Source organism: Cibotium barometz, chromosome 43 (assembly GCF_041138505.1).
Source record: "Cibotium barometz isolate CiBa-2024 chromosome 43, ASM4113850v1, whole genome shotgun sequence".
Taxonomy (NCBI): Eukaryota; Viridiplantae; Streptophyta; class Polypodiopsida; order Cyatheales; family Cibotiaceae; genus Cibotium; species Cibotium barometz.
In genome coordinates, this window is record NC_141088.1 from 28502584 (window position 1) to 28574672 (window position 72089).

General features: G+C 40.6%; 1 protein-coding gene across 1 annotated transcript; it reads right to left on the reverse strand.

Annotated features, from left to right (window-relative positions):
- Positions 1 to 20146: 20146 nt before the first annotated feature.
- Positions 20147 to 35977, reverse strand: LOC147613764 (protein WALLS ARE THIN 1-like). The gene is made up of 8 exons (XM_086781740.1): positions 35236 to 35977; positions 22454 to 22516; positions 22041 to 22157; positions 21434 to 21689; positions 21142 to 21300; positions 20865 to 21016; positions 20590 to 20778; positions 20147 to 20485 (listed from the first exon to the last, which is right to left on the reverse strand). Exons 1-8 carry the CDS (start codon positions 35493 to 35495, stop codon positions 20383 to 20385), a joined length of 1299 nt encoding a protein of 432 aa, XP_086637866.1. The 5' UTR covers positions 35496 to 35977; the 3' UTR covers positions 20147 to 20382.
- Positions 35978 to 72089: the final 36112 nt, after the last annotated feature.

Genomic DNA, 72089 nt, shown 5'->3' on the forward strand with positions numbered 1-72089 from the left:
GCAACTGCATCTTGGCTATCATTACATGTTGAAGTCACCCAATAGGAGGATACCTCCATGTCAGTAGGAGAGCTCCATAATACCTATAAATAAAGGGGCATATGATGTTGACTAACCAACTTGCAAATCTTGTGTGTAGGTAGACATCTTTGGTAGAAATAAATCATGTGTGTGGGTAGACATCTCTGGTAGGAAATAAATCTCGTGTGTGGGAAGATGTCTCTAGTAAGAACAAATCCCAGGCATAGGCAGACACCTCTAGTAGGAAATAACATACTATAAGACTATGAGAGCCTAGCTTGGCTAAACACACCCACAAGAAATGGTGCCACCATTTTGGATTAGCCCTTGATTGTCTTTGTAATAATCTTTATTTTGTTCATAAAATTTATTTGGGTGGCTAGTTTTATCCATGGATATGTTTACACTACTGGACTCAAGTGGTATGATGTGTTAGTTCTAATGGTGAGCTAGAGACTCAAGTGACTATAATTCTTGAAGCTTCATGGCAAGACAGATCAAATGGTACATTTTCGGGATCTATACCATTAGGAGCCGGATATAGAGCTAACTCTCATGATGGTAAAAGCATTATGAACAGAGATTTCTTGCATGAGTGCCTTGCACTAGCATAAGTGTGTGTGACACTAGATTTATGCATGATCATGTGTGTGTTATATCTTGAGGAGATAGGGATGCTTGGAACTATGTACTCTTGAGACATGTGGAGTGACTTGTTTGTTAACATGTCTATGTGTTGGCTTTGAATAAGAAGCAAGAAGAGACCCCATCCCATCATGCTGGGTGTCTCTATTATGATTATCCAACCATCACAATTGGTAGCCCATTTCCATGCTTTCCATGCCTTGTAAACCTATATCATGCCAACGTTTCTTTGTTCCACCTACAAATTGGTGAGGTCATCCCCTAGGTAGATCTTGGTTCCTTTCAACGGAATACATTTGTCCTCCATAAAAGCCTAATGAGTAAGACCATCCTTGAATTGAAGTCATCCCCTAGGTAGATCTTGGTTCCTTTCAACGGAATACATTTGTCCATAAAAGCCTAATGAGTAAGACCATCCTTGAATTGAAGTAAAAGAGGGCTCCCCTACTCACCCCACCAACAAATGGCATGCCATCCACACTCATCTATCTACATAGTTGTTCCCCATCTACTTTGGGGGAAGCTCCTAATCACTTGTACATTCACAATGCATGAGATTGTCAACATTTTTCCTCTTGTAATGTTGCATGCATGTGCATTGCATGATGGCATTTTGGTATTCATTTGGGTGTTGCTTATGTACCACTTCCACCCATTGGGAGGTGCCACTTCAAACCATTGGGAGGGGGGTGTTAAGTCCTTCTTAGCACCTTCTACCCATTGAGTGGTTGCTTCAATATCCATCCTAAGGCATGTTGCCATAACCTATTATAACATCTTGTTGAGATTCTCCACAAACCCATTATTGCATGTTGTTGCCATTCTACACACACACACACACACACACAGAGTCCACAGGCAAGGGAAGAGATGGTGAGCTACAAGCCATGATAAAGTGAAAGAGGGGAATAATAGAGAGATAGATAAAGATATGGAAAACCCTAACCTTGTAGGCCATAATATAAAACCCTAAATTTGCAAAGCATAATAGGTGGCAAAACCTTAATTTGTGTAATAGAAAAATGATAAAACCCTAATCATTCAATAAACCCAAAGAGAGAGAGAGAGAGATTTGACTTTTGTGATGGGTAGCACAGTAACCTTGCAAAGTGCAGCCATGGCTCCTCCCCTCCGCTAATGAAACCCCTACAATAGCATGATGCTATTATGAGAATATGTAGTGACTACCCTCTACTTTGATAGATTTTCTCCCTTCCGTCCTTAGAGCAACATGTACTACTACACTACTACCATCCTCTCCCTCGTCATCTACATGCTATTGAGATATTGATAACTGAGAGAGAGAGAGAGAGAGAGAGAGAGAGAGAGAGAGAGAGAGAGAGAGAGAGAGAGAGAGAGAGAGAGAGAGAGGAGTCACATTTATTGCCACATAGAAGTCACCTACCAACTTACTAAAACCATAAGATATTATTAAATCACTAAATTTCTACCACAATTCCAATTTGTGCATCCATGTGTTTCTTGGGAATTATTAAATCACTAAATTTCTCTATGATTGCGAATTAAACATCCATGTGTTTATTAGGAGCATTATGTCTTTAGTTTTTTACGGGGACACCCATGTGAACTGTTCCAATGGGTACGTATATTATTCTAATACCATCACTAAATGATCAGTGGGTGGATGGAATCCATGAGTAGGTGAACTCCCATGTGTTTATGCTCACATGTTGGTTATTTGGTATTGTATTTTATTGTGCCTATTTCTCATAATTTCATTGGGATTTCTTGATATGACTTTAATTGATTGTTTAATCAACATAAGTTATGCTTGTGAGTTTTAGGTTATGAGATGTGTGAGGGCACTAGCAAAGGTGTCCCGCACAATGCGAGGGTACCGGATTGAGGTGCATAGTATGCTATTTTCATAGCTCAGCATTATTGTAATGTGCATGTGTGCAATGACTGTTTAGGGGATGAACTTAGGAGGATTATTATTTTGTCATATGATATGTAACCTTAGGGAAATTAAAAGTGACTTTTGGGATCTTAGGGGAAGTTGGAATGTCTTTTGGCGTTGGATAGAAATGGGCAGTTATGTTTTTGTGCGCAAGGGGGGATGTAGACGGATGTAAGTAGAACTGTGTTTTTGGGCAATGAAGAAGTCTGCAAGTTTGTCAATTTGTCGGGTTATGTTTATGTTTTTGAAGCTTTGACAGTAATGTTTATTACTCTCATTAATGGAAGGTGTTTTCTCTCTTTGTAGTATTTTGTACAATGTTGTTCATCTTTGTTTGTCTTAGAGAGAATGTGGAAGATAGAGTCATTTGTCAGATCAGAAGTCAGGTTAATTGTCATCCTGTTCAATCTGCTAGGAAGTTACACTAGTTTACAATGACATTAGAGTACTTAATTGATATGCTATTTTCATGGCTTGGAATTATAATAAATATAATATTTTGTGACCATGCAATGACATTAGAGTATTTAATTGTTGATATGCTATTTTCATAGCTCAGCATTATTGTAATGTGCATACGTGCACAAGTTGATTCATTATAGCTGGGCCCATGTACACACAGTGGTTGGACAAAGGGTATTATTTTTGTTGATACATTAGAACATTACCCCAAAGATAAAGAAAGCCAAAACTTGGAAAAGAGCTATTTATGGCTCCAAGGGCTAATTTTATGAATATAATTTAAATACCATGTATGGGAAGTGGAGCCACACACATCAGGGGGAGATTGCACCTAATGGTTTAAAAGCCTTTATTTTTTATGGCTACCTTGTCTATGGTTTTTTAGATTTAATCTATGCTTGTTTATTGCATGCCTCCTTGCTAGTATTTAATTTGAGTTTACTTGGATTAAAGAGCCTAACAAAGACTATGCATAGAGTCTACATAATGTCTGATGCATAGAATCTATTGCAAAGTCTTATCCAAAGAGAATATTGCATAGTCTTATGCATAGAGCCCTGAAGTTTATTTAATTTGTAATGGTAGTTAAATATAAACTCTAGAACTATTTCAAGTCATGAAGTTTATTTAATTCCAAGATTAGTCAAATTTTGTGACAATAATGGTGAAGTACAAAAAGCCACTTAAGTATGCAGGTGTACTCATGATTTTTAGTACTATTATAGCAAGCCACTTAAGAATGAAGACATATAGAAAGGTGAAGGACAAAAAGCCACTTAAATTTTGTGACAAGAATGGTGAAGTACATAAAGCCACTTAAGAACACAGATGTACTCATGATTTTTAGTACTATTATCCTGATAATACCAATTTTTTTAGATAAAGAAAAGACATTATATAAAAACCTTTCATTTAAGCTATTGTTAATTTGAGACAAGGTTGGATGTTATTAAGTTGACCAAGATTTCAACAAATTAGCCCAAAATATTTTTTCTAAATCCAAGGTTCTTCCAAAATTCAAGATTCTAAATCCAAGATTCTTCCAAAATATTTTTTCTAAATCAAGATTCTTTGAAAACTGAGTTGCCAAGTGTTATAAACATTAAAATTTCTCAACTTATCAAGTACTACGATTTAGTACAAACAAAATCATAGAAGGTCTAAAACAAATTTTGAGAAAAAAAGATGTATAAGATTTTACCCTTGGCAAGTATTGACTATTTTTGAAGTTCAAATTCAAAATCAAAGCTTGCAAGAATTATAGAAACTCGGAGAGATTATAATTTTTGAATTCAAGTGCTGACATTCATCCAAAGCAAAATAATAATTAATTGAGTTAGAAATTATTCAACCCTTTATACACATTGGCAAGATAAATAACTACAAGAGTTCAATATGATATTTACTCAGCTATGATCTGAGAAGACTCCTTTATTCTAGCAGACTTTCATTATATTTATTTTCAACATCATTGTTAATTAAAGACTTTTTGTATAACAAATTTAAAATTTATAGTTGTCATTAGTTTTATTGTACGGAAAATTTATGTCGAGATATAAGTTTTAGGGAGAGCTGGTCCTTCCATCTCAAACTTATGTTCTTATGGAGTTAATCTGGTGGTATGAGTCCTTTATATGGAGTTAATCTTGTGGTATGGGACACTTAGATTGATTTTATGTGAATACACTAGACACACTTATGTCTCTTATCTTGTACCAACAAGTGTTTGTATGTGGAATGTGCCTTTGTGGTATGGAACACTTAGACTTGTTTCATAAATGATCACTTTATTAGATTTTAAAGATAACTATCTTTTAAAAAGACAACATCAATTGCATCTTTCACATTCAACATGAAGTCATCCACTCATATAAATACACAACTGAGGACGAGTACAACCCAAGCAAGAGGGAATGCTATGAACTTTCCATCCGTGTTTATTGGGGACATTATATCTTTAGTTCGTGATGGGGATGCTCATGTGAATTGTGCCAATGGGTATATGCATTATTTTGAGACTTGCAGTGGTGGATAGATTTCCATGAGTGGGTGGAATCCCATGTGTTTATGGTCATTATTTGGCTATTTGGTATTGTATTTTACTGTGCCTATTTCACATAATCTCATTAGGATTGATTGATGTGACTTCAATTGATTGATTGATGTGACTTCAATTGATTGTTTAATTGGCTTAGGTTATGTTTGTGTGAGTTTTAGGTTATGAATTGTGCAAGGGTACCAACAGAGGTGTCGCACATTGTGAGGGTACCGACTGAGGTATCCCATGGATGATGGATTGAGCGATGGCATAAATACTGAGATCTAAATAATAATAATAATATTTTGTGACCATGCGACGACATTGGAGTTTTTAATTGATATGCTATTTGCATAGCCCAATATTATTGTAATATGTGTGTATGTACATCGACAAGTGGAGAAGCATCTTCCATAGAAAGCTTGGCATCAACCTCCATGAGAGTAACCATTAACTTCAACCATGCCACATGTCTTCAGAATTTTTGCTATATAATTTAGCTGAGAAATGAAGATTCAATATGACTCTTGCCAAACCTCAATCCACAAACATAAATGCAAGGTCTACTATTTCAAATTTTGAACTCAACATCTCGTGTTTTATCAGATCTTCTCTTCATGGTTCCTCATCATGAATGAGTTCATCCTCATATAGGAAAATGATCATGTACCTACCCTGCTCAAAGAAAATTATATATAAATTTGCATCTATTAGGCTTTTAGAAAGACCAATAATTACAAAGAAAGCATCTATCCGACCACTGGTACCATGCTTGAGGGGTCTGTTTCAACCCATACAATGCCTTCTAAACTTTGCACACTTTATTTTCTGAATCAGGTATCTCAAACCCGATGGCTATGCCACACAAACCTCCTCCTTGGGATGGAAATTCAAAAATGCTGACTTTAAATTTATTACCGTCCACTTCCCATGAGAGTGGGCTAGTACTATACAACTAATCTAGCTATAGTGGCAAATGTCTCACGAAAGTTAGACCCTTTGACCTATGCAAAACCCTTTGCCACAAGCCTTGCCTTGTACTATACCACCAATGTACCATCAAACTTGTACTTGGCCTTCTAAACCCACTTGGTGCCAGTAACCTTCCATTTTGTAAGATGATAAAGTGTGGTTTCTCAAAATTGAATCATACTATGACTACATGGCCGCCTTCTAGTTCGGATTCCTCCAAGCTAGTTGGCTCATGTACTTTCATTATCTTAGCTATAGTATGGCCATAGGGCATATTAATCATGTGAGCAGAGGAGGCCCTCTTTTACTCCTATTTCTTGGATGTGCAAACTGCTATTGGCTCTTCTGTGATTTCACTGATAGAGGTTTCCTATCCAAGACAATAGGAGTAGAAGAGGACCCTATTGTCTTGGATATGTACACTTTTGCTAGCTCTTCTATGATTTTCAATGGAAATTTTCTATCCAAGAGATGCTTCACCCATTTAAGAACGGTTCCTTTAGTGGTGCTGTAGGTTTCTCTTCTTCATCATTCGATTCAACCATTTAGGATATGCCCCCTTTTGCAGTGTTGCAAGCTTCTCTTCTTTATCATTTAATGAATCCATCTCTTATGGATTTGGTACTACCACTAGCCTGTGTCTACTATTAGGCTACTTCTTTGTTGAAGGATAGTGTGGATGAAGCCTTCTCCTCCACCTGATGAAGGTGTTTCTCCTCAAATACCACATCATGACTGACAATTATCTTTTTTACCTCCAAGTTATGTAGTCGGCAACCCTTTGACTTCATACTATACCCTAAGAGGATACACTTCCTGCTTTTGGAATCCCACTTAGTTTTGAATGAGTCTAGAACATGCACAAAACAGTCACAACCAAATGTCTTGAAATATACAACTGAAGGTTTCTTACTAGAATAAGCCTCTTAACTCCTATTAAGAATATGCACTGTAGTGCTAATTGCCTCGGCCTAAAAAGGATAATGCCTGCATTCCTTTGTCTTTGAGAATTCTCCACAGTTATGCAATTCTTATAGTCTACAACACCATTTTGCTATAGAAAATGAGTAACTATCAAATCCCTCTTGATCATGTGCTCCTTGAGGCATTGAATTCACTTCGATGTGAATTCTCCTCCTCAATATGTTTGAAACTTCTTCAACCTCTTTCTTGTCGCATTCCCTATCAAGCTATGTCATATTTTGAATTTTCTAAAAGCTTCAGCCTTATCCTGAATAAAATACACCTACATCTTTGTACTAAAGTCATTGATCATTTAACGATAACTAGGAAGAACCACCCAATGTAACGGTTGGTATTTTACAAGAAAGATCTGTATGTACAAGCTCTAGAGGAGGCTTTGTATTATTTTCTTCTGGAAATGTATGTTGACGCTCATATAATCTTCACACACATCTAAAATCTCTGAAAATGGTTGTAGATGTGTCATAATCCCAATCCTATGCATATCTTTTAAGACTATAAATCTTAGGTGCCCAAACCTTTCATGCCATAGTTGTCTCGACATCATCTCAGGTTGTAAAAGTTGATAACTACTACAAGTTATTGTGCCAGATTCTTGTCCCAATGACAATACTATTGGCATCTCTGATCCATTAGCCTTATCATAAAGAGAACCTTTAAGTCATGGTTAGATATGGCAACATGTAATTTATATATGGCCCATTGGATAACTTCTTAGTATCAGCATTGCTAAAAAAAAAGAAATGGTACTTGATCCCATGGCTAGGCATTTGGCATCATTCCCCCGTGACCACTACCAAGATGGACTCCCCCATAGGCTTGAGGGAGGTATACTAGCCCATTATCAAACAAAAACATATCCATTATGCTTTTTTCTGCTGCAACAACACCTGACATCCCACCATGAGACACACCTCTGCAAACTCTTCACTTGAACAAACCACAGCATCAGCTCTAGCATCATTCTTACACACAAAATATGGCCCACATGAGTAAAACCATTATGCCACCCACATCCTTGTGCTTAGCAAACTCAGAGCAAACACCTTTCATATTCTCTCTTTCAAAGAAATCATCTCCCAAACTATCCAATGAAGGCAAATCATCAACATAACACAAAGAAGGAAAATCCAAATAGCGTCGATCAGCCATGTCCACACTCACATTACTCTCATGAGACTACCAAACAACTTCATACACTTTAGTCTCATCACTACTGCTGCTTTCTTGTATCTTCAGCTTCAAGAACTTAGGCATCTCTTCAAGTCTCTCCACACCTTGCAAACCATAGTCAACCTCGCCCAAGCTCTCCTGACTAGGCAAAACACATGGATCCACATGACCCAAAGTGAAATACTTCTTCATTTGACCACTTTCACCTACCTCAATTGACTCAAGCATATCTTCACACATGGCATCAATGACATCACTGGTTCTACCTGACTCCACACTGACACATGCATCATCTCCCACATTAGCTATAGCATATGATCACTATCACTCTCAACCAAGCCTTCATTTTCTTCACACTTGAGCATTTCCCTAGTAGCAATTTCTTCATCATCAAACTCCAGATCACATGACACTGCATCCAAGCTCACAAAAACATGAGACATATCATGATTCACCATTGAGTCTAACATTCCAACTTCCTTCTATACCTGCAAACCTTTTGACTCCAATCTTATATCATAAGGTGCATCTACAAACTCAATACCTTGAATAGCTAATGGCCGACTCAATCTAGCATAGAACCTCAGCTTCTTCTCCTTGTTGCTACAAGCAATCTCAAGAGCTTCTGTCAAGCTCTTAGGTCTCTTATATTCCAGCTTCTCCTCCAAGACAAGGCGGCTCAACTAACTAATCAATGTCTACAACTTGATCATCTTCATATAAGCACCATACAACTCACGCAAAGACATCTCTTTAGCATGCATAATTGCTCTCTCCCATGAATGCCATGCATTTTTAAATCTCTGCGAAAAATCAGCTTACACATTCATCATCATCATGCATACACACATCTACCTTCCTCCAAGCTTCAATTGGAGTCAACATTCTTGCAAACCACATGCATGCGCAGTACTCAAGAAACAAAGGAAATACCTTCAACCATTCCACTTCACAATCTCGATTACTCAAAAGATAAAACAGCTACACATGTCTCAGAAATCAAGTTGGATCCTCTCCATCAACTCCCCTAAACTTTGGGCAGTCCATGATCACATCAAAAAGGCTTGAGATGACTCCCAAGAGGTTTCCTACCTGGAAATCAAGACCCTAAACAAGAACCTTATGATCCTCAGTCGGGGCACCAAAGCATGTGAGGTTACTAGGTGATGGACAGGAAAAAAACGTAAAGGGATCAAAACTTGGGGACACTAAGATCCCAATTCCTAGGGCACCAATCAACCCTGCCCCTGTCCTCAGCCCTCCAACTGCTAACACCTTCGAAGACCTCAAAAATCTCCAATCTAACCCATCTGACTCCTCCAGTTGTCCTCTCAAGTCATACGTGACCTCAAAAAGCACTGATCTTCCACCTATAAGCCTCAGTTGACACCCAACTGACCAAAACAGCTCCTAGCTAACTCATAGAGCTGATCCGTTTGCTAACCTGATATCCGGAGGGCTGATGTTGACTTCAATCCGATAGTCCTCCTAGCTCTCTCATTGTCCTCTAGGTTCAACTAAACTCAATACCTCCACCACCCAAGAACCTCGTTGAACACCTTTCTGATGCTCTTCGGACCTTCTGCTGACATCTGCTGATCTGAATACATCCCAACTCACACACAAGTGACTAAAATCTGACTCAGAAATCTTCCACTTGTCCCTAATCAGATAAATGCTCTCCTGGATCTCCAACCCTCCTCCAACATCAACTAATCTCAAGTTCTTACCCTCCAAATCTCTCTGAACCAGTCAGCTACTCTCTGTTGATAGCCTACTAACTCAGATCTAACCTAGCTGACACGACTGATTTAGCTGACTCAGAACTCTTCACAGAGTGTCCTCTGACACCACTGTACTATCAGACACCTCAAAACTCACCAAGACACCCAACACAACAAACCCATAGCAGTAGCTCACTGCCTACTGACTCTGAGACACCTTCAACCCACAACTCAAAACTGATTACTGACAGCCTTGATTGTCAGACCAAATCCCAAATAGGTTCCTCTTAACCAAAAAAGACTAGATCTCACCTTCTACAAGATTTGATGTTTAACTGACTCAGTCTGACTCTGTAACCTCTTAATTGAAGGTGGATGACTCAATTCTGACACCACAGTCTATAGATTTGTACTCATAAATGTTCCTCTCAATCAAAACAACACAATTATAGCATCATAGCACAAAATCTTATCAATTCACACAAAACTTAATCTCCACACACTCTATTCTTCATTGAATCAAAACCCGACAATCTCAACATCCCTGAGACTTGGGGCTCAAAGGAAAAAAAGAAAACACAAAAAAACTTTTGGGGTCCTCCACTGATAGACCTTAGCAACATCTTTATCCAAACAACTTAAAACTTCATAGAAAACAACATTTAGCTAACACTCAGCAGCTACAATTGAGGAGTACTGGATTGAACAAAGTCTTTAACAGAGGTGCTACACGGAGATCCTAGGGGGGACACACCTCCTAATTTGATCTTCTGGTCCTCAGCTCTCCCTCTACTCTGATCCAACCAAACCTCACACTACATTGTTCTCTGTGACCTCTTCAACATATGCAAGATCTCCAGCCTGCAACCTTTAGCAAAAGTAAACAAACTTGCAAGACCTCTCCATTGCAGTCCCTCTCTCTTTCTCTCTCTCTCCAGTGGTCTCTCTAGCCACCCCTCTTGCACTGCATCCCAAAAACTTCCAAATTTTGTACTTCATAAACGCGTTTCCACCTTTGTTCTTCTGGAACGTTGCACTGCTGCCTAGCTTGCTCGTTCACCCATGCTATTTCTTTTTTCGTTTTGCGCACCTACGCAAATACACTTGGCCTCCATGCCGTTGCCTTTGCTACCTTGGATCCACTTCACACCACCTTATATACATTATATACACCTATACACTGTGTTTGGATGGGGCTCAGGATTCTCCTCACAATGTGTAAGGGTCGTAACATTCTTTCTCCCTTTTAGGAATCATCGTCCTTGATTACAAATTGAGGATAACGCTTTCGAAACTGAAACTCCGTTTCCCGCGTTGCATCTATCAAGGGACATATGTCCTTTCCATTTTATAAGGAACTCACGAAGAGTACGATTTTGCAATCGTTTCTCTTCATTCCAGGATCTATTCTAGTCCATGATCTTCTTGATCAGGTTCTTACAAAGCAATCATACCAACTAAATTATCATTGTTGCGAAGAGAACGCTTCAATCGACTTGCATGAAATACTGGGTGGACACGATAGTCTTGTGGTGGTAAGTCTAACTTATAAGCTACATCTCCGACTTGTTTCAAAATCGTCCATGGTCCACAATATCTAGGCGACAACTTAGTAGATTTACCAAGACAAAGTGTCTCAGTTCTCTAAGGAACAAGTAGAAACACTTTCTCCCCTTCTTTATTAAAAGAATAAGCTATCCTCTTGGGATTAGCGTAGTAGCCCGACAATAATAATCTCAAGATCTAGCTAAATTTAACTGTATTTGAGGCAGAAATTCAGCTGCACTAGGTGTCTTCTGAGGTAATCCAACTGTCCGTATAACATCAATGGATTATACCCATAATTCAATTCAAACGGAGAAAAGTTTGTAGAGGAATGCTTACGCAAATTATACGCTAACTCCAATAAAGGCAAATACTTTTCCCAATCGCTATGTCATTCTCTAACATATCCTCCAAGACTTGGTTGACTCTCTCAGTCTGACCATCAGTATTATGTGGATGATCACCGCTACTCATGCAAAGTTGCATACCAAGTTTACTAAAAACATGCGGCCAAAAATTACTTGTAAAACCACGGATCTCTATCCAACACATTGGCAATAAATAATTATGCTACTTACGGAGCTTCATAGTAGGAACAAAATGTGCCATCCTAGATAATTTATCCACAATAACAAAGATAGCATTATAACCTTTCTTGGTTTTCAGTAAACCCATAATGAAATCCATGGAAATACTCTACCATTTTCTCTCTCGAATAGGCAAGGGATATAACAATCCAAGTGACTTCACACGCTTGAATTTAGTAACCTAACACTGTAAACAATGTGTCACATAATGATTAGTATGTTTCTTTAACTGTGGCCCACCAGTAAAAATGTCTAATGAGCTCAATTGTTTTCTTTATTCCTAGATGTCCTAGCACATGGACTATCGTGACATTCTCGCGTCACTAATACCCTCAAATTATCTAAGTCTGGAACTCATACCTTGCCGCTCCTCTTGGGAATTCCCTTCTCAATGGTAAATCTATGTTTACCAAACAATAAATCAGATGGAGCTGATTCCTCATTTACTTGGCTAGCCTTATTCCATAATGATTGAACATACGGATCCATCCATTGAGCTTCACGTATTCTATGAATAATCTCGTTCTCGACTATACTGAAACTCATCTACTACATTATACGAGACAATGCATCGGCAATGACATTCTCTTTTCCTCGTCTATACAAGATTTCCATGTGAAAATCTTGCATCAATTCAGCCCATCTTACCTGACAACCTCTTAAATCATCCGGCTGGTTACAAAAATGCTTTAGCCTCTTAAATTTGGCTGGTTACAAAAATACTTCAATGTATCATGATCTATCATGCATGGGCCACTTGTTGGAATCCATTTTTAATCACACGAATATGCAAGAAGCAGTGAACAGAGGAAAATATAAAGAGTAGGGATAAGTGAGCCCCTTGGTCGCATAAATGTCGAAGCCGATGAAGACCAAAGCCGTAGTGAACTTTTCCAGCGTAGATCGGGCCAACTGCTGTGAGAAACAGGCCAGCGAGAAGAAATTCTGTTGTAGAGACCTTCGCGTACGAACCACCTCCAAGTACCTTTGAAAGAAGACCTTAGAGCTTAATTTCTTTCTGTGAAATAAGCCTTCTTTTTTTTTAAATGGCTACACGCTGCGCTGGCGGTTGGACGGACAAAGGTGATGGAGTGGGCATCGGCTTGCGGCTGACGTGGACAGTTACTTCTGCGAGGGATACCACAAGCAAAGGCTTGTACCTTAGCCACAACGCATACAGTTGACAGCCGGCAAAACAGGTGGGTCAACGGCAACTTTGACGGAAACGACCAACAAACGGACGGATGGAACTGCAGCGGACTGATGGACGGATGTCGAAACGGCGGGGGAAACTACAGCAACGATGACGGACGAGCTGCAGCGGACTGATGGACGGATGTAGACACTGCCGCGCAAACTACAGCAATGATGACTGACAAACTGCGGTGGATCTCCATGCTTCTGCTTCTGCAAGCTCAAGACTGTTGAGCATCATGGATCAAACTCTCTTAATGATAAAACATCTACATAATGGCAAACTAATTCTACACTCATCATAATATTAATCCTATACTCATCATAATATTAATCTAAGGTGGATAAAAATGAAGAAAACTTATAATGAGTGTGTGATAATTAAGATGCACTTAAATACAATTAGACACCAAGATGAATTAGCTTAGATACATAAAAAAAACTTGAGATAAGTGCAAGTGATATATTTGCATTGCTTAAAATGTCCCCTTTTTATATACGGAGAGTACAATTTGGCTTTTCTCTTGCATTCCAGATAATTCTCATTCTCTCTAGCTCTCATGTCACCTCAAATCTCAACACCCCTCCTTGATGATAGAGACTTGACCTATCTTTGAGACCTAGAGGTCTCTTCTAAGAGTAGGGTTACAAATTTTAGCTATTTCTTCTACCTTGGCTACATCATTAGTGCCACAGATAGGGCATAAAATGTTTTTAGAGGACATTTTTAGAGCTAGAGACATGCCTATGCTAGATGTGTATGCACATTTGCTTTGATTATGCACACATATGTCCGCATACTCATTTGGTTGCACACATACGCCCGCATACTCATTTGGTTGCGGTGTTTTTACAAGAGTTGTATTCTTCTCTTTCACACAAACACATGTTAGTGTGCTCATTTGGTCGCTTGCAAGCGTTACATATTCTTGGTGATTTTTTTTAAGTCAATGAAGATTGCATTGGCGATGCTTGTGCCAGCCCATGTGAATAGGCAAAGTATGCTTTCCAAAATGTGTGATGATTTCCCATGTGAATAGGCAAAGTATGCTTTCCAAAATGTGTGATGATTTCCCAATGAATATACTTATGCCTTTCGTGCTTTTTGTCATGCTAAGAAGGGTCTTACCAATTGAGCTTTTAGCTTCAATAGTAGTGTCTACTTCCCTTACAAAATATCGCTCTCTTTCTACTAATGTGGATTTGAGCACTTAAACAATCAAATGGTTTAAAGCTCTATTTCTCTCTATGCCCTCAAAAAACATCTCTTTCTCTCTCTCACAGGCACATATGCTAAACCTAAAAGATAGAACACTAAGCTAGAAATTAAAGATGATCTAGTTAAATAACCTTCAATCCAATGCTTAAACTTTCCCTAACCTCAAGATAATCACTTGATAGAAAATTGCAACTAAGCTAAGCTAGGAGAGCTAGACCTAGGCTCTGAGACCATGTTGAGAATCATGGATTAAGCTCTCCTAATGATAAAACATTTACCTAACACTAATCTAAGGTGGATAGAAATGAAGAAACTCATAATGAGTGTGTGTGCTAATTAAGATACACTCAAGTACAATTAGACACGAAGATGAATTAGCTTGGATACATAAAGAGACTTGAGATAAGTGCAAGTGATATATTTTCATTGCTTAAAATGTTCCCCTTTTATATGAGGAGAGTACAATTTGGCTTTTCTCTTGCATGTGGGACAATTCTCATTCTCTGTAGCTCTCATGTCACCTCAAATCTCAACAAAGACAAGCTCATATCTATTCAAGGTCTTCCCCCATAGCCACGAACCAAAGGCCTAAGCTCTGATATCAAATGTAAGACCTCCATGCAAGGCAACCAAGGTCTTTGTATCTAGCCTCATGCAAAAAACGTGAGAGAAGAAGACGAACTTAAGAATAGCAAAAATAAACCTAGCTTGGCATACCAAGTTTAACCACCCAACCATTATATATACCAGTGACCACCAGCATCCAGTGTATACCTTCCCGACTACACACCATACCCACATGCCCCCTTATGTCCCCACTGGTACCCACATGCTACACATCACTAGGTCTTTGGCCTACAACCGTCACCCACGAACGTTACCCATTCACACTTATTACTATAAGTGATACTGTGCAATAGTTTTCCCACACAACATCCGCGTGGTGTCCCACGCATTACTAGCATGTAAATCCCACGTAATAGTGCACACGCGTCCCACATGTTACCACATGTCTAGGTCCTAACACAATCCTTGCATCATTTTTAGCATGATACATAACTTCTAGAGTGTTCCAAGCAAGCATGGATCTCCTACAAGAGAAAATGTGTGAAACAATAGACCTTTTAACTGACAAGGCAATCAATGCCAAATCTTGAGCATCATGAGAATCCATCTTTTTTGTTCAGCAGTAATTTGAGGAACTTGTTATTGGATTTGTCGGCCGCCCTGACCCCTTTGAGGAGTAGCAAAAGAAATTGTAGCAGGGCGGGTCCTCTCACCACACTGACATGCCCCTATTATAAGCCCTTTGCAACAAGGACATTTTTTACCATAAAACTCCATAGGGAGAAAATTGACCCATCTAATTTACCCTCTTTGGAAAGAATACCAAACAAATCATTTACAGAGTTGTTGGTGGCCATACCTGATTGCTAGAAAGGAAAGATGTTGAAATAAAGCTTCAATTGAAGTCAACAGTTACTATTGAACTCACTAGAAAGCTATTGAGAAATCTCAGTTAGATCATTGATTTGAGGCTTCAATCATTGGAGATAAAGAATTGAACGATTGGATTGCTGATTGGATTGGGAGGAATCGTCGATTGGACTTCTGGATCGTCGATTAAAGAAAGTGAAATCGAATGATTGCAAAAATGGACAATCCGAGAGGTATGATAGGAAAATCTTGGATTGGATGATTGGAGATGATCGATCAGACGATTGAAAAATCACCGATCGGATGATTGAAGGTCATCAATCGAACAATTGAAAAAGTTGAATCAGACGATTGGAGCAAAAAGCTATGGAAAGCTTGTAAAGTTGTGTAGTATACTTTAATGAAAGCTTTAATGAACCAATTGAAACAAGCTATTGAATGCTTAAACATAAGCTATGGAAGCTTGCACACAGTATGGAAAAAGTCAAAAAACAAAGCTATGGAAAAACTTTGCTCTAATACCACTATTGGATCTCATAGAATGGAGAGCTGTTGAACTCACACACACACAATGTTCAAAGATAAGAACACAAGGGTGTAGAGTGTGAGGGAGAATGGCAAGCTCAAAAGAGAGTGATAAAAACTCTCTATAAGTACAAAGAGAAAGTACAAATGAGCAAGCAAGCCTAAAATGTGAGTAAGGTGCTTACACACAGTAGCTAACCCTAAGGGGCCCATTCACACCTGGATGGCCATGGGAGAAACCCAGTGGGACAAAAATGCCCATGGCATAAGTGCATGACCTCGCACACTGAGATGCTAAAGGTAGCACATGAACAAAATTTGGGCAAGTTCCGAGGCTTTGGCAGAGTAATTTAAGCTTACGGACGCCATAAATAAACACGCGCCAAAGGGAAGTGTTCACACTATAGATTCAACAAATTGAGGTGGTTTGAGCATCCACATCGATAAGGATGGGTTTTCAATGACAAAAGTGTAGAAACAGATTGCTTTTTTATGGAAAATCGTTTTGGCCTTATCTATCAATTAACGCGTAATGTATAGCAATAAAATTTTGTGATGGCACTAGGGAATGCTTAAAAGGCCTAGGGTTATTTATTTTGTAGACCTTATAATAGAGAACTAGACTAAAATGTGGGCATTGAACAAGTGTGAACCTTCCACATCAAGCATATCTACATATGTTTGTCAATTTTTTTTTACTTTGTAATCGATCACACATTCTTTGAGCAACAATCATAAGAGGCAATGGAGTAGGAGGCTATGGGAGAGTGAACTATAAGAGAGGATTGAGTTATTAGAAAGATGTGAGAGAAGGGAGATTGAAAGAGAAGTGATGTGAGAGCGATTGGAGAGGGAAAACTTCTGTCATTGAGGCTTATATGCAAGGAAACAACATCACAAGAGGAAGAGGAGGAGAAAGAGATCTTAGCTAACTTGAAAACTGTCAAAAACAGATTGGACAAAGCCATAGAAAAATCAAGGAGGCCACAAAGGGAACATTAAAGCCTACAAGCAAGATAGGGGCTGCAGCACTTTCAAAACTATAGATATTGGTTGGAAAGAGTTCAAGGAACTCAGAGAAAATGAGTTGAGCATGGTGTTCAACTTCCCAACAAGAAACTGAAGAAGACAAGATAATGCAGTGGATATCGAATTTCATCGACGACTTCAAGCTTGTACCAAATCTGGCAATACAAGCTACTATCAGATTCTTCATCTTGCTCATATCAGTCCCAAACACTTTGGCAAAGCATCCAACACCAAAAATTGCGTCACCTTCAATCTCAGCAAAGGACCTAGTGCAATCGTAGTTCTACAAGTTAAGATTCCTAGTCAAACATTGTCTCATAACATTTGAAGACATGTTTGAGATGCACTTTTAGTCGCCCATACCATGCTAATCCATTGCACCCTATGTTTCAATTTTTTTGACAAATGCTCTTAATTGATTCCAAGGATGAAATTCGAGCTAGAAGGTAACATTACCTAGTCTTTGGAATTAGAGCTATATTCTTTTAAGTACAATTATAGCTATATTTTTTTAAGTACAATGGCACAACTTTGGTATTTTCTCGCAATAGGTGCTTAATGAGATGAAAGATAATGGAGATCTGAGCTCTTATAATGCACAAATCTATGAGCCGAAACCACCTTGTATATACTAGTTTCACAGCACAAGCACCCTTCCCATCATCCAAACTAGAGCTTACCTTCTTGTTCTCTTGATTTGTGAGCTCTGGTGTACTATTTGTGGATGTGTGCATGTTTTGCAAGTGTTGGTACCCACATAGCCCACCATTGCTCCATATCACACAAATCGAGGACCACTACAATGTGGCAATGGAGTGGTAATGCGAGACGTGTAGCTTCAACCACTAACAAGTTGGGAGCTTGGCACTACCATAAGTCCCCTAACAACCATTGCAAACATGAGCAGCCTTCTAGCCTGTTAAGAGTCACGCTGATGCAAGGCACATTATTAGCTACAAGTGTTGCCTAGCAACACCAAAAATAAAGAGACCAATGTGTTCAGCTAACCAAGAAGATGGCACCAAGTCTAGTAATTTTTCCTTTCACAGTGGTGTTTCTCACTAAAATCAGAAGAGCTGCTTTTAGTAACATATTCCCAACCATGGAAACTATTTTACATACAAAAAGAATGTTGCATGTCTTGGAGACCATTCAGCACACGAAAAACTTCTTGATGAGGACTTTTGCTTTTCAAGGAACAAGTTTCGAACAAAGAGCCATGTCCATCCTAGTTTACATGAGATTGTAGGACAAGCAGAGAGGATAGAGAAGAAGAATAGGATGATTAATGTTCAAACATAACGTGTTGAGTGCAACTCGTGTCACCAAGGAGAAGCAGAATGGGTAGGCCACCAAACTGCCATCTAAACCATCACAACAGTAAAGCTACAACTATAGCAACCAATGCTTTTCCCAAGATAGACATCAACCTAGTTAACATCAAATAACCAAGCCCAATACATTCAACAACTCTAATTTTAATGACAAATAGCTCATCAACTTCTGTTGCAAAACATTCACCGTGATTTAACATCTCTTACTTCACTTTGCTAGCTTCTCTTATTTTTTCCCCCTTAGGTTTTACCCTCATTTATATCCATCCAAAATCCTCCATTGCACTTGTTCTCTTCTTGCTCTATTATAAATTTGTCACCTTCGTACTATCAACTACCTTTGACCTCTACCATCTGCATCATGAGACTTTTATTACACATTTCTGCTGCTTGCTCTCACCAATTAGTCCCTTCTTTGGAATTTTGCCATCCAGCTAAAGTGCTTAAAGGTGCAACTCAGTTACCGTACTTTAGGAGTGCCTCAAGGGAATTCACACATGGCAACATGCTGCAATTTTATTGCAGAAACTGAAGCAATTTGATACAATATACAGAAAGGCCAATCTTGTGCCTTCATCATATGAGAATCTTCAACTTTTTGTCATTCAAGGACCCAACTAACATCTATCAAGTCACCATACATTTAGCAGTGTATGTATGATATCTGGTGTCCCCTGCATTACTTTCATATAGATGGAAAATTATTTTGGTCAAGAATTCACCATCACAACCTGGGCCACAATTAGCCCTGTCACCTACCTCTCTAACTTCCTATTCCTATCACCTACCCATGGGATGTTTATGGCTAGCAGACATCTAAGATCGCCTAAGGTGGGGCCTGCTCGTAGGACCGCCTTGCAAGCAAGCTAGCCCCACCTCGGGAGCCAAAATTGCGGACTGCCACCAAGGCAACCACCCTGTATTGGCTCGCAGCAATCGATTCTATTCATACTGTATCACTGTATTCAGCCGTCGTACAAACCGAAACTAGCATATGAATTGTGCAGCTCATACTTGTTGTTTATGTCAATATATGGGGTAGGATAGTTTTTGTTTAAGCATCGATCTCGAGAACTCTAAAACAAAAGAGAACTTTCTACGCCACAAATGAAGATACGGAATGAGTGGTTTCATTTGGTATGAAAGACAAGAAGAAGAGCTCTGAATCTTATCCCCAGCATTCAGAGACTGCCTTCAACCTCAATGCATGGTGCTATGAGTGGTGCTCAAGATGTCCACCCCTTATGTAAGTGTGAGCCATGCCCTTTTTACCTGTAGATTTTTATTTCTGGACTTTTATAAGCATTCACAAGATAAACATTCCACAAAACTATATGTCACAACTTTACTTTGTAGAATCTGCTAAGTGTAGCTGAAAGCTTCCCTCTGCTTTCATGATTACTTCGAAATCTATAGCCATGGCTGGACTCCTGCCTGAGCAAACTAAACACCCTTCTCATAAAAAATTGTCTCATGGTCTTACAAGAAGAGTGTTATCGATGCACATCAACATAAGGGTTTGCAGCTTCTTAACCACCTAAAAATTCAATGGACTGAATTCATCCTAAGTGATTATAAACCCCATTTCTTCAGATGATGGCTGTACATACGCCGTCTACCAGGGTGTCCAGCAACAATCTCCACCTGTTTGCTGCTTACTGTAACTTGGTTCAAGCTGGAAGTATGATATGGTAGTGAAAATGCACAAGATTAGTTGCATCAACTGGCTTGCATATAAAGGAGCTACGCAGACCCCAGGTTTAAGGTTCATTAGAAGACCTGCAAGTTGATACTCCATTGAGAAGGGGTTCTGAAAGCTCCTCTTCAGCCTCCGTAGAGCTAATCAACGCAGGTTGATAAATGGGGAAATCTTTGATACTCTCTGCAAGTATGACATCCCTTCTTTCCCTCGATTTTCCCCATACAACAAGATAAAGACCAATTATGATGAAGAATCCACCTAGCAAGCTGCAGACAACTAGGTTCCAGCTGATCAGTACTTAGGTTAGATTGCCTTGCAAACATGTTCATGATATAAATACATTCCTACTCACCTTCCCAGGTAGAAAGTTTCTTGTAAAAATAGAGAGGACAGTATGGCTACTAGAATTGTCTGAAGTGGTTGATATGCAGCAACAAGTACAGGACCCCCTCGATAGGCACACCACCCCTGCAGAGTCATTGCCACCCCCGAGGCCACAAGGCCCTGCATTCATATCAGCAAGGTGGTGGATTTGGCTTCAAAATTAGTGAATCTAATACCGCAGATGACCTTAACTAAATATGCTCAACCATTTCATTGAACTGCAGCAGGATAGCAGTACCACATACCCCATACAAAATAGCAGGCAAGTCAGAGTAGAGTGTCGCAGCCCATGTGTCAAGGTCTCTCGCTACACACATGGCAATAAGAGCAAGTTGAATGCTTCCAAAGGTGTAAGTGAATGCTGTTGCAGATAATTGAGCAGGATAATCTCTCAGAACTGGGTTCTGCACATGTCAGTAAGGTGACAGGGGGCAATGAGCCATGAGAGAAGTGGCACATGTGCCTCACACTTCAATGAAACGTTAACACCAGGACTGATGGTTCTAAATAGAACAAGAAGGGCACAAGCTTCTCTACCTGTAAGATAAACCAAATGGCCCATGTTGCACAGTTGCCAAGCAGACAAAGAACCCCTAACTGCCAGGATACAAATGAGGAAGTTTCAAGTGTTAACCGGTTCTGGACCATGGGGTGGCTTTGAAAGAAGGATCCTGGAACTGTCACAATTGAAGGACCCTTATACAAGGCAATCAGCATAGCTCCACCCACACCTATGAGTACTCCCAAGGCCTTTGCCTGGCCTTCTCTCCTTTTAATTCGTATCCTCTCTATGCTGGAAACCACAAAGCCAGGCAGATGTCAAAGCCCCGGTCACAAATACTATACAATGTGCACATTGATTCACAAGAAGGGAGGTCAACCTTGACTTACGAAAGTCCACCCACAAAACCTTGTGCCATGAACTCCACTATGCGAAGCTCCTACTCATGGCATCAAAGTACAAGCATTGGTGCAGGTTCTATGTATGCAAGAATGTCTACCTTAGCATGCACAACTAAATTACCTCACTAGAGGCAAAAGGCAGACTTACCCTGACCACGGCTAGCTTGATGTGACGCAAGCCAGTAGCCAAACTGTTACTACCATATACATGAGCTTTGGAAAGCTTAAAGCCAACACTTACCCGAGTGATGCAGCTATTGCAAAGGTCAATGCAGGTGTCAAATTCTGCACAGTGGCAGCGAATGTTGCTGATGTGTAGTAGAGACCGGCAAGAAAAAGAGTTTGGTTGATGCAAATTCTGCACACAAACAGAGGCCATTAGGGTATGAAGCAGGCACCCAGCCTCAACTATGTAGTGCAACACTTCAAGTATCCAATTGGCCACACCAAGACATCAATAAGTATGATGAGAGCACACAATTCTTTAAGGATCCAAGTTGCTAAGCCAAGGCATCATTAGATATCTAGACTATCACCCGTTGCCAAACAAGAAAATAAGACGGTTTCATAAGTGGTGGGACAAATGCATGCACCCTTCACATTGCTTGATAATGCAAACTATTGCTGTAGATCAAATTGTGTTGGAAGAGTTACCCAATTAAGCCACATAAGAAAAATTGTGACAATTTGAAAAAAGTCAGACCAGGCCGCGTTCTCCTACAAAAAGCAAGAAGATAAAATGAGTTACAAATTGTACAACATTGGATATCAAGCATACATACATGCTTAAACAGATAATCAGTCAGGGCGGGTTTATAAAAAAATACTCATCAGTGGACCACATCTTCACTCTCAGGGACATTATTGAACAGACAAGGAAACACTGGCAGCGACTCTATCGTTGCTTTATGGACTTTCCGAAGGCCTTTGATTCAGTCCCGAGATTGCAGGAACTTCACTTCCCACCAGAGATCATGTGGTGTGTGATACCACTATTCGAGTCAATGATCGCAGGGGTTGGGCCTAAAGGCCTTTCAGGTGAGAACCGAGATAAGTACTACCGTCGGGGTCAAACAGGGCTGTATATTGATGAGATCTCTGATTTCATCAATAGATTGAGAGGCACAGCTGTGTTCACGACTGGCCCAGTCTCCCTACGATGGCACCTAATCTTCATATGCAGATGACGTAGTCCTAATTTCAGACTCATCCATGGGATTGCAGAGACACTTGGATGCTTTACACGCCTTTTGTGATGAGAGGGAACTCATGGTGAATCTTGGTAAACCAAGGTCATGCTCTTTGATACCTCATATCAGGTCACAGCCAGCCAGTCCTTCACATTCAAAGGTGATGAGATTGAGCTTGTCAGATCATGTGTGTACCTCATAAGGTTGCTTTCACTAGCCCAATTTTTACCATGCATCCAGCTGCCCGGGCCCACTTGGCAAGAGGATAGGCACCCCTGGCCTGCATGGAGAGAGTGCTTCCAGGGTCACTTTCAGGAGCCTACTACCAAGTGTTGGCTCTTTGACACCTTCTGGCTTGTTGTGCCTCGTGAGGTATGATGCTCCATTCTGGGGGCAGATTGAGCAATTCCAGATGTTTGCCCATGTGTTGGCCATTCACCCTGGCGCCTGACTGCCTGCTGCCTGAGTACAGTATGGGCTGCCGACTGCTGGTTGGTTGCTCCTTATGGCTGCAAACTGGGTTCCCATGCCCTTCCTGATGCTTATGCTGATGATGATGATGCTCGCACCTGACACTAGATGCCATGGTTCAGACTATCACATACATATACTGTCTGTACTCTCGATAGAGATCGCCTCCGGAATTGGCACTTGAGTCATCCAAACAACTTGCATGAGGGCAGAGTGGGTCTTGGTACTCCCGCATTATCAATTGGTTTGATTCACATGATCTTCAAATGAACCATCTCTCTCCACTCCCTACCCCGGTTGGGATCGGGGCTTAGTAGGTGTGAACACCCCCTATGTGTGGATAGGATAAGTATGCCATGTGTCATCAGTTCAATGTGTGATTTCTATGGGTCAAAAGATAAGGCTTCAAGCCTACAAAAGCATGTACTTGGTGAAGGTTCAACACATCAATCAAAATCAATGTGTATGATGATGAGTGCAGAGAGCTATATAGACACCTCCGTGCCCAAAGAGCACTGGGGACCATTACACAGAGACAGGCGAGTCGACAGATGAGGGTCCTCACACGCCGTAAGAGGCGTGCACAGAGATGCAGCCACTGCATGGCGCAAGATGAGAGAACCTCGCCCTCGTACCCCGATTAAGGATCCACACACATGGCACACATATGCAAAGAGCCTCTACCATATCCCTCAGCAGCCACCCATACCATAGCCACAGGAATCCCACCCTACCACCTCTACTTTCTTTACCGCCTCGATGGTAGAGAGAGCTATCCGCTGGTTACAGCATGGGAGATCGGCTGACCACACAGGTATACAGAGTGAGCATCTTATTTATGCAGCTGACACACTGGGACCCTTGCTCACCTCTTTAATAGGGCACTAGTGGAGGGCCTACCAGCTGAGTGGACTATGCACACCACCATGCCTCTCCACAAAGCTGGAGACATGCTAGTCCCCAGCAACTACAGGACTATCATGATTGGTCATTGGCGCAGTGCTCGAGGCAGAGTTGAGCTCATATGCAGAGAAGGAGGGATTGCGAGCACCAGGGCAGGCTGAATTCCGACGAGCTTTCTCCACTATTGACCATATATTCACTCTGAGATGTCTGATTGACCAGGCTAGGGCGCGGGAGAAGAGATTATACTGCTGCTTTGTGGATTTCCGCAAAGCATTTGACACGAGGCCACGAGAGAGACTCTTCCAACGCCTACAGTCATTGGGGATCCCATCAAAGATGATTTGGGGCATCTATGCTTGTCATGTGCACAGTGGGTATCTACCGTGTGCTATACGCATGCAAGACTAGTTTCGAGGCTTGGGGAAGCTTGGAACTAGGCAGGTTGATTGACAAGCAGAGTTAGGGATATACTAACGGGCGGGCACCCAAGTATGGACGGGCGGGCGGCCAAGTGTGGACGCCCGATGACCGGCCAAGAGCCTATAAAAGGGTGGCCAAGGTTAGTTATTGGAATATAGAGAGTCTCGCGAGTTTGTGAGAGCTCTATGGTCTTGGAGCCTGGATCTAGTGCAAACGTGCACCTGCTTTATGCAGCCGAGGCCGGCAGCGATCTCGAGGCCCGCGAGGGTAGCTTCGTGGCGGTATGGGACGTCACGAGGAGGAGATTGGTCGGTACGTCAACCTAGTTAGCTCAGCTCGTGGCTCGGTGGGGACAGCCAAGACTGTGGGCTCGCCCACGGCTGTCATGGTTGGGAGGTGAGTCAGGCCTGCACCCCCTTGCTTGTTTGTTGTTCGTTTGTTGCAGGATTCGAGTTCGAACCAAGATCGATCACGAGGGGATCCGTGGGGATTTGACAGTGGTATCAGAGCATACCTCGTGAACGAGCAAGTCGGTAGGTAGAGAAGAAGAGGTCGAAGAACGGTATGTGTTAAAAAAAAAGCTTGCTGTTTTTTCTGTGCATACTGCAGTTTTCAGAATTTGTATGTGTTTTTTCTTCATCAAAGAACCCCATGTTGATGGAAGATGGTAGTTTTAATAGGGTTGATTGCTTTTGCAAAGAAGAGGTGAATTGTTGTGCATACGCATGAACTGCAGGGAGAGAGAACTGAAAAAAAAAAGAGAGCGAAAAAGCACGTTGTTTTCGATGTTTTTTGGCGCATGAGAGAGAGAGCGCATGAGAGAAGTGTTGAATTGCTTGCAGGCGACCAGATTAGTGCACTGGCGGGAGACGCTAGTTTGCTGTTGGCGGTCTTGCAGGCAGGCGCATGGGCCTACGTGGCCAGGCAGCCAGCCCATGTAGGGGCCTAGGCCAAGCGGGCAGGCGCCCAGGCCAGCCCAGGCCTACGCAGGCGCTCCAGCCAGGCAGCGCAACCAGCCAAGCAGCGCCCAGGCCGGGCCTGCACATCCAACCCAGGCAGTGCCCAGGCGCACGTGGACGGGTGACCACACCTACGCAGGGTTGTCGCAGGCGACGGTTGGCGAAAGCACGCTGGCGAGAAGCGCAGGGCCGGCAGGAAACCATGCGCCGGCAGTGGGTGACGACAGCATGCGCCGGCGGGCTAATCCAGGCGCAGCCGATTTGGAGGGAAGCGAAAAAAAAAACAAGTTAAGCATTACGTTTTTTTTTTTTTAAAAAAAATTAATGCTTTCGTTTTTGTTTTTTTTTTAGGGGAGGTTAAAATTTTTTAAATTTTAAAAGAACCCCCCCCTCTCAAAGGTTTCAAGATGTTTTTTTTTTTTAAAAGCGAATATATATATCCATATATATATATATTAAAATATATATATATATATTTATTCAAGAAAAAAAAGAAAAAAAAAACACAAAAGCTAAAGTAAAAGCTAAGCATAGCTTTTCAAGATTTTTTTTGGCTTTTGGGAAACCTTTATAAACCCCCTCACGTGGGCTTCTTGCCACACATCTCTCGAGTTCTCAAGTTCTCAAGTTTTCAAGCTCTCAAGCTCTCGAGTTTGCTTGCACTTTCATTGTGCAAAGATTGAATTCTCTCTCCACGTACCCTCTTCATGATGTCGACCCAAGAATCAGAGTTGGAGCCCCTCGTGGAACACGAAGGCTTGCCGGCTACGGAAGGCACTGATGCCGATCTTTTTGACGAGTTTGTGTCAAAATCAGATTTCCAAGAGTTCAAAGTAGCTCTCGAAGCTTCTTCGGCGGAACGTCAGGCACAAATCGCAGCCCAGATGCAGGCTTTGCAGAACTCCATCGCTCTCTTGACCACTACCCTCTCTACTTTCTCGGGAATGGATACCTTGGCTTCTGCTTTAGGCCCCAATATTACTCCGGAACCGTTCGGGGGCGAGCAAAAGCAGCGAACCAAGGAGATCGTGGACACTTGGCTACACAAGTGGCAAGTTCACTTTCAGTTTCATCCATATGATGATGGAAAGAAGATACAGTTAGCAGCAGGTTTCCTGTCTGGCAAAGCTTTGCTTTGGTGGAAGGAACTGAACCCAAAGCCAACGACTTGGGCACAATTTGAAGACATTTTCAAGAAAGAATTCCTCAAAAAAGAGGATGATTATGATGTTGTTGCCCGGTTTTCAGCTTTGACCATGACCTCGCAGCACCTCACTTATGAGGTCTGCCTCCAGAAGTTTCGTGACTTGCAGATGAAAGCTACAAAGATGGATCCCACTACTCTGTTGGGGTTTTTCGTAGCTGGTTTACCCGACTCGTACCGATTACAGGTTAAAAATAACAAATGTAAAACATTGGACGAGGCCATTCATTCAGCTCGTATCTATGATGATACGATGGTCTCTTCCAAGTCAAAACCCGTTACCGAGCAGGGGAACAAGCATAAAAGAAAGTTCTCCGCACCTATGGCTAACATGACTGAAGGCAAGTCTTCGGACCAACCTTCGAAGAATTCCAGTTCGACACCAACGAAGAAGAAACGACTCCTTAGGGCTTTGAAGCTCAAGAAGGAAGGACGTTGTTTTATCTGTGAAGAAAAAGGACACATGCGTAATGAATGCCCGAAGCAAAAGGGTACCAAGTCAAACGCAGGACCCAAACCAAAGACAGCTAACCAGTTGTCTTTGACAGGTACGTCAATTACTGTACTTTCTCGCCCTAGTACTTGTTCTGATTGTCTGTTCAATTCTAAGGTATTTGGCATGCATGATCTTCTCCGAGTTTATGGAGAAGTGAATGGCCATAAAATTCACATTCTTTTAGACCCTGGCAGTTCGCATAACTTTGTTAATTACAAACTTGTGCAGAAATTGAGTCTTGACACGACACTCAGCGACCATACCTATGAGGTACGTCTACCTGCGGGCAGACAAGTTTGGGATCGCAAGGTCGAGATGCTTCCAATCCAAATTCAGGACTACAAAGATACTCTGGAATGCTATGTTATGCATCTGGAAAATGTAGACTTGTTATTAGGGATTGAGTGGTTTAAGACTCTTGATGTCCAGATAGATTGGTCTAGTCATATTTTTTCTTTTCAGCATAGGGACACCAAGTATAGTATTTTAGGTGATTGTATCCATCCCTCTCAGGGACCTCTTGTAAATACTATTGATTTTGGAAATATAATGGATTCTTCTTTGTACACCGCTTTCCATTGTGTATTGATTCCACTTTCTTCTTTTCTCATTCCTTCATTGGATGTGAATGAATTAAGTGTGTTTGAAAGCAAAGAATTACAGTAGATACTTGATTCGTTTCAAGATGTATTTCCTAAGGAATTGCCATCGGGTTTACCACCTGAACGGGCAGTAGATCATCGTATTGACTTGATCCCTGGTGCTCATCCTGTGAGTATTCCACCTTATAGGATGAGCCAAGCTGAGGAAGATGAGTTGGCTAAACAACTCGAAGATTATTTGAGGATGGGCCAGATCCGTCCAAGTAAATCACCTTGGGGTGCACCTGTGTTGCTTAGGAGAAAGAAGGACAATACTTGGAGAATGTGTATAGATTACAAAAGATTGAACAAGCTGACAATTAAGAACCGTTATCCTCTCCCTAGATCAGATGACCTAATTGACCGATTAGCAGGAGCGAAATATTTCTCGAAGATAGATTTGCGTACTGGCTATCACCAGATACGTATTCATGAAAGGCATTCGAAAGAACCGCCTTTCGGACTAGGTATGGCCATTACGAGTTTCTCGTATTACCTTTTGGGTTAACCAATGCTCCAGCCACTTTCCAGCAAATGATGAACGATCTTTTTCGTGAACATTTGGGGAAATTTGTGGTGGTGTTCCTGGATGATATTTTGATATATAGCCGTACTCTTGAGGATCATGTCAGACACCTCACGATTGTCTTATCTATTTTAAGACAGAATCGACTATATGCTAAGTTGAGTAAATGTGAGTTCTTTATGACCGACATCATTTACTTGGGACACAAGATCACTAGAGATGGATTGAGCATTGACTATGACCGAGTTCAGAAGGTTTTGGACTGGCCTATACCGCGAACAGTGAAACAACTTCGTTCTTTTCTCGGTTTTGTAGTTTTTCTTAGGAAATCTGTACAGGAGTACTCTCAGCTCACACTATCGATGACCGACTTATTGAAAGGTCATCAGTCAATCAAGTATGTGTGTGATGCGGATGATTTGAGAGGAAGGAAAGCTCGTTGGGCAGAGTTAATGCAAGATTTTGATTTTGAGATCCGTTATCGGAAAGGGTCCATGAATAATATTGCAGATGCGCTTAGTCGGATTAGAGAGGTGAATACTTTGTCGTTCACCGAGATTTCTACTGACTTATTTCAGTCATTGAGAGGGCTTTGCAGGACTGATAGTTATTTTGGTCCATTTTGGCAGAAGATCCAGGACGGGAGCTCATTGATTGACCAAGACTCGGTGACTGTGCAGTCTACCATTCAGGCTGCAGGAGGTCAGTGGATGATTCGGAATGGTTTACTATTCCGTAATGACAAAATTTGTGTACCACAGATCCCGGACATTAGGTCCAAGATTCTGAGGGAGTGTCACGACGCCCCTTCTGTTGGACACCCTGGGGTACATAGGACACTATCTTTAGTGAAACACACTTTTTATTGGCCGAAGATGAAAGGGTATGTAGAAGATTATGTTCTCAAGTGTCAGATTTGTCAGGCAAATAAAGCTGAACGCTTTAGACAGGCTGGGTTGTTGCATCCTTTGCAAATCCCAGGTAATAAATGGGAAAGTATTTCCATGGATTTTATTACCGGATTGCCAAGAACACATCAAGGCCACGATTCTATTTGGGTTGTGGTAGATCGCTTGACAAAGATGGCTAGATTTTTACCGACCCGGAAGAATATTACAGCTACACAATTAGCTCGGCAGTTTATCGAGCAATTGTTTCGACTGTACGGGTTACCGCAGGACATAGTCAGTGATAGGGACTCTAAGTTTACGAGTGATTTTTGGAAACTTGTTTTCGAGAAGTTGGAAACAACTTTGAATTTGAGTTCCTCAGATCATCCTCAATCTGATGGCCAGACTGAAAGAGTGAATCAGATTTTGGAGGATATGCTTCGAGCATATGTATCCAAAAGACAAAGTTCATGGGAGGATTATCTTCCTATGTTAGAATTTGCATATAACAGTACTAAGCATACGAGTACAGGGTTTAGTCCTTTCATGCTTATGTACGGTTTTCAACCAAGATCACCTGTTACAGTAGGATTCTCAGGACTTCAGCATGATGCCGCACGTAATTTTTTGCAAGATATGCAGGAAATGTTACAAGTTGCGAAGGAATCTATTAGAATTGCTCAAGACCGAGACAGGTTTTATTCTAATAGACATCGTTCACCTAGAGAGTTCTCTGAAGGAACGATGGTGTATTTGCGAGTTCCGAAAGATTCCGAGACTTTACGGACAGGTAGATCTCCGAAATTATCCCCTAGATACTGTGGACAATTTCGTGTTACACGACGGATTGGTTCAGTTGCATATGAATTGGATTTGCCTTCTCATGTGAAAGTTCATCCTGTATTTCATGTCAGTAGACTTAAGGAAGTACTGGGTGGAGCAGATCAGTTAGTTACTCCTCAAGAAATTATAGATGTCTAGGACATGACATTTGTTCCGCACGAACCTGAAAAGATTCTTGGCTTTCGTGAACGAAGATTGCGTCATACGCTTATCACGGAATACAAGATCAAGTGGAAGGATCGTGTTGAGGAGGACGCTACATGGGAGACACTGACTTCTCTTCAGAGAGATTACCCTGGCTTTTTAGTGAGCTCAGGAGTGAGCTCTTAGAGGAAGGGGAGTATGTCATGTGCACAGTGGGTATCTACCGTGTGCTATACGCATGCAAGACTAGTTTCGAGGCTTGGGGAAGCTTGGAACTAGGCAGGCTGATTGACGAGCTGAGTTAGGGATATACTAACGGGCGGGCACCCAAGTATGGACGGGCGGGCGGCCAAGTGTGGACGCCCGATGACCGGCCAAGAGCCTATAAAAGGGTGGCCAAGGTTAGTTATTGGAATATATATAGTCTCGCGAGTTTGTGAGAGCTCTATGGTCTTGGAGCCTGGATCTAGTGCAGACGTGCACCTGCTTTATGCAGCTGAGGCCGGCAGCGATCTCGAGGCCCGCGAGGGTAGCTTCGTGGTGGTATGGGACGTCACGAGGAGGAGATTGGTCGGTACGTCAACCTAGTTAGCTCAGCTCGTGGCTCGGTGGGGACAGCCAAGACTGTGGGCTCGCCCACGGCTGTCATGGTTGGGAGGTGAGTCAGGCCTGCACCCCCTTGCTTGTTTGTTGTTCGTTTGTTGCAGGATTCGAGTTCGAACCAAGATCGATCACGAGGGGATCCGTGGGGATTTGACAATGCTTTATATAAGCAGGTCCTCGGGCGCATACGATGCCCCAGGGGGCTCTCTGATGTTATTGCTAGCACCATAGGTGTGAAGCAAGGATGCCCACTCTCTCCTACACTATTTGGGCTATACATTGATGAGATGGCTGACTTCATTGCTCACGGTGGTGGGGACGGAGTAGACATCTTAGGTACCACAGTCCACATTATGCTATATGCAAATGATACCTCGGACGACTAGGATGGAACCCTAGCTGACTCGTCCCGGACTGGGCTCACATGGGACCAGTTTACCCAGGTCCTGCACCTTCTGTACAGATATGTCTACGTGGCATCCAAGTGCGGGATGCACGTGACACTCTTCTTGATTCCTCTTCACCCATTCACACCCCCCCTTCCTAGATCTCTACCTCGACTAACTTCATTGCAAAGTTAATGCAACATACCCATGTTTTACATGACTTACAGGTACGGAAGTTTGAGCTTCAGACACAGACGACGTGAGCTTTGGCTGCACCAGGGGAACAAAGACGACAAGCGGAGCACGAGCGTTTCCTAGAAGCTCTCGAGGCAAGGGCAATATTGATGACTTCCCTGACCCATCTTCATGAGAGGGCGAATTTCAGTAAGTATAATGGTAAACTCGATCCCACATCTTTGTATTTGTATTCTTCGATTCTTTAGTTTGAAGCTTACTTTGTTGCTAGTAAAAAGTCGGATGTGGAAAAAGTTGTGTTAGCTGAAGCTATATCTTGGCGGGCCCCAAATTTGAGGTTGTTGGCCATGAATGGGACCAATTTGTCACCGATCTCAAGAAGTGATTTCTACCGCCTTAATATCGTGAGCGGCTCGAGGATGAGTTTAGAGGATTGCGCCAGAACACACAATCAATGCTCCAACTTGCCAATAAAGTCACTCACCTAGCTTTACAGTTGCAAAATTCAGAGGAGGACAAGAAAGGGAAATTCCTTCGTGGTTCAGACACGCAAATCCAATAGGATGTGCATATGTTTGAACCACCAATCTTTGAACGGGCACTAGCGTTGGCAAAGTGCCGAGATGAACTACAATGGTGGAAAGCCCAAGACTTTCCAACCCATAGCGGCCAAGGCAGATCCTACTAGTGACAAGGGCCAGAAGTCTTCCCCAGGACAGAGCACAGCAACTTTTGGCTCCAAAAATTGAACTAACTTTGGTAGACATACAAGTTGAGGGATTTTGCATAGGAATGACCCGGAGTATCAAGTTTGAGGCTCATGGTGCTCATAACAAGTTAGTCATCCAAGGCACATAATTTGTGCGGGATTTCATGGTTGCCCAGCTTATAGTAGCAAACATAATCTTAGGAATTCAGTAGTTTCACAAATTTCACCCCGATAGACAGGGAACAACACACTTTCCGGATTTTTCAGAATGTGTCCAAGGTCGCAATCGTCATCAAGTGTGAACCAAGCATTCCTAACTTTCCTCTCATCAACCACATGCAAGCTAAACGAGAATTGAGGAAAGGCGCACAAGGCGCATTGATCTATGTTCAAACTGCCCAGATCGTTACCAATGCTTCAGAGAATTGCCAGGTCCTTCATGACCGATTCCAGAAAATTCTAATTGATCTCCACACAAGCTGAGATTCCCCGTGTAAGTTTCCATATCGCTTGAGCAAGGCTATGTGTTGGATATTTCGGAGTTTAGTGGTGTGAACATCCCTGTTAGGACTAGGTTAGAAGATGACACTTGATGCCTATAAAAGCATGTATTTGGGTGATTTCATTATCATAGCGAATATCATTTGAGGGATTTTGCACAGGAATGACCCTGAGTATCAAGTTTGAGGCTCATGGTGCTAAGTTAGTCATCCGGGGTACATAATTTGTGCGGGATTTCATGGATGCCCCACTTATAGGTGGTCTTAGGGATTCGGTGGTTTCACAAATTTCACCCCGATAGATAGGGAACAACACACTTTTCGGATTTTCTGGAACGTGTCCAAGGCCCCGGTCATCATCAAGTGTGAACCAAGCATTCCTAACTTTCCTCTCATCAGCCACATGCAAGCTAAACGAGAATTGAGGACAGGCGCACAAGGCACGTTGGTCTGTGTCCAAACCAACCAGACCGTTACCAGTGCTTCAGAGAAGTGTCATGCCCTTCATGATCAATTCCAAAAAATTCTAATTGATCTCCTCCCAAGCTGAGATCCCCCGTGTAAGTTTCCATATCGCTTAAGCAAGGCTATGTGTTGGATATTTCGGAGTTTAGTGGTGTGAACATCCCTTTTAGGTCTAGGTCATAAGATGACACTTGATGCCTATAAAAGCAAGTATTTGGGTGCTTTCATTATCATAGTGAACATCATTTGAGTTGTGCAATCTCTATGCATTGTTGGCTATCACCTCTCTCTCTCTCTCTCTCTCTCTCTCTCTCTCTCTCTCTCTCTTCTTTCAGTTTTCTTCCGGTTGTTGTATTGTGCACTGAGCACCATCTGATACTCAGAGATACCACATACATTGTACATGGTTTTGTGACACTTTTGTCTCATAGGCCAGTTTCTCTTTGGCATGAGAGAGACGTTAATACAATCTTTCTTTCTTTCTTTCTTTCTCACCACCATCTCCATGGCTTGAGCTTCCAAGTTCCATCTCTATCTCTTTGCACTCTACTCTTGCACATACTCACCATGGATATCTTCCATCCTCCATAGCTTAGAAGCTTTGATCCATGATTACCTACATGGTATCAGAGCATAGGTAACTAATGTCCACCATCATGAAGGCCATCATCATCTCTGTTAAGGCTTTGCTCTCTTCTACATTCTACGTTTTTATCCTCACGCCATCATATGAGAGCTGCGTTAACCTTTGAGATGCGTTTTTTGTCCCAGCCGTAACAAGCTGTTTGTTGCAAGATTCTTTCGCTCTCTACATCTAAGCGCAGCCGTGTTTGCGCCCAGGTGGTAGCTCTCCTTGCCCGCATCTTTGTGACACTCCGCCTTCTCTCTAGCGGGCACCACTCTCAAGCTTGCTTCTCTCCATCATCGCGCTGTTGCCAGTGCTGGCTGCCTCCGCCTTGGCCACTGCCACAAAGCCAGCCTCGCTTGCTCCTACCAACCTCTTCTTGAGCTGCTCCGTCCCGACAACCGCCACCCAGACTGCTCTTCCGGTGTACCTCAGCAACGTCGCCTCCTTCTGTGCCTCCGGCGTCTTTGCGCCTACTTTTTCTTATAAAGAGGACCCCTCTTTTAAACATCCCGAACAGAAACAATTGAAGCAAGTCAGTGGAAGGCTTCTATTTGAAGAAAAATTAGTAAGTTGTCCTTTTTTTGTGTGGATCTAGCAAGATTCCATGTAACGTTTCCACTTTGTAATATACAATAAGTTAAGTAGAGAATCAAGTCTTCTGCTGTCATTTGCTTTCATCTCTCCTGTTCTCTGTATATTTTCAGTTTTATTAGCAATTATAGAGGGAGGATTCCCAGATGGATAGTAACAGCACGGTTATTACAAGAGACTCTACAGTCAGTTTCAACACAGAGAACAAAGAACTACAATTCTCAAACGGTTTAAAAGAAACTGAGTAGCTCACACCTACTGTCTACACAACTGGAGTAGAAGGTCTGCACACCGCTAAGTGGGCAGTACTCAGAGAAGGACAAGCTTTTATTAGCCAAAGCTAGTGGAATCCCTGTCCCAAGGTGATGCATGTGTACAAGCCTGCAGACCCGGAGACCCGGAGAACTTTGTTTTCATTCTCATTCTGGTAATGACCAGATTAACACCTTTCATGGCCATATGCATTCTAATCGGTGCCATAAATAATATCCCGCCTCCCCCTCAAAGGTTTCTCTCTCTCTCACTCTCACTCTCTCTCTCTCTCTCTCTCTCACACACACACACACACACACACACGCACAAGAATGCCTACCCTTTATTTCCCTTTAAAAAAAAAACTAGCTTTATTTCATGCAAAGAATCAACACCTTGATATGATACAATCCTGACCTTTCCAGAAAGAAGGCGAAGGGGGCTATCAACACAGCTGCGATGGCGTTTCTGTACACGGGGAAGACGCTTCTGCTGGTGCCATTGGAGAGGGCAGCACTAGCGAGCACTTGAAAAAAAGCGTATAGAATCTGCACTGCGGCTGCGGCAGCATGCACTCTGACATTCCCAAGAAGCGAGCTATGTTTCGTAGAAAAGTAGGCGATGGAGCCATCGACCTTCAAGAGCAGAGGGCTTCTTTTAAGGTCATTAACATCCATGGCGATCAGACAGCAGATCGCCGCAGAAAACCAATGGAGCGTTTGAAACTTGCTCTGTATCGTAAGGGTTTTTTTTAGTACGGTTAGGGTTTCTTAGTTCTCATTACAAATTAGGGTTTGTGCAGAGCGGAACGTGCTCAAAAAAGTGAGGTAGCTTTCTCTGTATTATGAGGGTTTCGCTAGGGTTTCTATATGTTTTTCTGTACAGGCAGGTTTTCCCGTGTTTCTATGTACTGTCAGGGTTTCTCTGCATTCTGTGTGCTCTTGAGCAAACCTTGCTCTTATGATGCAGACAAAATTAGGGTTTGCGCAGAGCTTGGTGAAGGTATATAGATGAGGAGGCAGCCTGCTTTAAACACACGGAGAACGTGCGTGTGCCATGAGGCAAGCATGGCACTGCAGAAGAAAAAAAAAATCCTGGAGAGTGAAGAGTCAGCCATCCCCATTTCACATCATCACCCACATCTCCCAAAGTGGAGAATCGAGATACTGGGCGGATACTAGGCACGCCATTAAATGTAATGCTTGCCGAGCGGCGTGTAGCTCAACTGCTAGAACTGTCGGGTTCCACGATGAAAACCCGGGTTCGATACCTAGGGGATACACGACAGAAGGAAGCACACACAGCACGCACAAATGCACCCTCTCGAAATATATATATATATATATATATATACACACACACACACACGCAACACATAAGGCTCTAGCTCTCCAGGTGGTTCGCCTTAACCTACCCTGCTCCACCATCCATGCCATCCCCACAAATAGAGAGCGGTGCCAATGCAAAGTTGAGAGAATGTTGTGTAGGGGAGGCAAGCATATGATGAGTAACCTTCAAGCAGAATTATCGTCGTTTGTGAACATGTAGTGTGCACAATGTAATCCTTAATGGTCATAATAAACCAATAGAGAAATTGTTGCTACAATTCAAATTGAAATCTGTGCGGTATTTTGAAGTTTCGTGAGACGCTTTTGAAGAGGGGAGCAAAAAAAAATAAAGCATACCAACTGTGGACAAGTATATGATATTTTGAAGTTTCGTGAGTCGCTTTTGAAGAGGGGAGCGAAAAATAAATAAAGCATACCAACTGTGGACAAGTATATGATAATGAAGCGTTGAGTGTACATAATTAAAGAGAGATGTGGACAAGCGAATGATATTAAAGTGTCGAGTTGCAACATATTAATGAATGCTATCGTGGTCATCCGTCATAATAAAAATAGCATTAGCTACTTTGTTAGACCAAAGTATCATTGAAAACCCTACACGCTAAACCCTAAACCCTAAAATACGCATAATAATTGTGGACAAGTATATGATGATAGAGTGTTGAGTGTACGTAATTGGTGACAGAGGTGGACAAATATATATGGTAATGGAGCGCTGAGTGTACATAATTGGAGGCAAAGGTGGACAAGTATATATGCTAATGGAGCGCTGAGTGTACATAATTGGAGACAAAGGTGGACAAGCAAATGATGTTAAAGTGTCTAGTTGACATATCATGTTTAAATGTCGTTCATACACAACGTATTAACAAGTGTTATCATGATCATCAATACAATTTAAAACAAGGTTAGCAACTTCATTCGAGCGAGCAGTGTACAATGTACAGTGTCAGGCATCTATTTGGCGTATTGTGCTAGAACATTATGCTTCTGTAATCGTAGTACAATGGTTATTGTGCTCATCAGCATGATTCATAGCTAGGTTAGTCAATTTGTTAGTTTAGAGCATTAATGAGAATGTAGAAACTATAATATGCTTGAGAATGACTCTAGAAATCAGAGGTTTGGTTCCAAAATATGATTTTATTATTTTTAGTGTTCTTTATTGTGCTTTGGGAAGTATGGTTTTTCTTAATGGTGTAGGGTTGGAAACCAAAAAGATTGTTCTCTAAGTCTTCATTTACATAATTAAGTGTGTTGGAGTAAAAGCTTGGAGCTTTGCATTCTTAATTTTTTAAGTTGTGCATTCTAGTTGATGCTCCAAATGTATTACCCATGTTTTTCTTTTCTTATGTATTCCTAAATCCATTGACTCAGTCTAGCCCCATCCGATCCCCATGGGTCTAAGCGTCCACCCAACCACTCCAACTATGTACCCTATGTGGCTGGGGGTGAAAGGGGTGTGGGACACAACTCTTATTGTTGGGTAGCATGGTATCAGAGCCAGGTTTTACTATCGATGGGGGAGGCAGTCACATCAATTTGGTAGAGCTCAATGGTAATTGTTTGCTTCCATCCTATGATGTAGTCGGTGTAATTCGTCGAGTGGTTTTCATTTCAGGGGGTGTTAGAAGAAGGAAACGATGCTCTTCATTCTCTATTCATGCCATGTGGCAAGTACGCTATTGTTAATCCCATAAGCGTACTTGTGCCTGCCCACATGGGACTAGGGCAAGATCTTGAAAATTATGTTATTTAAGCTATTTTTACAGTGCTAGCCACATGTATAGACTTAGAGACCTCATCATGTTTTCCATCTAAAAACCTAAGGCTTGGAGAGGGATGTAGCATACTCAAGCCATATGTCAAAGTTTCTAAATAATGGTTGTTGAAATTTTTTGAAAAGGAAGAGCAAGTCGAGAGGGGTTTTTTTCCAATCATATTCATGTCTTTTGGCATTGATGTGAAATACTATGTTTTTTTATTTAAAAATTTTGAGGGGAGTTTTTTTTAATTTAGGGGAGTTTTGTTTCTTTATTCACACCCCTTTTTGGAATGGGCCCCACACCTTTTTGGAATGGACCCACCTCTTTTGGAATGGGTGTCTAGTTATGAACTCGCATCCCAGTCCCATTAGAATTGGAAGCTTTGCCCACACTAGTTAAAGTGAGCATTGCGTGAAACTAACTAAGAGCGATATTTTTCTTGGATTTTAGTTCTTGTATGCTAAATAGAAATAAATAAATAAATTCTAGCATTGTTAATTGTATATACAAGTGGGCATGTTCATGTATACAAACATATCGATGCATGCACGTGCCGAGGCATATGTACATGCATGCCAAAATGCAAATGAACATATATGTATACACATGTAACAAATACACAAACACAAACACATATGCACTCCATGCATGCATGGAGAGGAAGTAGCTTACAACACATACATAATTGTTTTTGGGGTTGCTAGCACTAAAGGTTTTTGTTGGGAATTCTTCCCTACATAGTGCATGGGGAAAATATACACAATTCTAGTAGTAGGTTGGGGGGGGGGGGGGGTGGGCTTACAGGAAGACAAAAGGAGCCCCTTTGGACTTGTTGGGATTCTTGGCTTTGCTCCTTCCATGAAGTGTTGTACAAAATTGGAAATTTTTAAAGTAACTTAATTTTTTAAAAAGAACTAAATTTGTTATTTACTAGTAGAAATCCATGACATGTTATTTAGTTGGCCATAGGTTGAGTATCAAGCTGCTTTGAAAAAGAAAATTAGAGGCACTACGAGCTTTGGATTGTCCAAGGGGCCTAGCTACAAGTAAAAACAAAGAGAGGGAGGTTGTGCGAAAAAAAATCAATGTTAGAACAGGCAAGGTAAATAAGAATAATGTGTTACTTGTATGGGTTTTATAATTGCTATAGGCAATGGTGAGTATTGGGTTTCTAGGTGGAAAATGTCTTGGATCCTAAGCTTATTGGTGGATGAATGGAAGAGAAAGGTGTTCGTACATTGCATTGGGATGACAAGACCTATGATTCACTGGACAAGTTTAATATGTTGGCATTATGTCAAGTTTATCATAAAATAAGAAATAAGAAACACATGGCTTCATTGTTAGAGGTAAGCAAGCCAATGAGAAATTTATATACCTTGACAAAATTTGATGGGTATCAACTATAAGTTTTGTTGGGGTTTCTTTTTGGTGCATCTTTCTTTGTTTGGCCATCAGATTCTGATCGTCTCCCAAGTTCATTTTGAATAGTTCATCTTCTTACACCTGACCGATTTTGTGCATGTCGTTTTCAGCGCTTCTTCCATAGCGAGCAATGCTTTAGTCTCTTCCAAAATTTCAACTTTCTCTGTTTTTGGAAGAATATGCTTTTTATGCTATCCTTTGAATTTATCAGTATACCTTTCTACATTGGTGTCACTAGGACTGGTTGTACTGCCACCATGACATCCGGCTCATATTGATGATCCGATCCACATCCACCTCAAACAAGGAAACTAGACTCGGATTCTCCCTTAAAATTATCTCTTCCTTATTATCTTCCACTCCTTCTAGCTATTTGATTCATAGTGGTTAGACCAACGGATCCACTTTTCCTCTGGATAACACAAACACTACATAAATGTGGCTACCAAGTGGTGAATTTTGAGAGGGTGGAACAAAAAGCTTTGGATTTGCTTGCTGGCATGATTGCTATGGAGGATCAAGCTCATTATGTTGCAGTATGATTATGGATTGAAGCTCTATTTTGAGGAGATAAAGATGGAGGGGAGGAAATTCCTATTCATCTCAGTAAAGAATCCAGACAATAAATCGATAAATGGAAAGGAGAAGATAAGTTGCAACAAGCAGCACAACAAATGGTTTATAGGTAGAAGATGGTTACTGTGTTGTTTTGCTAGTTTATAGGTAGAAGATGGTCACTGTGTTGTTTTGCTAGTTTATTCGTTCTTTGTGATGGAGAAAACACTTTATTGTAATCTTATTTGTTTGTTTGTGATGAATTCTTCATGTTATGGTTTTACATGTGGTTCTAAAATTCCTTCAACCCATTCTTTTATGTCCCCTTATTGGGTGGGGTTGCTACGAAGCAAGGGCCCGGAAGTAAGGGCCCAATAGGCATTTTCACTTGTGATGTGACAAGAATTCCATTAGGATGGCTACATCCTATGGTTCGTATGCTACCTCGCTATCCCTATGGTTCGTATGCTAACTAGAGTATACACCTCTTCCATTGTTTCAGGCATTCTATTCATGGGGTCATCCTCCGGTCTATTTTCATGGAGCTAAGCTCTTGCTCCTCCACTTGCTGTTGAATATTAGCTCTTTGGAATATCCAATTAATTTTTTTTTGCCTTAAGTCTTCTCAAGGGTATACTACCACAACGATTTTATTTCTTTTTAACATTTGTTCATTTTTTCGCTAGGCTTCTCTAATCAATCCCTTGGGCTGTTTCTAGTTTTCCAAAATTTTTTCTATGTTAGGATATTCTTCCATGCCTTTTGGGGTTGATGGCATTTCCAGGGCCATTTGTTTAGGGACGTTATACAAGGAAACTATCTTAACTTAGCCATGTTGACCTTGTTTTTATTGTCTCTTTGTTAGAACCATCCTAGATTAGGACAATTGACTCACCCTTGCCTACCCTTTTTAGAGGTAGAAGCTACTGGTGAACATCCACCTTGTCTTTGTTCATCTGGTGGGCCTAGGAATGAGTTAGCACATTTAATGGTGCTGTAATACATCATGATTATATACTTATAAAGCATAGGCTTGTTACAAGATTGGTGGAAGTTGTCGCTTCCCTGCTTGATTTGTATGGACAATCCTTTATTAGAAAGTCCACTCCACACTTTATACATGTGAATGTTACTGCTTGTTGTGGAGCTTTCTATTGAGCAGAAGCAACTAGTTTGTGTGGAATTTTGCTACCCGATGAGGTCCTTAGAAATGCTAATGTTGTATTGGGGGCCTCCGGTTTGTTGCGTTTATGTCTCTCCCCTTCCACTAGACAAAGGTTTGAAACATGGGAACTGGTTTCGCTCCTTACATAATGTGGATATAGGGCACAATATCATGTGGCTCCTTATAACCTTCAGAATAGATTGCTTGCTCCCTTCTCTTCGAGCTACTTAGACCTTTGCTAATTTTGTATTCTTATGGTTTGGAGCTACATTTGGGGTGAGTTCCATTATACCCTGAGGTTTGTTCAATTGTTTCGTGACCCTTATCATTTTTGTAATGATAACTGTATGATTACTCTATCTTGAAATTGAGGCAAATACTCACATAAGTATCGCTCTCCTCATCTCCATCCATGTACCATGCATCAAGTAAACCACTCACCGGATTTGAAGGGCCTTCAATTGTCATAGTTCTTTTTCTTTGACTTTTGATTTGAAGTGTTCTCTTAAGTTTTCCTTGACCACCATCTTGATGTTGCTAACAGTCTCATGCAAACCTTGCTTCATCTTTGCTTTAGCCTTCACAAAAATTTCTTATTTGTATGGAGCCTTTGTTAACAGCAATAGGCTTAGTTTTTTTTCCAGGGTTGAGAGACAAACTTCCAAATCATGATGTTATTCCTAAAGTGCGTGATGCTCCCTTCTTAAAGTTAATTGATTTGTTGGCGTAGGTACAAAGCCCACTTATTCTATTGTGTAATTGGTGGAGGTCTTCTTGGGGATGTCAAGGTAACCACCTGAAGGAGAGTGTTGGCATGGTGTGAGCATATGTGAACCTACTCTTAGCTAAAAATGAACCCATATAAGATAAGGCAGCTTAAATTATTTTTCTTTTCTTACTTATTTTTGTGGTGAAAAAGGTTCGAATTCAACATAGGTTTATTTACAGGTGGCAACATCGAGTAGGTTCGGTGCACACCTACACAAATTCGATTCAAATACCTCAAAACATTTGCCTTGAGAAGGTGCTGAGGCATTGTTGATTCCTCAAGGCATTGACATAGGTGGACACACAATTTTTCTGATAGCATTGTGACAATGTTATTGAGAGGGCGGTGGTGGATAGCTTTGCTACCAAAGTCGCTTAAGTGGTGTTAGGGGGGATGATGATGCTCATGGCTAGCTCGCTACCTTAAGAATTACTCTTAAAAATCCTTTTTTAATATTAAAATAGAACAAATTCTAGAAATAAAGAAAGAAATTTTAGGAAATTTTAAGAAAAGCTACAAATCTCATAAATTGGAAAAAAACATAAACATTTTCTAATGATATTTTTTTTAAAATAACGCGTGACCTAATATAGATGTAGGAAAAAGGCCAATGTGTATGTGTGTGTGTTTTTGAAGGACCTACATTTTGAAGGACCTACATTATGAAGGACCATCATAATTTAACAATTATTGTACATTAGTTACATTTAAATTTCATCTATAATAATATGATACAATTAAATTTTATAATTATTGTACATTATTTACATTTAAATTTTATCTATAATAATATGGTATTTTAAAGTTAAAATAAAATCATGTGTGTATATATGTGTGCGCGTGTACGTGCACACACACGTATGTGTTAAGAAACATGTGTATTAAAAGTCATCATCTTAACAATGCAATATGACACCATGAATATGAGCATGATATTGATATATTAAAATTTTGAAACATACTTAAGAGTTGAAAATACCCATTACATAGCAATGCCATAATACATCAATGTGAGACATTGAATATGCAATGTTATAATACATAAATGTAAGAATTGAATAGGTGAACTTCATGCACAAGATAGTAGGAAATAGTAGTAGATCATATCGCCTAGGGGTAGCACCTCACCTATATCCATCCAACAAAAAATTAATGATTAGGACTAATAAAATTTGTTGGATATGCAGGTTTTATAAGTGCATCCCACTTGTCATCCCTGTCAATGCAAGCCTATTGATTAAATCGAGTGTTAATCTCTTGGATTATTATAGAAAATGACAAATCATAGATACTTTTTAAGCCATAGTAAATCTAAAGAAAATTTATCCACACATTAAGGTGACATTCCAAGAGTGAGTTAAAAAAGACTATAGTAGTTATGTATGTGATGTCCATAAATCATATACATATATTAAGTCCAACGCACTTTGTGATTAGAGTGAAAATACCAAGAAGCTCCAATAAGAACTCGTGAGTGGAAATACCAAGAACCTCCAATAAGAACTTGTGAGTCGAAATACCAAAAACCTCCAATAAGAACTTGTGATTAGAGTGGCAATACCAAGAGGCACCTTATTGGAAATACCAAGAAGCTTCAATAAGAACTCAAGCCTACTAAGATTGAGCGATGTTACATTTCATAAACTCTAGCAAGTCAAATTAAAGCTCCAATACCAAGAAGCTCCAATAAGAACTCAAAGGTATTAAGATTGAGAGATGTTACATTTCATAAACTTAAGGTACCAAGATTGAGCAATGTTATATTTCATAGCAAATCAAATTACTTACAATGCTCAGGCATAATCAAGGAACCAATATTAGTCCTCTTTTGCATCATTCTATGAGCCTTACTTTTGTAAAAATTAAACCATATGCTCCAAGGTGTCATGGTTTTTAGTTGAGGCTCATGAGAAAAGTGGTTAGGTATGTAAATAGTTAAATGATTTACCATTAATAATTTTGATAGACTTTCGTAAAAATTAAACCATATGCTCCAAGGTGTCATGGTTTTTAGTTGAGGCTCATAAGAAAAGTGGTTAGGTATGTAAATAGTTAAATGATTTACCATTAATAATTTTGGTAGACTTTCCCTAATAAAACCTCCCTCCCAAGGAAGATTAGCGGTATTGCGCATCTTTCATATTCAAGTCAAATAGTAAAGCTTCTAGGATATTTAGGTTGGAAGAAGGATAATCCATAAGGATAAAAAAATCAAGTGGTGAATGATTTCTGGATAACTTTCCAAGTACTTGTGATTTTAAAAGGTTTAAATATTTCACTACCTATATTAAATCTTTGGATGGTTTAATACAACGACATGTAATAACATTAGACATTAATATCGTTTGTAGTAGTCTACTGGATGGTTCAATACAATGACATGTAGTAGTCTACTGGATGGTTCAATACAATGACATGTAGTAACATTAGAAACTCATATCATTTGTAGTAGTAATCTACATAATAAAGGCCTAAAACATAATTTGTGTCAACCTAAAACATAATCCATGTCAACCTATAGAAAAGTTTTCATGTCTATGTCATACTCAAATGGTTAAAGGATCATATATTTTTTTAAGTGCCCAAAAGTAGTATGAACTCATATCAGCCAAATCTGACAAAAGTAAGAACACCCTAGCTTTTAAATGTCTATACATAAGGAGGCTCTTACCAAACTTAATAGTGAGGACTTCCATCCTTGGAAGAAGGACTATCACACCATATGATCTTTTCTAACTTGGTTACCAATATAAAAAACAAGCATTCATATCAAATCCTTACCCTTCTTGATCTTTATCTTTAAACCTCAAAATTTCTCTAGGTATACTATTGCACATAATGAAAGTGATGATTATGATGATGATACTGACAACATAACAATGTTGTTGTAAAGAGGGGTGTGCGTGTACTTATATTCAAGAGGTGTATGTAAGTGTAAGCAAAAAGGCATTTCAATGATGACAGGTGGGTGAGTACTTGATCATGGGCTAGTGTACCAAGCATCCCCATTAAATGTGCACGAGGATGCTTGGTCATCTCTCTCCTTCTATCCCATGTCTCCTCACCCTTTTGGCCATGCTTATGGAACTAACACAGCCACTTCCACGTGGCCTTGAGGAGGAAGTGTCATTTCATTCCAACACTTTTTGGAAGAGAAAGAAAGAGAGAATTTTGTTTAAGCTACATTGAAATGCATGCCCAATCAAGAACAAAGTGAGAAGGGATGAAATTAAATGAGATGATCGGGGCTCGCCAAGGGCTTTGTGGAGGTAGCCTTGTTATCTTTGCATAAAAGAAAATAAGACAATGAGTAGGTCTCTATAGTTCTTATTACCATTTTCTCCATCTTGCTTTTGCATTTTCCTTTATCTCAAGGTTGTTAAGTTAATTGAAAAGAAAAGTGTTTGGGAGAGAGAGAGAGATAGAGAGAGAGAGAGAGAGAGAGAGAGAGAGATTGTCTTTACATGTTCATAGTTCTATTCTTGCTAATGATTTTAAGTATATTATAAATTAATTCTTCTTATGTATATCTTTTTTGAAGATTATTTAAAATGATCTCCATGTTTGTACAGTAAGTCTCCAATGGTTATTATATAAACATTCACATGGTGCTATTATTGAATCTTAACACACACACAGTCATGGTTTTTATATAAACATTCTTGTGGTGCTATTATTAAATGCTTGTCCTAACACACATAGACACCCACCAAAGCTCTCTCTCTCTCTCTCTCTCTCTCTCTCTCTCTCAAAACTACATATGGCTATCCTCGAGAGGCCTAAAATAACTGGCTATAATTTTGAGGTCTAGAGTAGCCAACCATGATGAGAGGACTTAAAGGAACTGGTCCTAAGCATATTGTTTTTACACATGACATCTATTTTGAAATTAATTTTGAAAGTATATTTTTGAACCAAATGATAAATTCAAGATTAGGCAAATAAGGAACTCATCTTTGCAAAAGACTTTTTTAAAAATTGGGTATTTCCTTATATTAGAACGTTAATTCACAATTTACCCAAAAATATTTCCTTGTATTAGAATGTTAATTCACAGTACAAAGTTTCACTAAATTTACCAAAAAATGTATTTTTTGTTGATTTATACAGCAAACATTGCTAGGTATTATGAATCAATCCCCATTGATAGAAATGATGATGTAGTATAACACTTTCCAAGGCTTGTGTGACTTGTTTCGCTAAATTTACCCAAAAATATATTTTTTGATTTATGTAGTAAACATTGCTAGGTATTATGAATCAATCCCCATTGATAGAAATGATGACATAGTATAACACTTTCCAAGGCTTGTGTGACTTGTTTCGCTTTACCCAAAAAATATATTTTTTGATTTATGTAGTAAACATTGCTAGGTATTATGAATCAATCCCCATTGATAGAAATGATGATGTAGTATAACACTTTCCAAGGCTTGTGTGACTTGTGCAATAACATGTAAGAATAAGAATTCGCATAGGTACCAATGCACATAATTGCATCTTTTCTGAAATGAATTTTGAAAGTACATTCTTTAACTCCAAATCACATGACATTGCATCTATGCTCACAGGAAACAAGAGACATATCATGATCCACCACTGAGTTTAACATTCCTTGGGACAATAAGGAACGCATCTTTGCAAAAGACTTTCAATACTTATATTGTATTATTAAATCAAAGTTTCACTAAAATATTTGTTTAATTTATGTTGCTAGCATTGCTAGGTGTTATTAGTCAATCCCCATTGATGAAAATGTTTGTCTAATCATAACACTTTCCAAGACTTTTGCGACTTGTGGAATTATAACAATTATGCTACAACACTTTTATGACATGCGAGTATAACACTTATGCTACAACATTTAATTACACTTATGCTACAACACTTTTATGACTTGTAAACTATAACACTTATGCTACAACATTTAATTACACTTATATTACTTTTTCTTGTGTGACTTATGTACTTCTGACACCTACACTTACACTTTTACATATTAATGCTTAATTACACTTAATGTTTGTTGGGGCCATGATGACCTATGATACGACATACAAACATGAAGACTACACAAGATCTTTGGGAGGACTAATAGTACTAAAAGAGAAACATTAAACAAAACTAATAAACTTCCATTATTTGGCTAGCGAGACTACATGGATGGGGGATATAATAGCTACAAAATTTGGAGGTTTTGAGAGAGTGAGAGAGAAAGAAAGAAAGATATATTAAAGACCCAATGCGCCTATGAGACCAAAGTGATACAATAATGTCCATGGCATATCTCAAATGGAATGGAAAATAAAACAAAAAGAAAACATAAACATAGATATCTCACTAGGGTGATACAAAATTGTCCATGGAAATTCATCATGGAATACTAAGAACATAGAAACATGAGAGAGCAACGTCAGCTCCGAGCTGATGGTATACTACTCTCCAAAATATCAAGCATGGGGGCTAATGAGTATGGCCGAGAGGTCTCCCTCAGGTATGTCACGTGGAAAGGTAGCTCGATGGCGGTGGAGCATGTCCTGGATCTGGAGCTAATGAGGTGATCATGGGCCAACGGGGGGGGCGTCGGGCATGCTGGAGTGCAGAGGCTCAGTATACAAGATAACTCCTCTTGGGCGAGGTAGGTCCAGAGCAGCTTGTTGAGGTTCCACAAGATCCACTATGTCGGTGTCCTCCACCTCCGGGGTCCGGAAGAAACTGGTGATGGTTGGTTGGCGAGGGAGGGGGCAGGGTGGCTGGGGCCGAAGCTCTCTCAAGAAGGTGTCCTTGTGTCTGCGGAGCTCAAGCAGGAAGAGTCCTAGGCAATGCTAGTCCTGGAAGTCAATGATCCTGGAGAGTGGACCAAATCCCTCACAAAATAGACAGTGAAACCTCCCGCGGATCTCATAGTATACTGGGTAGTGGCATATGTAATTCTCCTCCGTGTCTCAACCTCTGTGTGGCATAGTCGGCAGATCCTCTCCTCTCTTGGTCTCCGAATGAGCTTTTTGGGCTCTGAAGATGCACTCAGCTCTACCTATCTCCACTCTGAGATGGTGGGATGAAACTTGTATTTGGCCAATCGCAATCCATATATGGCATGGGACATGTGAACACTCAAGTAGCCTAGCTGCTGGATGAATCCATCCTAAGTGAGTGTGAGGAAGTGATCTTTGTAGAAGTGCATCTTCGTGGGGGAGCTCCGAAGGTGTGATCCATGTGCAATGTGTGTAGAGGCTGAGAGAGAGAGAGAGAGAGAGAGAGAGAGAGAGAGAGAGAGAGAGAGAGAGAGAGATGATGAAATGAAATGAAATCTATATTAGCATCTTTGTGAAAGGCCAAAATGACCTATGAGACCAAAAGTTACAAATAATCTGGTCAGATGAAATAGAAATGTCAGTGGTGTGTAACAGAAAAAAGTGAGAAAAGATCTAAAGATCTAGAGATTAAGAGTAACATGGGAAAATGGGAAACACGGGAAGCTACTAAGAGGGGACGAAAGTGTCCACACAGAGATATCTCTGGGCACATCAGGCTCATGAATATGTGAGGGTATAGATGGCCCCTCAGTGGATGAAATGAGAGAGAGAGAGAGAGAGAGAGAGAGAGAGAGAGAGAGAGAGAGAGAGAGAGAGAGCCTTACCAATAGCGTAAATATACATTTACCTCTTCGGAGAAAACAATTATGTTGTGTGCATGTGGGCCACATTCTTCTTCTTGCTTTTTCAAAATTCTACCTTTCTCTTTTGAAGAAAATCCAAATCTGTATTATTTTTCTTTAGATTTTTCCAAACATAACTTGGTTAATTTCATCAGCTTTCATCATACGCTCAAGAGAAAGGAACCTATAGTTAATACTAATATTGATTAAGTGGTGATGGTGGGTGGGAAGAAGGTGGGGTTGGGAGGGGTCATCAAGTGGGAAATTAATCCCAAGGATATACCTCCGTTACCTCAATCTTGCAAAATGCAGAATTAAAAAGGATTCAACTTGTTGTCAAGACATTAAATAAAATAAGGTCTACCACTAAGATTGCATAATCTTAATGATAGTAGTTGTGAAGAGAATGAATGAATGAACATATATGTGTGTTACACTTACATTACTTTTACACATAATACTTTCTATGGAAAATGAATGTGTGTGTGTGTGTGTGTGTGATATGTAAAACTTTCTATGGAAAATGGGAAAAACCTAAAAGTGGGAAACAAAATATAGGTTTAAGCCTAGTTATATCTTCTTGAATCCTGAAAGGTTCATGAATGTCCAACTATGGGTATTAAAATAATCACTTTATGGAGATAGAGTGTGGAGACAACCTAGAAAGATTACTCTATTAAATGCGGAGATAGAGTGTGGAGACAAGCTAGAAGATTCCTAAGGTATGAATTCTCATTCATCATTGAGGACACTAAAAAGGGTAGACTTTTACCCATTTTTCAATTCTACTTTTGATATGTTGATGATACTGAAGACTTTAATAACAAATCTATTAAGATACGTTGATGATATTGAAGACTTTAATTAAAAAAACTATTAAGATAATTCTTAAATCAAAATGCCATTAGAAGTGAGGGCCATATTATGTAGAATTATCATGTCTCCTTTAGTAGACATGATAATTCTTAAATCAAAATGCCATTAGAAGTGAGGGCCATATTATGTAGAATTATCATGTCTCCTTTAGTAGAAATCAAAGAAATTGTTTCACCCGTAGAACATATCACTAAAGCTATTCATTTTTAAAATCTATTTATAGAGATCAAGGATAATGGGTAAGTCTTTTTTACTTAATTTAAAATGATGAATAAGGAACTAATATTCAACTGCTTTAAATACATGAATTCATCACAACTCAAATCAACCTATAATAAACAATCATATAAAATTATCCTCTTAAATCTTTCCTATTCTTGTATTTGCAACACCACCGACGATAAAGCTAAGGATAGTATTTTGGAACTTATTTATTATATGGATAAAAATGGCTTTTCGACAAATATTGATTGCACTTATCAATCTTTGGTGTTCATGTTTTTCCTTGATAATTTGGTTAACTCATCTAAGCTTGTTTACCTATTAAGGTAAACCCTTAGTTTTTTTATAAATAGCTTGACAGTCATTGACACTACTCTATTTGACCTTAAAAATATTAATGAGGTGACTTATAGATAACATCTCTTGGATGAAGTTTCTATGCATTCTATCTTTCATGTTAGTAGATTGAAAGAGGTGATAGTAGGTGCAAGAGATAGCTTTATGTTTGACTTAGAGATTGGGAGACTTAAGGCTATAAGAGTTAAGGACCTATCCATTTCCTCTCCCCATGAGTGGGTTGTACATGTTGATTATAAGGAACATACCCTAAGAATTGGTCCATTTGGAGTGGTTAATTAAATGAAGGTATTCTATGGATGAAGATAACACTTGGGTTGTAGATGTTGATTATAAGGAACATACCCTTAAGAATTGGTCCATTTGGAGTGGTCAATTAAATGGAGGTACTCTATGGATGAAGACAACACTAATGAGTATATTTACTTACTCCCAAAACAAATTTTACATTTACTTTCCCACTCTTCCTCTCTCTCTCATTAGAATCTCTCATTAGGATCTCTCATTATGAGGGAGAGAATATTATGTCCTATTATCTTGACATAATAAGTCCGGCATCGAAATTAGTAAAGTAGATTAGTGGGTTATACAGAGTTGGTGGGTTATGGTTCAGTATACTTAACTAGATTATTGTGTTATGGCTCATTTTAGGGGAGTTCCTTGGGTGAGGGGCCTTCCAAGGGGCTAGCTATAATGGATAGCCCACTAACCAATTGCATTGGTGATATTCATGGTATGGGATATGTACACTTTTGGGATGTGGACTAGTCTAATCTAGAGTAATGTGGTATGGGACATGTCGTCATGATTATTATTGATGTGTACATGACCATTGGATGTGGGTTGGTCTAGAGTAGTGTGGTCTCAAGCTTAAAGGTGGCTAATCATTGTTCCCAATTTGTAGCTTATTGATGGGTGGGAACACATTTATCATCATGATTATTGTTGATGTGTACATGACCATTGGATCACAAGTACTTGGATGGATTTACAAATATGTTTATGTATGTTTAGATAGTGTCCACACACAAGCAAGTGGAATTCTTAGTGTGTAGGGGTGTTTCAAACACACATTAACTAGCATAATCTAACGATTCATAATCTTTTGTGCAAAAATGGATTGACCCTAGTATAAGTTGTTGATTGGATTTGAGTGAAGAATGTGAATAAGTGTATGAAACACTTTAAGAATCATTTGCAAGTGCACCCACCTTATGTTAATTTTTTATGATTTTTTTCAATCATCAAGTCAAAACAAAACCATAAAGTGGAAAAAATTAATGATGTTATATTCTATAAAGAAATATAAACACTATTTATTGGCCAAGTTTATATTATTTATTGTTGACCACCATGAGGTCATGAATAAGCCTTGCACAACCAATAATCATATAAGTTTGATAATAGTGGTTTTAGCTATCATCAACACAATACAAAGCACTGAATTACAGAAAGAAGTGGAGAGTAAACAATATTAATGCTTGCAAACTTTGATTACAACCGATGGATGTTTGTCCATCCATGTGCTCTAAGTAATGAGCTTTAATGGCAATCTAGACAGACTCTAGACGGAGGATGTCTTGCTTACAAGAGTGCTTAAACACAAAATTAACTCAATGACAAACTAAGGGTGACAAACTAGTCTCTATATAGTACTTAGGCTCGCACAGATGTGAGTTAGAAATTTGGACCAGCCTTCGACTTGGTCCAAAATGACCAACCGACCATATCATATGACCGAGATCATATTAGACTACAAAACAAGCTATGTAGCTACTTAGTGTAACTGCCATGACTATTTGAGGCTTTCTGGAGCCTCAAAAGATCTCGTAACCAACCGACCATATCATATGACCGGGATCATATTAGACTACAAAACAAGCTATGTAGCTACTTACTGTAACTCCCATGACTATTTGAGGCTTTCTGGAGCCTCAAAAGATCTCGTAACCCAAGAACATTATGTCCTTGGTTTTGTTGTCCAGCACTCAATAACGCGGTCATCCTAATTGATAGTGTGCCAAGTCTTTATAAGCCATCTCCTAACCATTTGACCATTTTTGGCCACCATCTAGTGTCTAAATTGGGAACTATCGGGTGTCCAGGTGCTGTCACCACATTGGCTACTCCTCATATAGGGGGCCTTACAAAATAGAGCACATCTATCACCCACAGTAACAACATGAGTGTGGAGCATTGCCTTAATGCTTTTCTTACTCCCCCTCTCAATGCTTTTCTAACACCCCCCCAATGAACTGCCACACGAGGGGGCATTAGAAAATGTTTTTCCAACACCCTCCAATAAACTACCTCTTTGGTCTAATGCTAAGTTGATGAAGATAACATTTCAGCAAATCTCTCCCAAGAGCTAAAATATATGCATAATTCTTTTTTCTTGCTGCTGGGTAATAGATAATATCCACCTCTCCATCCATGATAAGCTTATACACATAATGATAATGTATCTCAATGTGCTTTGTGCAAGCATGAAATACCAGGTTCTTGGCAATTGTTGGGGTCGGACAAGTCATAACATATTAGCTTTAGTCCATTTGCATAGTTATTAGTTTAATGTAGATAGGGAGAGCCACTTGTGACTATTAGAATCATAATGGATGTAATGCAGCCAACTGTTTGAATCATATGTATCTTCTTGATAAGCAATAGCGCCTCCATGTGTGCATAGATTGGAATATAGATGTATGTAATTGGATTCATAACACTTGATGGGATGATTTTGTATTTAGCTTTATACAATAATAAAGCTATCATTTTTTATCTTCAATCCATATTGTTTATTTCTATATGTTTTTTTTGTTTTGCACTGATGTATGTTGTGTACATATTGTTGGGAGTCGAACACTTGATAACAACAAACAATCATCTTGTAGCTCTAATTGTTGTAAACCAATGATGTCACTCCCTTTTGAGCAACATCCATGTCTCCTAAAATCCTTCTCAACTAGACTACTTCACATGAAGCAAAGCATGTTGCCTAGCATTTGTGGAAGAAATTGCCTTTATAGGTTGCTATGGGTGGCTGATCTAGGATGTAATTCCATACCTAATAAAAAACTAGTAACCAAAAATAGTTTTTTTGCTATCACAATCTGCTTATCCAATCTAAGTCAAAAAATCCAATCAAGGAATTACCCGATTTGTAAGAGATGCCATTCCCAATGATACCTTTGATGTACTTTAACACCCACATCCTACCTTTCAGTGTTCTCTTGGGCAATTTAAGAACCTACTAAGGACACCAACTATAAAGCTGATGTGATAGGCCATGTTTACTCCCCACCAACTTCTTATACTTCTTCAATTATTATAGCTAGGCACATGTATACATAGTGGTTGGGAAAAGGTTATTGATTTAGTTTACACATTAGAACATTGGACCAAAGTTATTTTTATTGTAAAGAAAGCCTAAACTTGAAAAAGATGCTATTTATGGCTCCAAGGGCTAATTTTATGAATATGATTTAAATACTGTGCATGTGGAAAGTGGAGCCACACACGTCCGGGGGGGGAAGGGAGGGGGGGAAGGGGGGTGGGGGATGGGGAGCATTTGGTTTTGAGAGTTGATCTATGATTTTTTATTGCACGTCTTCTTAATAAGTATTTCCCACCTTGTCTATGGTTTTGAGAGTTGATCTATGATTTTTTATTGCATGTCTTCTTTCTAGTATTTAATTTGAGTTTACTTAGAGTAAAGATCCTAACAAAGACTCTATGCACAGAGTCTACATAAACTTTAATGCATAGTCTTATGCATAGAATCTATTACAACATCTTGTACAAAAAGAATATTGCATAGTATTATGCATAGAGTCTTAACTGGGCTCTTTTTTTAAAGTTACCCTAACCAGGCTCTATGCTTTTATGCACTCTCAAGAGCCACAGGTTTTATTTATGTCTATTATACTTTATCCTTTTTCTTTTTCAAATCCTAGATCTCTATACATGCATAGATCTCTCTATGAGCTCCATGCATAGAGAGTTGATAGAGCTCTCTACAAGCTCTAAGCATAGAGAGCCCATAGAGCTCTATGTATGTATAGAGTGCTCTATGCATGGATATAGCTCTCTATGCATCTAGAGATCCCATAGAGATCTATGTATGCATAGAGTGCTCTATGCATGGACATAGCTCTCTATGCATGCATAGAGCTCTCTTTGAACTCTATGCATAGAGAGCTCATAGAGATATATGCATGGACATAGATCTCTATGCATGTATAGAGCTCTCTTTGAACTCTATGCATAGATATAACTCTCTATGCATGTATAGGGCTCTCTATGTACACATACACCTCTCTCTATGGATATATAGGGCTCTCTATGAACACATGAGCATAGAGTGCTCTCTATGCATGGATATAGCTCTCTATGCATACATAGAGTGCTCTATGCATAAATATAGCTCTCTATGCAATATACATAGAGAGCTATATGCATGTATATAGCTCTCTATGCAATATGCATAGGACTCTATGCATGCATAGAGCTATCTATGCATAGGGAGATATATATTCATGCATAGAACACCCTATGCATGTATAGAGTGCTATATCCATGCATAGAGTGATATGTATAGGGATCTATATGCATGCATGCATAGAGTGATATGCATACATAGAGTGCTCTATGCATGGATATAGCTCTTTACATGCATAGAGTTCCCTATGCATGGAGATAGCTTTCTATGCATGGACAGGGCTCTCTATAAATGTATAAACGGCTCTCTATGAATGCATAAAGGGCCTTTTTCCATGCATAGAGCTTATAGAGAGATAGCTAGCTACATGTATTTAGAGAGTTATATCCATACATAGGGCTCTCTATGAATGCATAAAGTGCCCTCTTTCTATGCATAGAGCTCATAAAGATCTAGCTACATGTATTTAGAGAGCTATATCCATACATAGAGCACTCTATGCATGTATAGAGCTCTCTATATGAGCTCCATAAATGCATATAGCTAGCTTGAGAGAGAGCTCTATGCATGCATAGACTGCTCTATGTATGGATATAGCTCTCTAGATCCATGTAGTTAGATCTTTATGAGCTCTATGCCTGGAAAAAGAGCCCTTTAAGCTTGAGAGAGAGCTCTATCCATGCATAGAGTGCTCTATGTATGGATATAGCAATCTAAATCTATGGAGCTAGATCTTTATGAGCTCTATGCCTGGATAAAGAGCCCTTTAAGCTTGAGAGAGAGCTCTATCCATGCATAGAGTGCTCTATGTATGGATATAGCAATCTAAATCTATGGAGCTAGATCTTTATGAGTTTTTTGCATGGATAAATTAAGCATATATAAAGCTCATAGAGAGCTAGCTATGCATAGGCTAGTGCTTATGCCTAATCCTATGCCTTACTTATGCATAGGCTAGTCCTTATGCTTATTCCTATGCATCGATGTATATGGATTTCATAGAGGCATCTTGCCTCTTGTGTATAGAGACCTCTATGCCTATGCCTTACTTTATGCATGTGTCTATACCTTGTGCCTTTTTATAGATGTGGTCTCGATCCTCCTTTGGAAATCTACAAGGATCTCATGATGATCTAAACCTTTACAAGGTCTTTGTTGCGCAAGGCATATGATAGATGCTTCCAAAAAAATGGGAGAAAATTCATATTGCAAGTTGGTTACAATCCAACCCCCCCACATATACCATCTCCTTCCAACCCCCAATCAACCCATTTTTTCCATCTCCATTCCCATCTACCCAAGCCACCCCTCACCTACATCCATGCTCCCTTCCATGCCCATCTCCACTTTGTAGACCCCTCTTACCTCAACCCTACCATCTCCCTAAAGTTGTATGGGGTGAGATGATACTCTAAGATCAACTCACCATCGTCGCCACTCGGGAGGGTCTAGGGCTTTTCAAGAACAAACAAGATTACAAAGTCATTCTTGAAGATGCTTTAGTGTATGCCTTGGTGGGAGATGCTAGCTCACCATCCATGGAGGATGAGAGAGATGATGACCATGCGATGAAGAGACTACACTACATGGTGGATGATGATGGGAGTGTTCTCATGAGCAACCATTTCAAAAACCACCTAGAAACCTTGGTCAACCAAACTTTCAAGAACTCATTTATCAATTGGACCAAGTAAAAGACTAGGAACAAGTAGTATATAATAGATGTACTGAATACAAAGTTTTCAAATCCCATGGGCAATATGGCTTAATGGACCTGCTAAATAAGTGATTTTAACCATCCTTATTTTTCTTTGTATATTGTCTAAGAGGAATTAAAATATAACAAAAGTATCAAGGCTAAACTTCTTATTTTGGTGGGTAGTGAAAAAGAAATCACCATCATAAAAAATTTGATCAAACTAATCTCTTTATCTATGGGAATTCTCTATGGGACTTAATAACCTTATGAGACCTAGTGTAAGTGCAACTAGGGGAAGTCAAAACACTAGAAACACCTTAAAATTAGCACCTCTTTTGGGCAAAGGTGCTAGATATTTTAAAAGATATAGAGGTGGTGAAAGAAAAGGTCAAAATATAGCTACATGTTCATAAGATTCTTTAGTTTCTCTCTTTATATGTGTGTGTGTGTGTGTGTGTGTGTGGAGAGAGAGAGGATTGTCTAAAAATATGTGGAGTGATTTTTTAAAAATTACCTAGTTTTACCTAATTTCTTATGGGTAGTAGAAAAGTATTTTCTCAATGCTCCACCCTAGTGTTGTTAATAAGGGTGATGGACATGCTTTATTTTGTAAGGCCCCCTACATGAGGAGTAGCCATAGTAGTGAGCACCTGGGTAACCATCGATTCCTAATTGAGACAGTAGATGATGGTGGCTAAATATGACCATATAGTTAGGAGATATTGTAGACTTGGTAGTTTGCCAAGTATGATGCATGCTTGTGCAGGCTATGTGACTGCATTAGTGAGTGTTAGTGGATAGTAAAATAAGGAAACTTTATTCTCAGGTTGTGAGGCCCATTTTTGAGGGTCTAGAGATAGTCTCAAATGGTCATGGAAGTTACACTAAGTCTTCATGGGGCTTATGTTATAGTTTAGTATGGTCTCAATTGAATGATATAGTCAATTGGTCATTTTGAACCAAGTCATGGGTTGGTTGATGTAGCCGACCCACATCCATGCTGACCTTGGGTATTATATATAGACTAGTTTGGTAGCCTTAGTTCATTATTGAGTTCATTGTGTTCTAGAACTCTTATAAGCAAGATATCCTCTATATAGAGTCTATGTAGATAGCCATCAAAGCTTCTTACCCATATCACACGATTTGTAATCAAAGTTTGCAAGTAGTAATATTGATTGTTTACTCTCCACTTCTTTCTGTAATTCAATGCTTTTTTATTGTGTTGATTCTGCTTCCACTATTGTGTTTTCTTACATGGTATCAGAGCAGAGGATCTAGGTAAAGATTGTTTTAGTAATTTGCTATTTGAGATAAATTTGGAGGGATAGACCAACCAGTAAATAACATAGTTGCTCGTGCCCATCCTCTAGTATTCGATGATGGTGGAAAGTTGGATGAGATCTATTTTTTGGAAATTCAAGATTAAGTCTATTCTTGATTAATATAAGTTGTGGGAAACTGCAATAGGGGTTGATGTAAAGCTAAATCCTACTCCAAATCTAGTAGATCCGAAGTAGGACTATACCACCAGATCCTACTCTCACTTCAATGTGGAGGCAAAGGAATGTAAATACACTATGTGCCAAATCATCTTACCACTATCACTTATTTAGTGATCACCATGATTTAGCATACTACCACAACTTCTAAAGCATAGAAAGTTCTTAAGAACTAATATGAGATGAGAAATTAGATAAGCATTCAAAGCCTTGAGAAATCAAAAAGTATTCTGATAGAGAAGTAGTAGAGCAAATTAGATAGCGATGGTGGGGATCACTCAGACCAATGAAGAAATTTTCACAAAGATGCATCAGAGTGTTGCCCCCAAAGTATGACAATTTAGCGACCTCACTAAACATGTAAGTGCACAACTTGCCTCTTACTTTTGAGGAGTTTGGCATAATGTTACTAGAAAAGGAGATGTATTTTAAAGCTAGACATGTTAGTGATGCTACATTCTCCGCAAACGTAAAGAAAGGTGAGGGGAAGGGCTTTGGTAACTCCAATGCTTCTAAGAAGAAGAAGAAATAAACGGCAAAATGTTTTTATTATAACAAGCCTGGTCAGGTGGTCAAATCATGTAGACATAAATATAAAGAAAGGCAAGGGGAAGGTTTTTGGTAAACCCAATGCTTCTGAGAAGAAGAAGAAATAAAAGGCAAAGTGTTTCCACTATGACAAGCCTGGTCACGTGGTCAAATCATGTAGACTAAAGAAAGTAGATGAGAAGAATGGCACTTTGAAGCCAGAAATAATGGTGAAGTAGAAATAGAAGAAATCTATGCAAAGGCACAACATTCCTTAGCATCCGATGGTTCATGGAATCATAGATAATGGAGTATCCCGACAAGCTTGGTCAAAGGCAAATTGTTTCTAGTATGCCAAGTCTGGTCATGAGGTCAAATCATGTAGACTAAAGGACATAGATGAGAAGACTAAAGGTCAAATCATGTAGACTAAAGGTCAAATTGTTTCTAGTATGCCAAGTCTGGTCATGAGGTCAAATCATGTAGACTAAAGGACATAGATGAGAAGAATGGCACTTTGAAGCCTTTGAAGAAGGAGATAAAAAAATATTACTTAAGTATAATTAGAGCACTTAAACTGTGGCCGTCCGGGCACTTTAGGCTCATAAGAGGCCTAATGCTATTACAATGACTAATCTCATAATATATCCATGAAGTACATTACTTAGAACTTCATCCTAACTTGCTACCACATGCTCTTGAATCGGGAATCGTCTCATAAATACTCCATCACACCATTGTGGGCGCGCTCGTCCAAGTTGTAGCTTTGGACACTATTGCTTCATATCTTGAATGTATGATCCTTTAGTGTATCTACCTTGACTTCTTGATGTAAGATAATGGCAGTAGATCTTGTTGACCCTAGGAATGGGTTAACAAAGATTTGGGTGTTTTTTTACAAGGATTTGTGCTTCAGGTTGGAAAAATGATGCCATTTGACCCTAGAGGTGGGCTACAACAAAGTTTCTTTATGCATGGTCGATAGTTTTTATGGTGGCATTTTGGCATGTGATCTTGGAAAGATGGAGAGGTAGGTTGGCAAGAAGGAGAGTTGCATAAGCTTAGATGATCTAGGAAATAAGGTATGAAAACATGAATGTTTTCATCCTATGGGGGTTTTGGTATATGTGAGGAGAATCCCAAGCCCCATCCAAACAAAATCTATAAGTGAATATAATGTATATAAGGTGGTGTGAATTGGATCCAAGGTGGCAAAGGCAAGCAACGTTCCAGAAGAACAAAGGTGGCGACGAGTTCATGAAGTATGAAATTTGGAAGTTTTCAGGATGCAGTGCAAGAGGGGGGGCTAGAGAGACCACCGAAGAGAGAGAGACTACAGTGGAGAGGTCTTGCATGTCTGTTTGTTTTGGCTGAAGGCTGTAGGCTGGAGATCTTGCAGATGTTGAAGGTCACCAGATAACAATACAGTGTGAAAGGTTTGGTTGGATCAGAGAAATGGGAGAGCTAAGGACAGAGGATTATCTAGGAGGTGTGTCCCCTTAGGATCTCTGTGCAGCACCTCTATTAGAGACTTGGTTCAGCCTAGTACTCCTCAACTGTAGCTACTGAGTCAATGTTGATTTCTATGAAGTTTTAAGTCATGGATGAAGATGTTGCTGTGAAGAGCTGCTGTTGAGGTCTATCAGCAGAGCGGAGGTCCCCAAAATTTTTGCTGGTAGTCTCAAGGATATTGAGACTATCTAGTTTTGATTCAATGAAGAATCGAGTGCGTGGAGCTTAAGTTCTATGCAAATTAATAACATTTTGTGCTATGATGCTATACTTGTGTTGTTTTGATTGAGATTGGAAAAGCAGAACATTTATGAGTGCAAATTTATAGATTGTTGTGTCAGAACTGAGTCAGTCACCTTCAGTTGAGAGGTTACAGAGTCAGACTGAGTTAGTTACACATCAGATCTTATCAGCTGTGTGTGTGTAGAAGGTGAGATCTAGTCTTACTGGGTTGAGAGGAACCTATTTGGGATTTGGTCTGACAGTCAAGGTTGTCAGTCCAGCAATCGGTTTTGAGTTGTGGGCTGAAGGCGTCTCATAGTCAGCAGCAGTTAGACAATCAATTATCTACTACTGTTGTTAGCTGTGGGTTTGTTGGGTTGGGTCTTGGTGGTGAGTTCTGAGGTGTCTGAGAGTATAGTGCTGTTAGAGAGTCTATTCTAAGTGAGCTGAATCAGCCACGTCAGCTAGGTTAGATCTGAGTCAGCAGGCTGTCTCAGTAGAGAGCAGCTGACTAGTTCAAAGAGATTTGGAGGGTAAGAACTTGAGATTAGTTGATGTTGGAGATCCAGGAGGGAATTTATTTGCCTGGGGACAACAAGTGGAAGATTTTTTAGTTAGTTGGAAGATCCAGGAGGGAATTTATTTGACTGGGGACAAGTGGAAGATTTTTTAGTCAGATTTTAGTCGGCTTTGTGTCAGTTGGGGTGTATTCATATCAGCAGATGTTAGCAGAAGGTTTGAAGACCATCAGGAAGGTGTTGAGTGAGCGAGGTTCTTGGGTGGAGGGATTGCGTTTAGTTGAACCTGGAGGACAATAAGAGAGCTAGGAGGACTCATATCGGATCAAAGTTAGCATTAGCCTTCTTGATCATGTTACAGTCAAATGTTAGTTAGCTAGCAGCTATTTTGGTTAGTTGGGTGTCAACTGAGGCTTATAGGTGGAAGATCAGTACTTTTGGAGGTCAGGTTTGACTTGGGATTGGTGCCCTAGGAGCTGGGATCTTAGTGTCCCCTATTTTTGATCCCTTTACATTTTCTTCTTATGTCCCTACTAGTGGTGTTATAGAGGCCATCACCCAACAACCTCATAATGTGGCAACACGTGGAATGCATACGCACTATTACACAGGAGTTACATGCCAGTACTTCGTGGTACATGAGGATGTTGTGTGGGAAAACCAATGGCAGCATACTACTGCACATCATCACTTATAATAATAAGTGTCAATAGGTAACGTTCGTGGGTGACGGGTTGTAGGCCAAAGACCCAGTGATGTGTAGCATGGGGTACTAGCTGGGGACACAAATGGGAGTGTGAGTGAGTATAGTGTGTGGCCTTCATCTTCTTCTCTCTCACATTTTTTGCATGAGGCTAGATATACAGACCTTGGTTGCCTTGTGTGTTTCTATTGAAATGACAACTAAGTTGGATCCAAAAGTAGAAACAAAGTTACAGAACTTGAGAGATCAACTTCTTAATATTAATGAAGTCATTCCTGAAAAGGACATGATTAACATCACCCTTAATTCTTTGCCAAAATCTTATATGGGTTTCAATACTTCCCTCCGTCTTTCATTGAGAGGAAATGTAATGCCTCTTACCTATCAAGAGCTTGTTAACGTACTATTGTAGGATGAACAGTCTAGAAAAAATGTTTCAAAGAGTTCTATAACAGTCATCAAGCTTTAGCAACCCCAAGGATAAGGGCAAGAAATTTTAGTAAAAGACCAATTCCAATAAAACTTTTGAGGCTAAGGAGGGTGATTCTGAATAGCCAAAGAAGGTTACTTGCTGGTATTGCAAAAAATCCGGCCATGCAATTGAAAATGGCTTTAAACTTCAAACTAAAGGAAACAAGAAGAAGGAATCTAACAAACGTTCCAGCAATTCTTCCTTTGACAATTAGAGTCCAAAGAAAGAGGACTCAACTAAATGTCATTGTCCATCAAGGCTTCTCATTTATGGCTATTTGCAGCTATAATCCTAAACAAGATGCATGTCCCACTGTTTTTGACAATTGGCTTGTTGAAAGTGGTGCTTCTAAGTACATAACTTCTCAAAGAAGTTTGGTTAAACATATGGAGAATGCACAAAGTGGTCACATTGTTACGTGTGCTAACTATACCTCTTACCCTATTAAGGTATTGGTGAGATTGTTCTCACTACTATTAGTGGTGAGGATATTTTTCTTGAAAATGTACTTTTTGTTCTAGGTATTCATAAAAATCTACTTTTTGTGCCCACTCTAGCAAGGGAGGGATCTTAATGCTAAATTTTTAGATGATAAATGCACTGTTCATGTGACAGAGAACATAACAGACAGGTTGTGCTTACTGGATAGGAACTTTATACAAATTGAACATGTATGGCAAGTGTGATGTTGCTTGTCTAGCAGACACTTCTAATGAAAGATCCCCAGCTCTTGCATGCTAGGTTTGGCCACACTTGTGTTGGTGTTTTAATGAAAGATCCCCAGCTCTTGCATGCTAGGTTTGGCCACACTTGTGTTGGTGTTTTAATGCTTTTGTAGCAGACACTTCTAATGAAATGAAAGATCCCCAGCTCTTGCATGCTTGGTTTGGCCACACTTGTGTTGGTGTTTTAATGCTTTTGTAGCAACATGGGATGTTAGAGGATCTTCCTCACCTTGATCCACCACTAAGATATGTTTGCGAAGGATGCATCCTTGGCAAAATTTCTCACCAACCTTTCCCAAAGAATGTAACAGATGCTAAAAAATCAAACTCTCCAATTAGACAGAGGGGAGGAATGTATGTCCAATGCATTCAAAGATTTTTTGGCACAAAAAGGAATTAAGCATAAATTTACAACTCCTTATACACCACAACAAAATGGTATTGCTGAGAGACGCAACAAGACTATCATGGAGATGGTTAGATGCATGATTAAAGGTTAGTAGCTTCCACACAAGTTTTGGATGGAACCAGTTCTATGTGCTACCTATGTGCTGAACAGGTGCCCCACTAAAGCTTTAGAGACTCACTGCTTATAACACTTGGTTCAATAAAAAACCTAAGGTTAAACACATGCATGTTTTTGGTTGTTTGGCATATGCACATGTGCCAGCACAAAATCAAACTAAGCTTGATGACAGGGTAGTGAAATGTATTTTTATCGGCTTTAGTGCCAAAAGAAAAGGTTATCGTCTCTACAATCCTCTCATTAAGAATATTATTGTTAGTAGTAGGAATGTTGTTTTTGTTGTAGATGACTCTATCTATCCATTGATAGAATTCAATAAGTATGCCCATGCAAATTCTTGGGACATGTTTGATGGTTTATTACATGTGTCAGTACCTACTAATTCTCAGCAGATTTTATCTACTGATCCTTGTTGTTACAAGGGGGGAAGATGCAATAAATGCTAAAAGATTAGCAGCAGTCAATGAATCTAGGATTATACCTTGATGGGTTAGAAGCACCTTGCAAGTTTGCTCCTTTCTAGAGTAGAATCAGATTCGGACGACTCAAACCACTTCTCAGCATTGCTAAGTTTGCATTTCTTAATTATCTACATGATATAAATAAACCTAGGTCTTTTGAAGAGTCTCAAGAAGATCCAAATTAGGTGAAAGCCATGCAAGATGAAATTCATTCCATTCAAAAAAATGATACTTGGTGTTTAGTGGATCTACCACTATGCAAGAAAGCTATTGGTAATAAGTGGGTTTCAAAGTCAAGCAAAAGGCAGATGGATCTATTGACAAATCAAAGCCAGAATTATTGCAAAAGGTTATGCATAGAAGCAAGGGATTGATTCATTAGAAGATATTTGGACTCTACAAGGGCCCTTTTAATTAATATTTCATTAGGATGGACCAATAAGAAAAGAGGAGTGTGCACATTCTATCCACTTGAAAAGAAGGGGGGGACTAGGCTATTGGAAATAGGGTTGCAAGAATGCGAGCGTGTGGGCACACACACACACACACACACACAATGGAGAAGCTCGAGAGAGCACACAATGAGATGAAGGATAGATAATGAATGTGTGCTATACAAAGATGATAAGTATACCGTAAGATGGGTGTATACTAGCACAGGGGAAAAACCTCCTAAAGAGGGAAACAATGCCCCGGATGGTCCTAGTGTGTTCACACACATCACTACCAAATATGGCTACAAATCCCCCATGGGAGTGACGATGTGAACAAGGGGTGAGTTGGCACTAGAAGTATAGAGATGTGCCAGGATCTTTGGAATGTGATAGGGAGCCCAGAATAGTCCCCAAAGGGAAGTAAGTTTAAAGCTTTGTGAAAAGCTTCAAACTTCTCTCGTGGGGGAGAGCCTTCGTCAATAAATCTACCAAGTTTCATGTGTTGGCACATAAGCCAAGCTGATTTCCCCTGTCTCTCCCAGATACAATGATAGTTCACCTTGATGTGCTTTGCGCTCTAACTGTCAGTGAAGATGGTAGTGGTTGAGAACTTGCCAGTACTCGAATAAGATAAGGTGCCCAAGCCAGCACACTCAATTGTAGCTGTAAAATGCTACCATGTACTTAGCTTCATAGCTAGAAGTGGCCACAGTGGGTTGCTTCTTACTGAGCCATGATATACATGAATCACCAAGGTGTAAGCAAAAACCACTCGTGGAGTGTAATAACATCGAGCCCTAAGTCTGTTAAATGCATGTAGCTGTGATTTACCCCCCTTGGGATAAAATAACCTAAACTGCTTAGTTCCCTTTAGGTAACGGAACACCTGTTTGATAGACTGCCAATGCTTTGTGCCTTGGCTATGCATAAATCTACTCAATATTGAGACCACATATTGAATGTCAAGCTTGGTGTTACACAAAAAGATAAGGCATCCAATGTCCTCTTGATACAAGCTAGCATCAAAAGAGTCACCTGCATCTTCAAGACTTCATTTTGTAAACTTGGCTCCATAGGTGTAGCCACATGTTTATAATCTTCAAGATTGAACCTCTTCAACAATGCATCTAATTATTTCCTCTGCAGTACAACAATGCCATCATTAAGCTACCAAAACTCAATGACCAAATAAGAGTGCAACGGTCCAAGATTTGGCATCTCAAAGGACTTCTCTAAATCAATTGTAAAAGCTAAAATATGATCATCATTGGGGCTTATGAGCAGCATGTCATCAACGTATAACACGATGACCAATAAACATCCTTAGTCCCCTTAATATAGAGGGTATTGTCAATTGGGCTACTGTTGCAAAAACCCTGTGCAACCAAGTATGTATGTATCATAGTTGGCAGCAGTCTTGATGCAGCAAATGACCCAACATTGGAGAACATGCCAAGATCGGGATCAAGTTGGCCAACCCCATCTTTACCCAAAAAGGGAGTTAGTATGGTACCCGATTTATCAATCTAACCATATTGGCATGGAGTGTCCACATTTGAGACCTCGATCCACTCTCTACTACTGTGCTTATTGCCAAAGGTGGGGCAATCATGAGACCACTAATTGCTACCACCAAAGAGTTTCTCAAGCATGAGCCCTACCCAAGCCTTGCTCGCAAACCCTAGACAAACGCTGGCCTTGCCAACACTAGCACTGCATAATGTACCTCAACCATGCCATGAAGTAGCTCAAAGATGAATCCTTAGGGTATCCAAAGTGCCCTTACCACCCCTTGTACTACCACCACAACCTGCACTACCTCGAATCACCCATGTTCATCAGTTAACCTTGACAAAGATCTTCGGAGAGGGGGATGAGGGGGAAGCCACTGAAGGTACCACCTTCGAGCCCTTTGAATCAAATAGTCCACCCTCCCATATCCTAAGTCACTATGTGAGGGAGACTAGATGTACCCTGTGTACCTAGCAGGTCCAACTCTACCGGGGCGGGACTTGAATAACATGGCCAAAAGACCATCCATGCAATGCTATCACTGTGCAGGACCTCACCAAATAGCTGAGTGTCCAGTCAAAAAAGGGATGGCTAGTACTCCTGTGAGTACCTTCACCTTCACTCCTTTATGCACAGGGTGTGGAGGAATAGACCATATTTACAAGGATTGTCCACTAAGAACAAGCACAGTGGAGAAAACACATGAAGCTAATCCTAGCACCAACGTTAATTTGCTAAGTGTACGAGATGGCTTCATCCACACGGTCCCTCCAAAATGCAAAGTAGAAGAAGGGCCGCAGCTCATGCTACTACACTTGAGGCATTGACCTCGCAAAATCATGGACACCTTGGACACAAAAGTTCTAGCCCATAAGAAAGTCCTGGAACAAGCATGCGTGACCAAGCACTCAAAAGAAGAAGGCCACAAAGATAGGAAAAGGGGATAGTCGCGTGGTCATAAGGAGTGGGTCGGAGGATGGAACAACCACCAATGAGTCAACCTCCTCATCTTAAGAGGAGAAGGTGCTACCTTCAACCCCTCTTGTTAGAGGATAGATAGACCCCAAATAGTTGCCTTGAAAATTAGCCAAATATCCAGACACCATTGAAGAGATTGAAGAATGTTGCTCCATCCCTGATATAAAACTAACTGAGAAAGCTCAAGAATGTAACAGAGGTTCCCATGACCAAGCACCCTTTGAGACACTTCCTTGAATGGTAGCATCAACTGATATACCCCACCAGGGAAACCCAATTGCGAAGTACCTCAAAAACCTAGGAGATGATCGCCCAAAAAGAACAGACACAGAAGTCCAAGTTCTGATAACCTACACCCGCAAGAGCCAAAACACGGACAAGGGCGATCTAGCTCAAGAAAGTGCCCATTCCTAGAGACATTGTAGGTATGTCCTCCTTCCTATCTTCTCAAATCAAAATCCCCATTTGCACCTTACTCCAAGGCAGCCTGAGCTTATGGAAAGATTTAAGGGATTGGATGGAAGGACGCCTAGGATCATGAATGTAAGAGCCTGTAGAACTAGAAAGATTTGATGAGATAGATAAGGATGGGTTTGTAGAGCCTCATGGAATCACTAGAACCCCCATTGTTTGAGTCAACAAACTAGGGCAATACTTCAAAGGAGATGAACTCAACGCAACACTACCCATAACCTTCAATGACCTTAAAATCACCACCATCCTGGATGGAGGAGCAAGAGTGAGCATTGTGACCAAACAATGTTAGGAGAAATGGGGAGCACCTACCATGGATGACATGGCTTTACTTGTGAAACTTGTTGATGGAGTCACCGCAAGACCCATAGGCCTCCTGAGGGATATGAAGATCAAGATCCTTGGGAACCAACTTTCAATACACCTTTGTGGTTATGAACTTCAGCCAACAACCTATTTTGTGTGATTTCATCCTAGGACGTCCCTTCATGCAAGAAACCAAAATGATCCATGACTAGGACACGGATCATATCTATATCTAGAAGAAAGACCAAATGATAAAGGTCAACCTCCTGCGCACTTGGAAAGTCCATCCTATGATGAGTGGCCGATCCTTTGCAAAGGATTCGGTAACAACAACCTGATCCACCGCAATTCACTTATGCCAAATGTGCCATAAGATGATCGATGAGAGGAGAGGGATAGTGTGGAATTTGCACCCCTCCTAGAGCCGAAAGACTTCGAGAATTGGATGCATATCTTTGATACCTTGGACATACCTCCTAGACACATAGGCACCCAATTCACTACAGGTAACGAGCAAGAAATCATGTCCCTCTACATGCTAAATGCCACATGTATGCCCGAAGTCACAAGTCATGAGGTTGGGAATTACAATAGGGAGGAGGAACCATTACGGGGAAACCATCCATGCAAAACTCATAAACCCAAGGGTTTTCCTGAAAAAAATGCATGTCTTCCCTATTGACTCGGAAACACATTGGCTGAAATATGTAGGGGTTGTCGATGTGCACACATACTTTAGGCAAGTTTGGCAAAAGGAGCTCGCTAATGCACCAGTTACCTCCAAACTAAAGGAACCCGTTGATTCCCAACACGAACCTCAAAAGCTTTGCCGCTCCACACGCAAGACACACAACAAAAAGTTAGTGCTAGCAGAAAAAGAAGCCAAAAAATTGATAGAAGAAGAAAGAGATAAAGCTGAGGAGACTAAACAAGTCCCATAACACTTCAGGACCTTCAAAATGGCCGATCGTTTTGTACAGTATGACTTGTCCCAAATAACCAATGATGGAGAGCCAGGGACATCATACGATGGTCCGAGCAAAGTTAAAGAAGTTAACCTGATAGGCCCAGGTGAAGATTCGAGACCCATCTACATAGGGGAAGACCTCTCAGCACTAGAAGAAAAAGACCTAGACACTCTTCTCCATCCCCATGGTAGAGGGAGTGATACTAGTAAAGCAAAGGGCGTACCCTATGAACCCCAAATACTTCAAGATGGTCTGGGAGGAAATAGACAGACTTATAGGCGTTGGATTCATCTATGAGATAGAGCACACAAGGAATGTCTTTGGAAATTCCTTGAAGTCTTCATGGATGACCTCTGTGTTAGTTCTACTTGGAAAGCACACTTAGAGTGTTTACAAAAATTTCTAAAGAGATGTCAACTCTACCGAATCTCTCTCAATCCTCTTAAATGCCAATTTTGGGTTCGGCACGGAGTAATCTTGGGACACATTGTCTCAAATCATGGAATCTCCATGGACTACGGCAAGGTGCACCTCATTCTTGAGCTGCCACTGTTGAGACCAATTTCAAAGGAGTCCAACGCTTCATGGGACATGTCGGGTATTATCAACGTTTCATCTTCATGTACGCTGACATTGCTCGTCCCCTCTATGGACTTCTAATCATTTCTTAATGGACAAAGGAGTGCCAACATGCTTATAATACCTTAAAGAAAGCCTTCTAATCGTTTTTTAATGGACAGAGGAGTGCCAACAGGCATGTAATACCCTGAAGAAAGCCTTGGCAAAGCACTCCCATCTTGAGCTCCCCTAATTGGACATCATATTTCATGTTGACATTGATGCCTCCACCTTTGCAATTAATGTGTACTGGCTTAACCCGGCAAACACAATAGGGATTTTCCTATTAGCTTTTCCAGTAGCCAACTAAATCAATTATTAGAACGAAACTATACCCCCCCCAAAGAAAGAGGGGTTAGCCATGGTCTACATAGCTAAAAAATTTTGCCATTATCTTTTGGCAACTAAGTTCATTTTCTTTGTGGATGATCAGGATCTCCTTTACCTGGTAAATAAACCCTGTACCATCAACAGAATCACTAGATTGTTGTTAATCTTGCTAGAGTTTGACTTCACTATCATGGTGTGGAAAGACCCACAACATGTTTTGGCTGACCATATGACATGCAACCCTAATGGGAAGCCACCGGTGGGCATTGATGATGATGACTTGTTAGATGCCGCCTTGTTCCAGCTCTGCTTAATTCCTGAATGGGGAGATGAAATCGTGAACTTCCTTGCTAATGGCCTACCCACCAACCCACTCCTCAACAAATATTGAGTGAGGCGTCTCATTAAAGGCTGCCTCTTATATCAGTTGATTGCAGGGAAACTCTACAGGCAAGGGAAAGATAGAATCATAAGACGTTATGTCCGCAAAGACAAATATGTCTTCCTTCTCAGAGGCAAGCCCACTCCAGAAGTGCGGGTGGACACTTCACAGCAGCAGACAATACTGCTCACAAAATCCTCCTAGCAGGACTTCTATTGGCCCACCTTAATTAGAGACGCTTGCGGAATACATCAAACGATGTGATGAATGCCAACAAGTGGCAATCCCATGATTTACAAAAAGAATTCCCTTGAACCCGGTCATGTCCTTACAACCATTTGAGAAGTGGAGCATTGATTTCATAGGACCCATTAGTCCGATGACCCGGTACACTCAAGCGCGATACATCATAGCGGCCATGGACTATTGTACTAAATGGGTTGAGAACCTAGGGCTACCTCTGCAAGGCTGACGCGAGATCCACGACACAATTCCTTTACAAATTAGTCATCACTCGCTTTTTGGGTGCTCTCTTGAGCTTGTGAGTGACAATGGCACAAACTTCATCAATGAAGTGATACAATTCTTGTTATAAGAATTCCTAGGCACCCACATGAAATCCTCCCCTACTATACCCAAACCAATGGCCAAGCCAAAAGCACAAATAAAGTCCTTTGCACCATCATGACCAAAACTGTTGAGGCTAGTTGAAATGATTGGGAACAAAAGTTTCCAGCCGCACTCTGGGCGTATCACACAGCATACATGACAACCACAAATGCAACACCCTTTAGTTTGACCTATGGTCTTGAAGCAGTCATGCCTATGGAGTTCCTAGTACCCAACTTAAGAGTTGCGGTACAAGAGAAACTCATGGGTAATATCTTGAGCTGCCACCTTTTTGAACTTGAAAGACTGGATGAAACACGCACATGGGGCTGTGGAGCGGTGGCCCCAAACTCGTAAGGCCGATGGAGCTAAACCGGGAGCCTTGCTTGGGGGCAATGAGTAGATTTGGGGGGGGGAGGGGGGGCGTGGGTGTGGAAAGTGATGAGCAGATCAGAAGCTTGAGAGAGAGGCAGACGGTGAGATGAGAAACTTTGTGGACAAGTGTGAGTGTGGGTGGGCAGGTAATAAGGCCTAAGAAGGTGGGAACCGCGCAAACTGTGAAGCAGTGGTGTGAAGGTCTTTGAGCAGCACCAATGAAGAAACGTGGAGGATCATTGAGCTGTGTGTAGGAAGGTCCACAAAGCTACACGGGATTGTGAGCACTGAGTGAGTAGCGATAGAGGTGAAAGTCTGCCTCTACTACAACAACAGGCAAGAAGAATTTCAAGGCAGAGTAGGGGAGAAAACATTGGGGTCCCCAAAGGGTGCGGGTAAGGCGGATGTGGGGGCACGTAAGACAAAGGGGTAGGCAAAGGGTGGGTAGCTGAGGCGTGTGGCAAGACAAAAAGGTGGTAAAGGGAGGGGTAGCGATGGGGTCCCAAAGTTAGAGCGAGTGGGGGTCCTTGAGTAGTAAGGGGTGTGAAAAAAGGAGGTCTAAAGAGGGAAGGTGGGTGGCTTTGGGGGATGCACAAGGTGAAGGCATGTGGATCCCCGAGTAGCAAGGCAGGTGGGTGCGCAAGGGGGCATTGGGTTGCACAAGTTGGGGGTGGTACGCGTAAGTGTGTGCGCGAGTTGGGGATGCGCAAGGTGCGCGAGTTGGGGAGATGGCCCGGGTGCGCACAATGCGGGTGGGGCAGCGCGAGGGTACACGGGTGCGCAACGGGTATGGGGGTGTGTTTTTTTTTTGGTGAGGCGATATGGGGTGTTGCAAGGGGAAAGCATGGGGTGCGCAAGTTCGAAGTGGGCAAAGGAAGGGGCAACATCAGGGGTGCACAAGCAGGAGGGTGGCTGGGGGTGCACGAGAGGGTGTGGGGGTGCGTACAAGTCTGTATGCGCAAGGTGCAAGGGGTGGGGTATGGGGGTGTGCGAGAGGGTGGCCCACAGGGATGCACAAACTAGGGGTGCAGATGCTGTTGAGGTGGCTGCTGGGTGCACGCAAGCAAGGAGTACATGGGGGTAGAAGGGATAATGTGGGTACCCAAAAGAAGAAAAAAAGGTGGTGTATAGGGTGGTGTTTGAGGGTGCCGATGGGTGAGGAGCGCCAAGGTGCACGGTGGGATGTACGGGGCACAAGAAGAGGTGAATGAGGGGGTGCCTGTAGGGTGCACCACAATTGAGAGGAAATGTGTGAGATGTGAACCCAAAAATGTGGAAAAAAATGGAAGTGAGCTCAAAAAGGGACATGCACCCAAGGTGTCAAAAAATAATGGACGTATTCCCCAAAATAACAAAAAATGATGTGCACCCCAAAAAGGCAATGCTACGATGGTGACAATGATGGGGTAGTCAAAATTTGTGCACAACGTGGACCCTAAAATTGTGCACTCAGAAATATGCATAAGAGGCGGGCCTCAAAATTGTGAATAGGCCTAGTAGACGAAATCCAAGTTGCCTTCCATGAACTGCGGATGACACAAGTGACGATTTTGCCATGCTTTGCGATGGTTTTGTTCCACGGCCAATGCTTGACTGGCACGAGCATGGGTTTCTTCGAGGATGGAGAGCCACAAGATGCTTGCTTCCTGTGAGGTATGAGGGTCAGAGGAGCGAGGAGAGCCCACCCTAGGGGAGCCACTGTTGAACTTGAAGGGGGAGAGTGTCTCAAGTCCAAATGCGAGCTAGAACGAAGTGTTCTATGTGGTGGCCTTGGAGGCTGCGCGGGAGGCCCAAAGCACACCAATGAGAGCATCCGGCCATTGGCGAGGATGTTGGT

Coding starts and splice junctions, on each gene's coding strand:
- LOC147613764 (XM_086781740.1), bottom strand. CDS start 35,495: ATGGATGTTAATGACCTTAAAAGAAGCCCTCTGCTCTTGAAGGTCGAT. Junction 21,301..21,433: donor CCATTTGGTTTATCTTACAG/GTAGAGAAGCTT, acceptor TGACATGTGCAG/AACCCAGTTCTGAGAGATTA. Junction 20,486..20,589: donor AATGGAGTATCAACTTGCAG/GTCTTCTAATGA, acceptor TCATACTTCCAG/CTTGAACCAAGTTACAGTAA.